Source organism: Cherax quadricarinatus, chromosome 49 (assembly GCF_038502225.1).
Source record: "Cherax quadricarinatus isolate ZL_2023a chromosome 49, ASM3850222v1, whole genome shotgun sequence".
In the NCBI taxonomy this organism is placed as follows: domain Eukaryota; kingdom Metazoa; phylum Arthropoda; class Malacostraca; order Decapoda; family Parastacidae; genus Cherax; species Cherax quadricarinatus.
The window spans coordinates 18,415,272-18,487,360 of NC_091340.1; the positions used below are offsets into that span (position 1 = coordinate 18,415,272).

The 72,089-nt window shown below is 39.0% G+C and overlaps 1 protein-coding gene across 1 annotated transcript; it reads right to left on the reverse strand.

Annotated features, from left to right (window-relative positions):
• Positions 1 to 16,468: 16,468 nt before the first annotated feature.
• On the reverse strand, positions 16,469 to 49,607 carry LOC128697009 (protein TEX261). Its single transcript, XM_070095238.1, has 6 exons — positions 49,487 to 49,607; positions 43,427 to 43,506; positions 41,526 to 41,679; positions 29,708 to 29,775; positions 29,115 to 29,229; positions 16,469 to 17,134 (listed from the first exon to the last, which is right to left on the reverse strand). Exons 1-6 carry the CDS (start codon positions 49,557 to 49,559, stop codon positions 17,016 to 17,018), a joined length of 609 nt encoding a protein of 202 aa, XP_069951339.1. The 5' UTR covers positions 49,560 to 49,607; the 3' UTR covers positions 16,469 to 17,015.
• Positions 49,608 to 72,089: the final 22,482 nt, after the last annotated feature.

The following is a 72,089-nucleotide window of genomic DNA, read 5'->3' on the forward strand; positions in this document are numbered from 1 at the left end:
TCACTCACTCACCCATTTGACTATAAGCACAGAAATACGTATCTTAATCTTAAAATAAATGATTCCTAACTAGTCACAAGTTTGCCTGTGATACTCCAATATAGAAACTATGTATTATGCCAAAACAAAAGCATTCACACTGCTAAACTCACAAACTAGTATTTAGTCACTTAGTATTTAGTCATTTAGTATTTAGTCAACTTACTCCACAATTTGTAATAATTTAGGGTTAAGAATTAATCTAAGTTTGCCCAAAATGCCTAGCCTTGCTAGGTGTTCTAGTGGCCCCCTCTGTAATTAGTATTTTATTACATGTAAACCACACAATAACCAAAATCTGTAAATCCCGCACTGTAATCCTTATAGAGAATAAACTTTGATTTAATTTGATTTGATTTATCATTATATTACTTACAAAACTTGTTTACAAGTTTATTGTAAACAAAATGATGAAAATATTAGTGCGGTTGTGTTGAATACAACGGTACCATATAGTACCATATGGTACAATGGTGCCATAGGGTGCAATGGTACATATGGTACAATGGCACATGATACAATGGTACCATATGGTAGAATATGGTAAATTTTTTTTTCCCCCCTTATCAGTCTTGGGGTTTAATTTGGGAAAGGGGGCCCGAAATCCCCCGAGGGGTGGGAGTAAGCTTCCTTGCCGCCAGGCCGATGAACAAAGCTATTTTTTTTCCCCACAATCCCACCCGGGAATCAGTTTTTCTTTTGTGTGCACACTGACCACCCAGACCCTTCTCCCCAGATGTGGCCTACCAGCCTTCTCTTTAAATTTTTTAAATTTTTGGCGCCCGGCAAAAAGAAAATTTTTTTAGGGGGTTTAATTTTTTAAAAAAAAAAAATTTCAATTGGGAAAAACCCCTAAAAGAAAAAGTAAAAAGATTTTTGGGAAAACCCCAAGTTTCCTGAAAAAGGGTTTTAATTTTTCCGGTTTAATTTTTTAAAAAAAAGTCCTTTTTTTATTTGAAAAAAAAAAAAAAAAAAAAAAAATTTTCAAAAAAAATAAAAAATGATAGAAAAAATCCTTCCCAAAAATGTTTTTTAATGACCACCCTTAAAAATTTTTTTTAAAAAAAAATTTTATTTAAAAATTTTTGTTTGGGAAAAGCCCCCCTTCTGTTCTTTGAAGGTTTGGCAAACCTCTTTTATTTCCCAAATTCAAACCCAATTTTGCTTTTAACCAGGCCCTATTTTTCAATTTTTTTAATTCAAAATTGTTCCAGTTCCCAAAAACCAAAAAAACCTAATTTTTTTGGGGGAACCTTTTGGGTTTCTTCAATTGGTGCAAACTGCCCGTTTCCCAAATTTCACCCCACTTTTTTTTAAGTGGGTCCGGGGGTTACAGTCCCCCTTTTATTTTTCAAAAAAAAACAAATTAAAAATAAAACCCAATTAAAAAAATTTTTTCCAAATTTTAAAACAATTTTTTTTTTTTTTTCCTTTTTTTTTTTTTCTAAAATAAACTTTTTTTCAACATTTTCATTTTTTTTCATTTCTCACCCTCTTAATTTTAAAAATTTTTTCTTTGCTTTTCTATTTTTAAAATTTTATTTAAAAAAAAAACAAATAATAAAATTAAAAAACTTTTAAAAACATAAAAACTATTTTTCATTGTAATAGTTATAAATAATTTAAAAACCTTTTAATTTGCATATTTAAATTTTTCTAAATTTTAAATTTATTAATTAACTTTAAATTATTTACTTTTAAAATTTTCCTTAAAAATCAAATATTTTACTTTTAAAATCCCATTTAAAATTTCTTTTTTTCTTTAAAATTAAAACCCAAATTTTAAAAATTTTTTTTCCTATTTTCTACTATATTTTTCCATTTTTCAAATATATTTCTTAAAAAAACAAATATAACCATAAAAAAACCTTTTTTCAAAAAAAACCTTAAAAAATTCTTTTAAAATCAAAAAAACATTTTTTTTTATTTTTTCATTTTTAAAATTTTTTAAAAAAAGTTTTTAAAATTCAAATTTAAAAACAAAAATTTCTTAAAAATTTTCCTATAATTTTTTCTTATTTAAAAAATTTAATTTAAACTTTTAATACTATATTTTAAAACAAAAAAAACATATATATATATATACATTATATATATATATATAAAATTTATATATATATATATATATATAATATATATATATTTTAAAATTTTAAAATAGTTGATTAGAACAGCAACCACCCGGGGGGTTACCGTCCTCCAAGTGAGTGTAAAAGCCTGTGATTGTTTTACTGATGGTGGATTCTGATTCTTTTGTCTGTAAAAAAATGTTGCAAGATTACGGCATGTCACTACTTCTACTTACACTTAGGCCCACACTAAAACATACTTGAAAATTTTTTTACACATTTCCCCCGGGTTTTCTTTGTTTTTTATCTTAATAGTTTTTGGGTCATTAATTTTTTTTTTATATCCAGGGGGAAGTGGAATAAGAATCTTTCCCCCTAAGCCATGCGTGTTGTAAAAGTCAACAAAAATCCCCGGGAAAAAAATGGGCTAAAAAACCCCTTTTCCTGAAAGATTTTAAAAAAAAAGAAAAAAATTGTAAAATTTTGGGAAAACCCGAATGGCTTTGGATGTTGTGAATGATAAAAAAAGAGATGATTGTGGATGTTATGAATGAGAAAAAGGGCTGGATGTCCTGGCTTTAAAGTGAAACAAAGCTAAAGGGGGGTGGGAAAAGTTTCAGTGGAGAGGAATAAATGGGATTAGGTCGGGGTTTCAAATGGGTTTTGACTAAAAAAGGGGTAGCAATAATGTTGAAGGAAAAGCTTTTCAGGGAAAAGAGGGACAAAAAAATGTGTTAATTAAAGGGATTATGTGGAAAAAAATAAAGATTGGATGTGAAAAGTGGGTTATAAAAAACGTGTTGCCCTGGAAAAGAAATTTGAGGAGAAAAATTTTTTGGGGGAAATGTTGAGTGAATTTTGGGGGAGTTTTGAATCAAGGGGGGAAGTAATGAGGGGTTTGGGGGATTTCAATGCAAAAGTGGGTAAAAATTTATGGAAGGGTAGTAGATAAAATTTGGGGGTTTCCCGGGGGAAAAATTTAAAAAGGGGGGCCTTTAATTGAGAAAATTTAAAAAGAAATTTAAAAAAGTAATCCCTTATTTTATGAAAAAGGATAAATAAATATAAAAGGTATGATGTATACTTGGAAAGTAGTTTATTAGTTTTGTATTGGTGGATAAAAGGTTGAGGGGTGGCTCCAGGATGTACATTGTTTATAGAGGGCCCGATATTGGGATCATTATTTAGTTGTTTACAGTTAAGAAAGGGGTGATGGGAAAAGAGGAAAGGGGGCCCAAAACAAGTAAGGGGGAGGTAAAAAGTGTAAAAATAAGGGGAAGGAAGTTGGGTGGGGATAAAAACATTTTTGGCAAAAAAGGTGGGGGGGGTCAAAGATGAGTAGTGGGGGTTAAGAGGGGTTTTGGAATATTTTTAAAAAATCCCCAGTATTAGAATGTGGGGGAAAAAGTTTGTGGTTATAGGAGGGTGGGGCAGGAGGAAAAAAAGGAGTGATTGGTGGAATGATGAAAAAAAAGGGGTTGTGATAAAAAAAAAAAGGAAAGCTTATAGAGGTTTTACAAAGCAAAGTGTTATAAAAACCAAGTATATGGAGAAAAAAAAGGTAAAGAGGGGTTTGAGAGAGTGCAAAGGAGGCAGATGATAGGGGGAAAAGGCACTGTAAAGAAATTTTAATGAAAATAAAAAAATTTTGGAGTGAGTTAAACAATTTAAAAAAGCCTAGGGAAATTAGGGGTTTGCCATTTAAAAACAAGTGGGGGATTTTAGTAGATGGGAGATAGGTATTGGGGTAGATGGGAGAATATTTTGGGGAACTTTTAAATTTTAAAGGGAAAAAGAAACAGAGGAAATTTTCATGCACGGGTAAAGGGAGGTATACCATCTTTTGGGGGGTGAAAGAGGGAAATTGAAAGTGGGGGAGATCGTGAGGCATTCGTAAAATAAAAGGGGGGTAAAGCGGCGGGAAAGTGGGATCATGACAGAAATGTTAAAAAAAAAAGGGAATAGTGTTGGATGGTTGGTACTTTTTTTTTAAAAAAATGTATAAAGGGGGAAAAATTCCCAAAGGGGATTGTGAAACATGTATATTTTAAAAAGGGGAAAGGGGGACAAAAGACTGAAAAAATTTTATAGGGGAATAAGCTTACTGAGATACCCAGGAAAATTGGTGGGGTTATAATTGAAAGAATTAGAGGTAAGACAGAATGTGGCAACGGATGAGCAGGGGGTTTTTTAAATTTGGGTAGGGGTTTTAAGATCAGGTTTTTACATTAAGGGCATATATGTAGACAGTTTTTTTAAAATAAAGATGGGGAAGTTTTATTGCATTTATGGATTTAAAAAAACTTTGATAAGTGGATAAAAGGACAATGTAGATGTTGAAAGGGTATATGGAATAGGTGGTAATTATTAAATGCTGAAAAAGGTTTTTATGAGGATAAGTGAGGCTCAGGTTAGGGGTGGAAAAGGGGGGAAAAGAATTTCCCGGAAAAAGTGGGTCTTAGACGGGGGTTTGTAATGCCCCACCATGGTTTTTTTAATATTTTAAAAGAGGGGGTTGAAAAGGAAAGTAAATGCTAGGGTGTTTGGGAGGGGGGGGAATTAAATTATGGGAATCAAATTCAAAAGGGGAAATTTGACACAGTTACTTTTTGCTGATGATACTGTGAGGGAATTACAAAAAAAAATTTTAAAGGTTAGTGGATGAGTTTGGGAATGTGTGTAAGGTAAAAAGTTGAAAGTGAACATAAAAAAAAGAGTAAGGTGATAAAATTGTCAAATGTTTTGGGGAAAAGAAAAATTGGATATCAAATTGGGGGGGGAGGGGGAAAAGGGTAAATTTTTTCCCAGATACTTGGGGTTGGCGTGTCGGGATGGTTTATGAAGGATGAGGTTAATCATAAATTGATGGGGAAAAAAAGGGGTGAGTGGTGCGTTGAGGTATATGGGGAGTAAAAAAACGTTATCTAGGAGGCAAAAAAAATTATGTTGAAAGTATAGTAAGTCCAACACTCTTATATGGGTGTGAAGCTTGGGTGGTAAATGAAAGGGAAAAACGGTTGGAGGCAGTGGAGATGTCCTGTTTAAGGGAAAGTTGGTGTAAAAAATTTTGAAAATTAGTGTGGGTTTGGGAAAAAGGTGGGGGTTTTAAAAAGTATTAGTCAGGGGCAGAGGGGGTTGTTGAGGTGGTTTGGTCATTTAGAAAGAATGGATCAAGGGGGGAATGACAGGGAAAGCATATAAATCTATGGGGGAAAGGGAGGAGAGGCGGGGTAGGGGGGGGGTCCTCAAAAGGGTTGGGAAAGGGGGGGAAAAAGGGGGTTTTGGGAGGTAAGGGGCTTGGATTTCCCGGCAGCGGGGTGGCGTGTTAGATGGGAGTGAATGGAGAAAATGGTACTTGGGACCTGACGATCTGTTGGAGTGTGAGCAGGGTAATTTTTAGTGAGGGATTCGGGAAAAACCGGTTTTTTTTCATAAAAATTGGACTTGAGTCCTGGAAATGGGAATCAATGCCTGTTTTTAAAGGGGGGGAGTTTGGGATATTGGCAGTTTGGAGGGATATGTTGTGTATCTTTAAAATTTCCTTCCCTAGCTGTTGTTTTCCCTAAGGCACCTTTTAAAAACAGTGATAATGTTAAAATGTTTTGAAAGTGTTGAATTTTGATAAAAAATTTTTTTTTGGGGTTTTTCTTTCTTTTTTGGGTCCCCCCCTGCCTCGGTGGGAGGGGGCCCCATTTTAAAAAAAATATATATATAAAATTATATATATATATATATTATTTTTTTTTTTTTTCAAAAAAAGGGTGATGTCTCCCAGGGAATTTTGAAAAAAGAAAAAACCCCCAAAAAAATACTTTATTTTTAATTTTCTCCCACCTTTACATTTTTTTAAGGTGCTCAAATTTTCAGTTTAAAAAAACTTTTTATATATATATATATATATATATATATATATATATTATATATATATATATATTATATATATATTTTTATATATAAAATTATATATATATATATATATATATTTTTTTTAAAAAAGGGGGTTCCCCCACGAGGCGGGGTGAAAAAAAAAAAAAATCCCAAAAGAAAATTTTTAAACTTTTTCCAACACTTTCACCACACTCACATTATAAATGTTTTTTGCAGGGTGCTCAGAAACAAAAACAAGAAATATATGAAAGAGATACACCTATCCCCCCAAAATGAAACCCCCCCAAGCCCCCCTTTAAAGTGCGGGCTTTTTTTCCCCTTTTTGGACTCAAGCCCGGGCTTTTGAAAAAAAACCCGGTTTTTTTTTGAACCCCTTCACTAAATTTTTCCCCTCTCACACTCAACAGTCGTCGGGTCCCAAATTCTCTCCATTCCTCCTATCTAACAGCTCCCCCAGCGACAAGTCAACCCCCTTACCCAAAAAACCCCCTTTTACCCCTTTCCAACCCTTTCGGGCCGACCCCTCCCCCCTTTTCCCTTCCCCCATGTTTATATGCTTTCATTTATTCTACTTTGATCCATTCTCTCTAAATGACCAAACCACCTCAACAACCCCCCTTCCCCTCTTTTAAACTTTTTTTAACTCCACCTTCTCCCCTTCCCCACTCCGAATTTTTTCTAAAATTTTACACCCCCCGCTTGCCCCTGGGGCAGGACATCTCCCTGCCCCCCAACCTCTCCTCGCTGCTGCATTTTTCCAAAACATCCCTATAAAGTGGTTAGTACTACTATACTTTCCTTACATTCCTTTTCCCCATAAATAATTTTTATTTTCCCCAAAATACCTCCCACCCCTCACCTTTTTCCCCCATCAATTCTTGATTAACCTCATCCTTTATAAATCCATCCCCGAAACCTTAACTCCCAAGTATCTTCTTTCCCTTTTTCCCCCTCCCCCTCCCCAATTTTATCCCAATTTTTTTTTTATCTAAATCATTTTATACCCTCATCCCCTTTCTCTTTTCTATTTCTTTTTAAATTTCTCCCTTTTCACATTCTAAACTCATCCACTAACCTTTGTTTTTCTTTAGAATCTCCCATAAGCACAGTTCATCGGGAAAAAAAAGCCAATTTTCAATTTCCCTTGAATTGATTCCCCTAATTTTCCCAACACCTAGCATTTCTTTTTTACAACCCCCCTCTATAAATATTTTAAAAAACCATGGTGACATTAAAATCCCCGTCTAAGACCACTTTTTCCGGGGGTATTCTCCCTCCCCTTCTAAAACCCCCAATTTTAGCCTCCCAATCCTTTTTAAAAAGCTCTTTGTTTAAGAAAACCCCCTATTCCCTATACTTGCAACATCACCACATTGCTCCTCTATCCACTCTATCCCTTAGCCTTTTTTTAAAACCATAAAAAGCAATAAAAAATTTCCTTTTTCAAAAACTGTTCCCTATATGTTTCAAATTTTAAAAACTTATCTACACATCCCCCACCCACTCGAAGCCTCCCTTGCTAGATCAATTCTACTTTTGTCTTCCTTAATTCTTCCCAAAATTTTTTAATTTCTAGGGATCTCCCGTAAAATTTTCCCCTATAATTTTTTCAATTTTTTTGTCCCCTTTCCTTTTAAAAGGGGCTATTTACTCCCCAATCCCCCAGGGACCTTCCCTTTCTTTTATTTAAAAAAAAGTACCAACCAAATCCAACACTTTCCCCCCGCTTTTAACATTTTTTGTCTTTATCCCCTCAGTTCCCGGGTGCTTTCCCCCATTCTCTAATTCCTCCCTCCTCCCCCCACTTACATTCTGCCCCCTTCACTCCTAAAAAATGGTATCCCCCTAGCCAGTGTGAAAAACCCCCCTTTTTCAAAAATTTAAAAATTCCTCAAAATATTCCCCTTTTTCTACCCCAATACCTCCCTCTTTTCCCCCTCTACTTCCCCCACTCTGTTTTTTAAAAAACAAAACCATACTTTCCCACCAAAATTGGGTTTTAATTCCCCCAAAAAATTTTTTATTTTTTATTTAAAAAATTTTTTTGGAAATCCTCTCCCACTCTTTCATCATTCTCCCCACCCCTCACCCTCTCTTACCTTTTTTTTTACTCTCCATATCTCTTCTCTTCTTATAACACTTCCTTTTTAAAACCTCTAAAGCTTCCTTTTTTTCTTTTTTCCCCCACCCTTTAAATTCATCATTCCCCCAATCACTCCCCTTTCCTCCTGCCCCACCCCCCTAAACCTTCTTCTGCCCACATTCTAATGCATTTTTAACTTTTCCCCCCTCTTAACCCCCCCCATCCTTTTCCCAACCTTTCTGCCAATAATTAAAAATCTACTTGAACTTCCTCCCTTGGGTTTTTACCTTTCCCCCCCCCCTTACTTTTTTTCCCCCTTCCCCTTTCTATCACCTCTTACTCTAACTGCTTCAACAAATAATGATTTTGATCCTTAGGTTTCCCCCTATAAACATGCCATTCCCGGGGCCCCACCCATCAACCTTTTTTCCATAATACCAAAACTAACAAACTCTTTATTCATCCACATCATCCTTTATTTTATTTATCCTTCTTTAAAATATGTATTTATTACCAAAATTTTTTTTGGGTCAATTAAAAGGGTTCCCCAACCCCTTTACCTATTTTAAAATTTTCCCACTCCCCCTCCCTTTTTTTACCCCGATTGAAAAACCCCCCCCTTTTCTCTCACTTTATTCAAAAATCCCCCCGCATTCCTCAACATTTTCCCCGAAACTCTCTCTCTCCTCAAACCCCTCTTCTCCAGGTGCATACCAAAAAAACCAAAACCCCCTTTTCAACAATCTTTTTTTCCATAATCCCCCTTTAATTTAACCCTTTTAGTTTTTTCCCCGCCATAAACTTATCCTTCCCAAAATTTTCTCTCCTTCTTTAGCTCAACTTTTTGGGGCCCCCGATAATCCCATTTTTCCCTCCTTGGAAAATCTACCCCCTTCAGCTTTGTTTTATAAAACCCGGACATCCATTTCTTCTCATTCATAACATCCACAATCATCTTTTTCTTATCTTTGCACAACATCCCCGCACATTCAGACCCACTTTTACAATTTTTTTTTCTTATTCTTTTTGTAATCTTTGAAAAAATTACTAGCCCATTGTTCGGGATTTTAGTTGACTTTTACAACACGCTTTTAAACACGGAGGAAAGATTCTTATTCCCCTTCCCCATGGATATAAAAGGAAAAATTTAAAAAGACCAAGAATAATTAAAATAAAATCAAAGAAAACTCAGATGGTTGTATAAATAAATGTGTACATGTATGTATTTACCCCAATGTAATTTAAAATAACAAAGGGGAACCCTTTCTTTTCATTTTATGGACAGACAAGCTTTTAAAAATCACTGTCATGTAAAAAAAATTACAGGCTTTAGTTTTCACTCATTGGGGGCAGTAAAAGCCTCCCGGGTGGTTGCTGTCTCCAATAAATATATATATATATATATATAAATATATATTTTATATATATATATATATATATTATAAAAAATATATATTATAAATATATATATATATAATATATATATATATATATATATAATTTTTTAAAATTTTTTTTTTAAAATATTAAATAAAAAAAAAAAAAATAAAAAAAATATTTATATATTAAATTTATTAAATTATAAAAATTTTAATTAAATAAAATTAAAAATAAAATATAAAATATTATATTAAAAATATATCCTTTTTAATAATTTTTAATTTAATAAAACATATATAAAAATAAGGGTTTTAAACCTTATAAATATTATTATAAATTATAATAATTATTAAAATTATTTTATTTTTTAATAAATTAAAAATTTTATTTATTTTAATTTTTTCCCCATAATTTATATTTTATTAAAATTTTATATTTTTAAATAAAAATAAAAATTTATTTATAATATTTTATTAAATATTTTAATTTATAATTTTTATAAAATTTATAATTATAAAATTTATTTTTTAAATTTTTATTTAAATTAAATATAATTTTATATATTATACATTTAATACCTGGCCCCGAATTTTGTTTTTACTCCCCAAGGGGGCAACAAAATAATTTTTTCCCCACAATTTTTGAAATTTTAAAAAAATTAAACCGGGCAAAAACCCCAAAAAATATTGAAAAAAAATTTTTTTACCCCCTAAATGTTAATTTTTCACAAACTTTTAAAACCCCTCACCTTGCCCTTTTTCTTTATTAAACTTTTATTAAAATTAAACCCTTAACCTTTTGCAATTTTTTAAAAAATCCCCTTCCAAGGACTTAATTTAAAAAATCCTTTTTTCTTTTTAATTTATTCCCCTTTTAATCCCCCCCCAAAACCTTTGGAATTTTTTTCCTTTACAACCCCCAAAAAATTTTCCCCTGGTCTTACCTCCCTTTTAAGACCCCTTTCCAAAAAAAACTTCTTTCTTAAAACACCAACCCGACCCACTACCTTTATAAAATTTTTCCCATTTAAAAAAATTTCCCTTAACCCAAAATTGCCACATTTCCCCTTTTAATCTTTAATAGGGCCTTTTCTAAAAACCATAAGGTTTTAAAAACCCCTTTTAAAACTTTTCTTAATTTCCATATTTAATTCCACCCTTTTTCCCCATTCCCCCCTTAAAACCCCCTTTCTTAAACCCATTTGGGCATTAATTTTTCAAAAAAATTATTAATAAAAAAATATTATTATTTATATTTACCTTAATTTTTAAAAATAAAAAATTACAATTTTAAAGTAATTTTTAATAATATTTAAAAATTTCCATAAATTTATTTATTTAAAAATTATTATAATTTTATTAAATTTAATTATATTATACATAAAATATATATAAATTAAATTAAATTTTAAATAAATTAAAATAAATTTTACAATTATTTTTTATATAATTTTATAATAAAAATAAAATTATATAATTTAATTGTTAAAATAAAATTGAATAAATAAAAATAAATATATGTAAATATTTAATAAAAAAAAATTGGATATAAATTAATATAAAATAATTTTTATATATTATGTAATATTTATAAATATTAATATAAATTTAAAAAAATTTATTAAATTTTATTTAATAAAAATTTATTTAAAAAAAATTATAAAATATAAATTTAAAAACTTTATATTTTAAAATTTTAAATAAAAATTAACATAATATTTTTTAAAATTTTTAAATATTATAAAATTATTAAATTAAAATTATATTAATAAAAAAAAAAATTTTAATTAAAAATTTTATTTTTATTTAAAAATATAAAATAAATAATAAATATAAAATTATAAAAAATAAATTATTAAAATTAAAATAAAATTTTAAAATTTAATTTAAAAATTTTTAATAAAAATAATAAATTAAAATATTTTATTAAAATTTTAAAATTTATAAAATTAAATTATTTTATATATATTAAAAAATTAAATATTTATTTAAAAATTTAATATTATTTAATATTTTATTTATAATATATATTTTAATTTTATTTAAATTAAAAAATATAATTTATTTAAATAATATAAAGTATTTATTTTCTTTTTTATTTTTTTTTTTTTTTTAATTTTTAATTTATTAAAAAAAAAAAAAAAATATATATATATATATATATATATATATATATACATTTTAAAAGGGGGTGGGAAAATTTTTTCAAAATTAAATAAATTTTCGTTTTTTGTAAGAAGGGACTAAAAAAAAAATTGGGATATAAAAGGGGGGAAGATGGAAGAAGTCAATGTTTTTAGATACTTGGGAGTTGACGTGTCAGCGGATGGATTTATGAAGGATGAGGTTAATCATAAATTGATGGGGGAAAAAAGGTGAGTGGTGCATTGAGGTATATGTGGAGTCAAAAACGTTATCTATGGGGGCAAAAAAGGGAATGTATAAAAGTATAGTAGTACCAACACTTTTATATGGGTGTGAAGCTTGGGTGGTAAATGCACCCGAGAGCGTTGGAGGCAGTGAGATGTCCTGTTTAAGGGCAATGTTTTGGAAATATTATGCAGAAATTGGTGTGGAAATTGGGAAGGTTTGGATAATAAAAGTATTAGTCAGAGTTCAGAAGGGTTGTTGAGGTGGTTTGGTCATTTAGAGAGAATGGATCAAGTAGAATGACAGGGAAAAGCATATAAATCTATAGGAAGGAAGGGGGGGAATGCCCAAAGGTTGGAGAGAGGGGTAAAGGAGGTTTTGGGGAGGGCTTGGATTTCAGCAAGCTGCTGGCGGAGATAGGAGTGAAGGGAGAGAATGGTACTGGACCTGTCTGTTGGAGTGTGAGCAGGGTAATATTTAGTGAAGGATTCAGAACGTTATTTTCATATAGTGGACTTGAGTCCTGGAAATGGAAAGTACTGTGCACTTTAAAGGAGGAGTTTGAGGATATTGCAGTTGGGAAAGGATATTTGTATCCTATGTATGCTTCTAGACTGTTGTATTCTGGGGCCCCTCTGCAAAAGCAGTGATAATGGGGAGTGTGGTGAAAGTGGATGATGAAAGTATTTTCTTTTTGGGATTTTCTTTCTTTTTTTGGGTCCCCCTGCCTCGGTGGGGGCACATTTGTTGAAAAAAAAAAAAAAAAAAAATATATATATATATATATATATATATATATATACATATATTCTCCATGGGGAAGTGGAGCAGAATTCTTCCTCCGTAAGCCATGCGTGTTGTAAGAGGCGACTAAAATGCCGGGAGCAAGGGGCTGGTAACCTCTTCTCCTGTATATATTACTAAATGTAAAAGGAGAAACTTTCGTTTTTCCTTTTGGGCCACCCCGCCTCGGTGGGATACGGCCGGTGTGTTGAAAGAAAGAAAGATATATATACATGGCCGAAACAGTCAAAGGGTTAAAAAAAATTTGTCAATTTCAAAACAGGGTTCAGAATGAACAACGCAGACATTTCTGGCACTAAAATAACATTTTCTCTGTTCATCAGTCACGTCTCTAGGCCCCTGTTATAATGCTCTTGCTTTCTATTTTGAATTTTTATTCACACAAAAAATAGAAGATTTACTTTTATGCAGACTACTGCAATATTGTAATAATTGTATAAATAACGTCAACCCATTTATGACTGCGTATTAGAATGGCTAGTTGGACATTTGTCGACTCTTGAACATCGGCGAAAATCGAACATTTCTGCCACTTTGAGCTCCATTTCAAGATACTTTTCGTAGTAAAACCAATCAAAATCACTTCTATTCCTATAATATGTTTTCACTTCTATCAAATGAGACCACGAAAACAAGAATACAACCATAAATACTATACGAAAATACACCTCAAAGTCGACATTTTAATAAAAAAAACACGGTCAGTTTTTTTTTTCTCATTATACACTGCGTGCTGCAGGATTTTTTTTTTATACTGTGTACACTGACCACACAGACCCATTCTCTCACATGTGGGCCTACCAGCTTTCTCCTGCTTGATTTGAAGCTGCTAGAATTTTTGAGTATATATACGTGAAACACATTGGCTCGTAAGACGTATATATACGACCAAAACTATCAAAGGGTTAATATTTTCAAAGAGAAGCACTAAACCCATTAGGCCACAATAAACCTATCATTTCATTTCTTCACCCCCCCCTTCATTCTTTCCATTGTATAATATTTTTTTTTAGGGCACGATGGTGAATGCTTCCCTTTTTTGGATGATACGAGTGTGGGATCACGTACTCACAGAATCGGAGTTTGATGTTTTTGAGTAGGCAGCAGGCCATGTAGATTGACCTTTGCTTATTTCTGCCTATTTTATAACAACAGTTTACATTTTACTCCAGCCAAGATGAGTAATAAGGCATGTGGTGATGTAAATACTAAGAGGAAGACAATTACCTTAGAAATAAAAATTATTATTATAAGGCATTCTGAGACTGGTGAAAAGATAAGTTGCACCAGTCTCACTACAGATGCTTCTATGGGGTATAGTATGAGATGACTTTCTAGTTTTCTACAGGGAATGAAAGTAATAGCAGTGAGGGCCCTATGGAAAGAGACATTTATCACTGAATGTAATAAAGGGACTGTATATTCACATTCATGCAACAGATTGAAAATTTCAATATGAGTCAGTAACTGTGTTTACTACCAATTATTTGTGGTATACATTACTTTGGTCTTGGCAAACAACTCTTAAATTAATATCAACTTTAGGATTAGATTAAATCTGAAAGGGGCTCAATGAATTTCCCACAGCAAAATATCTATCTGTACATTCTTATGAATGCCAATATTAACAAGATTAGGATGATATTTAAGAAAAATGGTCTGAAACAAAAAATGAGCACAACCCTGAACAGAAATTTATTAATAAGAAGACATAAATTTGTACTATTCGCAGTTTCTTAATTTGCTAGACCCTAGGAATGTAGCCCAGTGAATCTGGGTATCTGGCTATCATTGCTCCATGAGGAAAAGACAGATTTCATAAGCAAAAGGCTCACAGTTACAGAATTCAGAGAATGTACATATAGTTTCCAGAAATTTTACATTAGGTCAGGTGAGAAGGAAACCAATTTCTGAAATAGGTTATGGGCTTTCTGTATGCATAACCACATACCACATATCTCTATATAAACATTGTATCATGCAGAAATTTATCTTTGTCGTGTCTCTTTTATATAGCCAAACTAGAAATACTGTTAGGAACTAAGACTAGATCTCATGAGGTTTCACTATACGAGTGTAAATATCAGAGTAACACTTATAAGATAGGCAAGATATCAATTTTAAAAAGAAATGTATATCATTAGAGCTATGATAAAATGAAAAAAAAAAAAATTCTGCCATATAATATGGAGCCATACATGGCAATTGAATATACGTACCTTTGTAGAGTATATATTACTTACATGTCACTTAAACGTAATACAGGCATACATTGCTAATATGGCACTTCGCTTTAGAGTGCTTCGCTAACAAGGCGCTTTCCAATTATGTTCATGTTAATTATTTTTGGCGGTGATGTGCACTTCAGTCGACAAGTGCCATTATTTTTACTTTTGCATCGTTTTTTTTAGGCTTAGCGCTAATGCCACTTAATAAACGGTAATATAAACATGATATTCTTTTACTTACACTGGCAAGTGAAAAAAGGAGGCTGAAATTAACTTTACAGCAGTGGTCTGGAACCTAACCTACCATATAAGTAAGGTATGTCTGTACAGAAATAGCAAATTTATTACTAAACTGATGAGAAATGACTGATGTTAAAAAACTACTGTAACAGATTGCAACCAGAATAAATCTTTACAGTAGACAAGAGAAAAGAACATTTAATTAACATGAAGAATAGGGGTTTACTTGTATGTGCTGTACTGGTTCTCTGTGAAGGCAAGAATTGAACTTTCTCTTTATTAACATTTTTAAGTTATTAAGTTTAAAGAACCGAAATATCTTGCTGACATACTTGTACCTCTTACATCGGGTTCAGGATTGCTTCAGCAAACTGCTGGGGATTGTTTTAGACTGATCGAGCCTCAGGCTGTTGGGAAAAAATCATTTGTAGAAAGAGCCTTTTTTTTTTACATAGCTCCTAGATTATTCAACAGATTGCCAGCACCTCTTAAGAGTCACGAATCAGTTCATGCTTTTAAGTCTCAGTTGAGAGAAAGTCTCATTTCTACACTTACGATCATCAGGATCATACTGTCACTTATGAATATTAACTCTAGTATTTCTTCCTGATCACTCTTGTTGCATTTATTGCTTGGTGTGAATGCTTGTGACTTTCTTGAAAGAATATGTCATTCAAGAATAACAAAATTCCAAATTATTATTATACATCATATGAAGGAAAGGATGAATGTATTTGTGACTATGGTTATGTGGTAGCAATAAGAGTATTGTATATGGTACTTCAACACCTATAATGACTGGGTATGGAAAGAGATTACTGCCAAGATGGAGGAACAAATGGGTGTATTACACGTAAAAAATTTATTCAATAATGATAAAAAAATCAACAAGCAAACTGAAATCATGTTATCCAGAGAAGCTTGAGCAGACACCAACTTGTTCTGTGGCCGAGCCAGAAACAGATTACAACCACAAATCTAAAGTAATCATTAACACATGGTGACCATCCAGGCTTTATGGAACTCAAAGCACTGCATATAAACTATATGTACCACACAGTCTTGAAACAAGTGGAAGTGTTCAGCTTACAACTGAAACTATCAGTGGCAAGATGTGTTGGAAAGTAGTATTTCACCTGTTGCCCATGTTCATCTAGCAGTAAACAGATGCCTAGGAGTTGGTTGAATATTTGAGTTTTATCCTGGGTAAGAGAACCAAAGGTCCTCAACATAAATAAGTTACACTGCTTGATTTTCTAGGGTTGTCCCGAGTTATTAATCCAGAGAAAGGCTTTGTCAAACAAATTAGTACAAACCTTTAGACAAAGTAGATAATGAGTCTGGTTCAGGGCATTTATCAAGAAAAGCTTTTCATATTTGTCTATATTTAACTGGTAATCACAAAATATAAAGTAAACAAGCAAATGAGCATCAAAGTTATAAACCAAATTATAAAAAAAATATAAAATTAAGCACTAAACCTGAGAGCATCAAACCAATTTAAAAATACCTTAATTTCTTTAACAAGGAGCTGTTCTGCTTAAATTTAAAACTTACTAATACTGTACCTGTTTTAACAATGAACTATTGTTTGCAAATATAACTTATCAGTTTATATATCAAAACTGAGATTAACACAACATTAACCAAGAGAAAGAAGTCTTTGTCAACTGTATTCAGGTTTAGTGTGTAACTTTCATTATTTGTTTGAACTGTTTAACAATAGGCATATTGAAGTATAAAAACACTTTACTCAAGTTTATAAACACATTCTTTCAATTACTTAAATAATCATGAAATTTGTTTCTTAGAAAGAACAGCTTCCATTCCTTATAAATATACACAATTTCAATTTATATATATAATGTGAACTATATAATGTAGATAATTATTTTTGTAGGGATTTCTCTCCCTGTTAGAATGACTTTTTCCCACGTTGTGGAAAGAATTCTTCTTTGAGATAGTTAAAGAATGAGAGTAATCCGTATCTCTTGCCTTTTTTGTTGAAGTATCCTGTGACAAAATCATCATCATCTGAAAAAAACAAGGTTGTAATGTTTCTTAACAGTACTGGTTACCTGATTAGCTAAAGTTTACAGTCACTTTGACAATTACCAAGTTATAAATGTGACTGACATACAACGTTCATCAAAATTAGGAGCGGTGATCACAAGAAAACTGTTCCTCAATCACCCATTAATCACATCTGCCTACAGGTGCTAGAATGTAAACAACTGCACATACCTATTGTTATTTCACAGTAACTATTTGAAATTATTTGCTTATGCTAAGAAATAGCAAAGACAAGAAGAGCAGAAAGGAAGCATAGCCTGAATATATAGAGCCAGTTTGATACTGCTTAAAAGATTCCAATTAGGATCACTGAATCAATTTAAAGTATTGATATTTACTTAAAACTGTACTATTTTCATTTAGCTAAATCTCTTTTGTATTACTGCACACTTAAAACTGTACTACTGTTCACTTAACTATCTCACTTTTGCACATTTGAAAAAAAAAAATCCTACTTAATAACCTATACCGTTCTTCAGTATTCTGCAAGTATGAGGATTAGTCTGCCCTAAATGCACCACACGCTAGTGGCTTTCTTTTGTGCTAGCAATATTTTATTATAAGTACATTTTGTATACTGCAGAAAGTAATAAAGTTGTTTTGTTTAGACAGAAAAGAAAACAAAGGGGAAGAGCAGAAAAGTGGTACAGAATTATCAAACTGGAAGAGATAATTGAAATAAACTTTATACCCAGGTACTTAAAAGCCAACTGCTGTTGCACTTCGCAGGCAACCTCTTTCAAGAGTGCCACGACAAACTGTTTCACTAATTAAAGATAAAGATAAGATTTTATTTCTTTGCAATGTTTACAATGTGCGATTACAATTTAGATTTGTTAAGTATAAAGAAAGCCACTATCATGCCGGGGTATTTTGGGCAGACTAAACCTAATGCTCACAGATTACTTAATACTAGTGATTTTGAGAGGAGTAAATTTTTACTATACCGCAGGGCCCTGCTTTACAGCGTTTTTAATTACAGCGTTCCGCTAATACGGACATTTCAAATTATGACCAAAACTCTCTATACGGCTTCCCCGCCTGATTTTCCAATACGGTCACCACGAGCCACCCGGTTTGTTTAGATTCTCTGTGAGCACGACTCTCCATTATGTCTGGAAACTTTCCAAAATATCAAGAAGTTATTTCATATTTTATATATACAGACGAAAATCGGTATGCGGGTTTTTAATCGGTATGCGGGGCAAAAATTTTGCGATAAAAGTAATCGTTATGCGGAAAAATCGCTATGCGATGCCATCGTTATGCGGGGGTCCACTGTATTCTGATAATTATACTTATGTGTCCCTGTACTTAAATAACCTTACACACTGTGCTGGCATGCAGGTACATATTAAAATCACTAAGAGTGTCTTATTAGTCATGAAGATGCCATATTAATAATGATACTAATAATAACACAATAATAATCACTCTGATGCGCATTAACCCTTAAACTGTCCAAACGTAGATCTACGTTTTTTCAACATTTGAAAGTATGTAAAAAAGTAGATCTTTTCTTTTTTTACATTTGAAAAAAGTGTAAAAAAACTTTGATCTATGTTTTTTTATTGATGATGAAAGTTAAGACACTTGTGCAACATCTGGTTATCTTTATTGTAGATGTTTCGCCATCCAGTGGCTTTATCAATACAGATTCTTGGACATAATAAGAAATCACAAGTTTTTTTTTTTTGTTACACAGTATTTGAAAATATGTAAAAAAACATAGGTCTACTTTTGGAGCACTAAGCATGTGAACATAGATCTGCTTGGACAGTAAGGATTAACTGTTGAATATTATGTTCATATAGAATTTTTTTTTTTTTTTTTTTTTAAACGAGTCGGCCGTCTCCCACCGAGGCAGGGTGACCCAAAAAAGAAAGAAAATCCCCAAAAAGAAAATACTTTCATCATCATTCAACACTTTCACCACACTCACACATTATCACTGTTTTTGCAGAGGTGCTCAGAATACAACAGTCTAGAAGCATACACATATAAAGATACACAACATATCCCTCCAAACTGCCAATATCCCAAACCCCTCCTTTAAAGTGCAGGCATTGTACTTCCCATTTCCAGGACTCAAGTCCGACTATATGAAAATAACCGGTTTCCCTGAATCCCTTCACTAAATATTACCCTGCTCACACTCCAACAGATCGTCAGGTCCCAAGTACCATTCGTCTCCATTCACTCCTATCTAACACGCTCACGCACGCTTGCTGGAAGTCCAAGACCCTTATCCACAAAACCTCCTTTACCCCCTCTCTCCAACCCTTTCGAGGACGACCCCTACCCTGCCTTCCTTCCCCTATAGATTTATATGCTTTCCATGTCATTCTACTTTGATCCATTCTCTCTAAATGACCAAACCACCTCAACAACCCCTCTTCTGCCCTCTGACTAATACTTTTATTAACTCCACACCTTCTCCTAATTTCCACACTCCGAATTTTCTGCATAATATTTACACCACACATTGCCCTTAAACAGGACATCTCCACTGCCTCCAACCGTCTCCTCGCTGCTGCATTTACCACCCAAGCTTCACACCCATATAAGAGTGTTGGTACTACTATACTTTCATACATTCCCTTCTTTGCCTCCATAGATAACGTTTTTTGACTCCACATATACCTCAACGCACCACTCACCTTTTTTCCCTCATCAATTCTATGATTAACCTCATCCTTCATAAATCCATCCGCCGACACGTCAACTCCCAAGTATCTGAAAACATTCACTTCTTCCATACTCCTCCTCCCCAATTTGATATCCAATTTTTCTTTATCTAAATCATTTGACACCCTCATCACCTTACTCTTTTCTATGTTCACTTTCAACTTTCTACCTTTACACACATTCCCAAACTCATCCACTAACCTTTGCAATTTTTCTTTAGAATCTCCCATAAGCACAGTATCATCAGCAAAAAGTAACTGTGTCAATTCCCATTTTGAATTTGATTCCCCATATAGACATTCTGATTAATCCATCTGACATTTTTTCAAAATTATATAATAAACATGCTACGTAACATATAACATGATAAATACACCCCACAGTAGAATAAATTAACATAAATATTAGATGTTTTTCTAGCCGTCTTGCCGGAGTGTTGGAAAGAATAATGTTTCCTATAGTTCAATAACAAAGAAAATATGTACACAATAGTATTACACAGGGTAATTATAGAAAATTATTCCTTCTGTATGCCTTCACTCAGAGTGTCATTCTTTCTTGAAATGGTGTGTTACATGAGAATGGGGGTGTTGTTCTTCATTTATTCTACTTTACCAATGTGGAGACAACTTGTACACAATGTAAGGTGTTTGTATTGTGATATAAGCTTCACAGACATGGAAATGAACGTATATCAACCAGATGCATTTGTCTGCTAGTTTACATACTCTGCGTCTCTGTTCTCTCTCATTTACTCATTCTCTTTCTCATTTATTTGTTTTTATTTTGTTTACTCACCTCTCACTCTACATTAAGACTACAAGGTAAGTAATGAGTGCACTGAATATGCACTTTATTGCTCTAGGGCATTTTAAATGTCATATTGGGTGGGGTGGCTAGGCAGGCTACCATACCTGACTTTCTACAAATAAATACTATTCACCTCTCACCCTACATTAACACTACAAATCTTTTAAGGTAAGTACTGATTGTCCTGTAAATGCATTTTATTGCTCTAGGGTGCTCTAAATGGAGTAGTATACTGTATTATGTGTATAGGAGGGGGGAGGGGTTGGCCAGCAGAGCTACCCTACCTAACATGTCTGACTTCTTACAATAAATACTATTCACCTCTCACCCTACATTAAAACTAAAAATATTTTGAGGTAAGCAATGTGTGTACTGTATGTGTATTTTACTTTTTTTTTTTGTTTTTGAATGCCTAGTTCTAATGCTAACTTAATACAGTAGACCCTTAGTTTTTGTAATTAATCTGTTCCAGAAAGGTGGCCGAAAGCCGAAATGGCCAAAAACTGAGGTAACATTTCCCATAAGAAATAATGTCAATCCAATTAATCTCTTCCAAACACCTAAAAATATTAACAAAAAATACATTTCATAGAGAATAACTATAGTGTTACATACAGAAAACAATGAGGAAATAAATATAAATGACTAATTTTAATGATAAATTAACATTACATACCTTTATTGAAGACTCTTGTTGGTGAGTAGTATTTATTTGTAGTCCCAGAGGGACTACATCCCAGGCTATACCTACCGGCTACATACACTGCAGCCAAGCCATATTATTACCATCGACATACCAAGTTCACCGAGTTTAATCGTTTCTAACAACTACCTTAGATGCCATCCGAGAATTGTAAACAAAAGCTTATGTATAAAGGGTGGTGCAGATTCATACAGTTTTCTCTAATGTTGGACCAGAGAAAACGTAATGTTTACCCTCCACCGCATATAAACATTGCATGTTTACATGCTTTGTAATGTGTTTCTTACACAATTTTGAAAAAAATATCATAGATGGATTAATGAAAATGTCTATATTAACCTAAAATGAGACATTTAATGTGCCCAAGAGTGAGTCTTGAATGTACGAGTGACCCAGGCATACGCGTCTGGTACCAATGATTTCTGAGGGGATGTACGAAACCCAAGGGGAAATTCCACCGAAAAAAAAGTGCTCAAAATCCGAATTGTATGGTTTTCGCACTGGCTGAAAACTGGGGGTCCACTGTATATGTTAGTGTAAACTTGTTATCTGGCATTTACAGTGGACCCTCGGTTATTGGCTGTAAGCCGTTCCAGAAGCTTGGCCTAAATAATATTTCCCATAAGAATTAATGGAAATACAATTAATCCGTTCCAGACAAAAATATTCACACACAAAAAAAAATTATATAAGTATTACATACCTTTATTGAAGACTAATGCTGGTTTCTGGAAGATAGAGAGGAGGAAAGAGGGAGGAGTTAGTGTTTGGAAGGGGAATCTCCCTCCATAAGGACTTCAGGTACCAAGTCCTTATCTGGGGTTACTTCCCTCCTTTGTTTTTTATGCTACTAGGACCAGCTTGAGAGTCACTGGACCCCTGTCGCACAACAAATCTGTCCATAGAGGTCTGTTTCAGGCATCTCTAAGATTTCCCTGAAGTGGTCAGGGTGTTATTCCTCCACAAAAGTTTGCACCCTAGTCCACATTGCACACATCTCTTTAATCAATGAATAAAGCACCTCCTTTACACCCTCTTCCTCCTCCTCTGAAGCAAGTTCCTCAGCTGCAGTCTGTTGCTGTTCGAGTTGAAGCTCTTGCAGCTCTTCAGTGGTTAGCTCTTCCCTGTGGTCCTCCACCAACTCTTCCACATCCTCGCCACTCACCTCCATCCCAGGGACTTCCCCAGTGCCACAACAGAATCCACAGGGTCAGCCTCACACTCTTCAAAATTCCTCTCTTGGAAATAACCTGGCAACAATTTTCTCCAAGAAGAGTTCAAAGTCCTGGAAGTCACTCCCTCCCAAGCCTTACCTATAAGGCTTATGCAATGGAGGATAGTGAAGTGATTCCTCCAGAACTCTCTTAGGATCAACTAAGTGTCTGAGGTCATTTCAAAGCACTTTTGAAACATTGCATTTGTGTTAGAGTTTTTTGAAGTTAGAAATGACCTGCTGGTCCATGGGCTGGAGGAGAGGAGTGGTGTTAGGAGGCAAGAACTTTACTTTTATAAAGCTGAAGTCCCTAAACACTTGGTCTTCCAAGTCCAGAGGATGTGCAGGAGCATTGTTCAGTACCAGGAGGCTTTTGAGTGGCAATTTCTTTTCCAGGAAGTATTTTTTCACATGGGCCAAACACATCATTAACCCACACTCTGAAAATCTGCCTTGTGACCCATGCCTTATGATTAGCTTTGGACATCACACACAATCTATTCTTGACGATATTGTTTTTCTTGAACACTCTGGGATTTTCAGAGTAATACACTAGTAAAGGCTTCACTTTAAAATCCCCACTAGCATTACCACACAACAAAAGAGTAAGCCTGTCTTTCATAGGCTTGTGTCCTGGCAGTGCCTTTTCCTCCTGTGTCATGTAGGTCCTGTTTGGCATTTTCTTCCAGAACAGGCCTGTTTCTTCACAACTGAACACTTGTTGGGAGTTTGAATCCTTCAGCCTTTATGTACCCCTGGAATTCCTGCACATACTTTTCAGCTACACATTTGTCAGAACTTGCAGCCTTCTTAAATCTCTCAGATCAGCCTTTGCTGGCCCTAAATTCACTACCAGCAGCACTTGTTCTAGGAGTTTTCTGTAGAAGATCCTCTTGTAACTGCCTTGCCTTCTCACAATTAATAGATTCCACAACACTGTCTCTCACTAATTCTTTTTCCCTAATCCACAATAATAGCAACTTTTCCATCTCTTCCATTATTGGTGACCTTTCTTTCGTTAGAAAACTTACTCCTTTTGTAACATTAGCATCCTTGATTTGTTCTTTCTTTGCCAGGATGGATGTAATTGTTGATTTATTCTTGCTGTACATCCTGGCAACTTCCAGCACCTTCATACCACTCTCAAACTTTTCTATTGCTTCACGCTTAAATTCCATGGTGTTTCTCACTTTCTTTACCACAGGAGCTTTCTTTGGAGCCATAGTTACTTAATTTGCAGTTGCACTAAAAAAGAAAAAAAAAAAAGAAAAACCAATGGAAAACAAGAGAAATGCTTGGATGTATGAGCAGAAGCTTCCTCACTCACCGAGAGAGACAGCCAAGCTGACACACGAGCGGCCCCAGCCGGCAGATAGACGCATCCAAATGGCCAATCACCGGAAGCCGAAAAACCGGCCAATCACCGAGTTGGCTGATAACAGGAATGGCCGATAACCGAGGGTCTACTGTATATGCATTTATAAGTGGAAAAAATGACATTCTGCTTTCTGGCGGTAGCCTGGAACCTAACCTGCCATATAAGCAGGGCCCTACTGTACATTGTTTTTCTTATTACAACAGAGGTAGCTAGTTTTTTTGTTTTTTTTCAACAAGTTGGCCATCTCTCACCGAGGCAGGGTGACCCAAAAAAGAAAGAAAATCCCCAAAAAGAAAATGCTTTCATCATCATTCAACACTTTCACCACACTCACACATAATCACTGTTTTTGCAGAGGTGCTCAGAATACAACAGTTTAGAAGCATATACGTATAAAGATACACAACATATCCCTCCAAACTGCCAATATCCCAAACCCCTCCTTTAAAGTGCAGGCATCGTACTTCCCATTTCCAGGACTCAAGTCCGACTATATGAAAATAACCGGTTTCCCTGAATCCCTTCACTAAATATTACCCTGCTCACACTCCAACAGATCGTCAGGTAGCTAGTTGTTTACAGTAATTAAATTTATAGTCGAGATGAAGTATATAAAAAATTACAGTACAGTAGGGCCCCACTTTATGGTGTTTCACCTTACAGCATTCCACTAATACGGACATTTCAAATTGTGACCAAAACTCACTGTACAGCTTCCCCCACCTGACTTTCTAATATGGTCACCACACGCCACCCAGTTTTACATTCTCCGTGAGCATCGCATCTCTCCGTTATGTCGGAAACTTTCCAAAAATTCAGGCGTTTTAAAGTTATTTCATATTTTATATATACTCTGATAATTATACATATTTGTACCTGTACCTAAATAAACCTACATACTGTGCTGGCATGCAAGTACTAATTAAAATCACTAACAGTGTCTTATTAGTCACTAAGACACCATAATAATACTAATAACAATAATAATAAAATGCAATAATCACTCTTGAGGCACATTAAATGTCATACATATGTTAACATAGACATTTTCATTAATCCATCTATGATATTTTTTCAAAATTATATAATAAACATGCCATGTAACATATAAACATGATAAATACACCCACAGTAGAATAAATTAACACGTGAGGTTTTATCCAGTTGTCTTGTCGGAATGTAGGAAAGAATAACGTTCTCTCTAGTTCAACATCAAAGAAAATGTGTACATAACAGTATTACTGGTGGTAACTGTAGAAAACTATTCCTCTTGTATGCCTTCACTCAGTGCGTCATTCGTTCCCAAAATGCTGTGTTACATGAGAATGGGAGTGTTTCTCTTTATTTATTCTACTGTACCAACATGGAGACAACTTGTACACAATATAAGATGTTTGTATGTATTATGGTATAAGCTTCATCACAATGGAAATAAGTCATTCTGTCTGAATTTTTGGGTTATCCTAGGTAATCTGCACATACACTGCTATGTATGATAATTCTCTCTCTATGTAACTGTATTTAGGTGTACCTGTACCTAAATAAAAAAAAAAGGCTTACTCGCAAACATGGAAATGAACATGCATGAACCATAACCAGACATGTTCATCTGCTTGTTTTCATACTCTGTGTCTCTGTTCCCTCTCATTTACTCACTCTCTCTCGTTTATTCGCTTTATCTCGTTTACTCACCTCTCACTCTACATTAAGACTACAGATATTTTAAGGTAAGTAATAAGTGTACTGTATATGCATTTTATCGCTCTAGGGCGCTTTCAATGCATATTACGTGTGGGTGGGTTGGCCATATCTACCGCACCTGACCTCTTACAATAAATACTACTCACCCCTCCCCCTACATTGACAACAAATATTTTAAGGTGAGTAATGAGTGTACTGCATTTGTATTTTACTTTTTAATGTTTTTTAATGCCTAGTTCTACTGCTAACTTAATATATGTTAGTGTAAACTTGTTATTTGGCATGTACATCATTTAAAGTGGAAAAAATAGCATTCTGCTTTCCGGCAGTAGCCTGGAACGTAACCTGCCGTATAAGTGGGGCCCTACTGTATTACGATTTAGCACAATTTACAATAATGAAATAGAAACAATTTTAAGTTTGAAAGATTGGATATCAGATTGGAGGGAGAGAGTTTGGAGGAGGTGAATGTATTCAGATATTTGGGAGTGGATGTGTCAGCGGATGGGTCTATGAAAGATGAGGTGAATCACAGAATTCATGAGGGAATAAGGGTAAGCAGTGCACTTAGGAGTCTGTGGAGACAAAGAATTTTGTCCTTGGAAGCAAAGAGGGGAATGAATGAGAGTACAGTTTTACCAACTCTCTTATGTGAGTGTGAAGCATGGGTGATGAATGTTGCAGCAAGGAGAAGGCTGGAGGCAGTGGAGATGTCATGTTTGAGGGCAATGTGTGGTGTGAATATAATGCAGAGAATTTGTAGTTTGGAAGTTAGGAGGAGGTGTGGGATTGCCAAAACTGTTGTCCAGAGGGCTGAAGAAGGGTTGTTGAGGTGGTTCAGACATGTAGAGAGAATGGAATGAAACAGAATGACTTTGAGTGTATAAATCTGTAGTGGAGGGAAGGTGGGGTAGGGGTTGGCCTAGGAAATGTTGGAGGGAGGGGTAAAGGATGTTTTGTGTCTGAGGGGCTTGGACTTCCATCAAGCATGTGTGAGCATATTTGATAAGAGTGAATGGAGACAAATGGTTTTTAATACTTGATGTGCTGTTGGAGTGTGAGCAAAGTAACATTCATGAAGGGATTCAGGGAAACCAGCAGGCCGGACTTGAGTCCTGGAGATGGGAAGTACAGTGTCTGCACTCTGAAGGAGGGGTGTTAATGTTGCAGTTTTATAAACTGTAGTGTAAAGCACCCCTCTGGCAAAACAGTGATGGACTGAATGATGATGAAAGTTTTTCTTTTTCAGGCCACCCTGCCTTGGTGGGAATCGGCCAATGTGTTAATAAATAAATAAATAAATAAATAGTTAAGTTTGAAGTAATGATTAAATATTTGAGCAATCATAAATTATTTAGGAGTTTTTGAGTAACTGGTTTGTGTAAAGTATAGTGTTTGTCTGGTTAATTTTGGGTGATGAGGTTATTTCTAAGTAGAGCCTTAAACTGATTTGGAGGCAGCGGCCCTTTAGTGCGTTCCAGCAAGGAATTCCACATCTTCGGGCCCTTTATGTGCATAGCATTTTTGCACAGGGAGAGATGGACACAGGGGATATCAAAGAGTGTTTTGTGCCTTTTGTTATGCCTGTATGTTCTGTTGTAGTTATCAAGGAGGAGATTGAAAGGAGGGTTAATACTGAAGTATAATGTTCTGTGTATGTAGTAGGCACAATAATATGCATGGATGTTTTGTATATTAAGCAAGTTTAGGCTCTTAAAAAGCGGTGGAGTGTGTTGCCCAGTGCAGGAGTTGGTAATCAATTGCACAGTAACTTTTTGTTGGGTTATTAAATGTTTTAGGCGATTTGCTGTGGCTGAGCCCCATGCACAAATATTGTAGGTGAGGTAAGGGTAGACTAGAGAGTGCTAAAGAGCAAGAAGTACCATTTGGGGTACATAGTACCACATCTTAAAAGGGATGCCTACTGTTTTAGAGACTTTCTTGGATATTTGATGTATGTGGGTCTGAAATCTGAGACTGCAGTCAAGGTGGAGACTTAGAAATTTGCCCTGTGTGTGTCTTGAAATGGGGGGAACAATTTATTGATATGTTTAGCTGAACATCTGAAGCTGTTTCCAAACAGCATGAAGTAGGTTTTGTCTATATTGAGAGTTTATCGGTTGTCATCCAAGTAGTTATTTTTAGTAGTTCGTCATTTATAGTGTCTGTTAGTATAGTTGGGTTTGGGTGAGAGAAGACATAAGTAGTGTCATCTGGAAATAAAACAGGTTTAAGGAGTTTAATTGTGTTTGGGAGGTCATTGATGTACACGAGAAAGAAGTGGGCCAAGGACACTACCCTGTGGGACCTCAACAAGAACAGGTTATGTAGTGATAATGCCATTTGTGTATACATACTGGTGTCTATTGCTAAGATAAGATTTAAAGTAACTGAGAGAGTGTTCTCTGGCCCCATTATGTTCAAGTTTTAGGTGTAATAGGACATGGTCAACTGTATCAAATACTTTTCGTATGTCTATGAAAAATCCCAGGGGAATTTAATTTCTTTCAAGTGCTGTATATAGAAGCTCAAGCATATGTATGACTGCATCATTAGTACTTTTCTTTCGCCTAAATCCAAACTGATAGGGGTTAAATATGTTGTAGGATACTAAGCAGGAGTAAACTTGCTTGTTAATTATTTTTTCAAAGATTTTAGATAGTAGGCCTATAGTTATTCAATTCATTTGGATCACCTCTTTTGAGGATCAGGGTAACCCTTGATGTCTTGAGTATGGATGAGAAGGTAGAAAATTCAATAGATTTGTTAAAAAGAGTTGCAATAATTGGTGACAACACATGAGAAGCTTTTTTGTAAATGAGTGGTGGTAAGTTATTCAGGTCTCCTGTCTTGTCAATGGAAAAGGAGAGTTTCCCTGGGGCTGGGACGGAGAGCATAATTAGTAGAGTATGGTATATCTGCTATATGGCTCCAGGTTACAATGAAAGAAGTTTGTAAGATTTGCCTATCATTTACATGTTAAGACAAAGAAAAGATCAATAGTGCTACCAGAACACAGGCACTGTACTTCACATGTCCAGAACTCAAGCCTCACTAACTGGATACCCTAATTCCCTCCAGAGATGTTACCTTACTTCCTTGTAATGTGTATGAAGTAACATGTCAGATCCTTGCAGAAAACACTAAATCTTCATTCTCTATGATCTAACACATTCAAATATACTAAAGTTCTGTAACACTAAAAAGCACCTTCATGTTCTCCACCCACCATTCCTAGGCCATCCCCTACACTTTCTATCCACTCAATTTAAACACATACTTGGAAAACCTATTTGCATCCGACGTTATTTCAATAAGGTGACCACAAATAAATGTAAAATTATCAGTGAAAAAACATACATTTTCACTATAAAATATATTATGTTTATCATTAAAAGGCATCATATTGTCATAAGATAATTATTTTTTTTTTTTCAAAAAATCTTACTTGAAAGTAATGGTCTTGATTCTGCTCGTGTTGGCAGAACATTCTCATTTGCGGAGAGGGAGATGAAGAATCCAAAAGGGACAAGCCAGATATATAAGGTGAAATATGCCAGTACCTGAAAGTATAAATTTAGATATAAGTTGGTTTCTAGCAAAACAAAAACAAAAGAGAGAAGAAAAGAAAACTGTTAACTAAGTAAATACACTCCACTACTGCTATGGTGTTCTTAAAGTTTCTCAGAAAGGGAGTGGGGAGTGTCATGAATGTAGCTGAGAGAGTAAGACTAACTTGAAGTACACAAGACAAGAATTTGCCTTGCTAATACTAGCTACTTTATTTTCTCCTATTTTTAATATAGCATTTGAAGTATCAATGGACATTACTGAAGATGAAATACACTAGTTTCAAAATAATTTCTAAGTGCTAATTTAACTATCAAGAATGCAAACTATCACTTAACAATACTCGATACATGAGCATTTGCAAAATAAATTTCAATGCTCTCCTAACATCTATGAATTAAATTATCCATATTTTCTATTCTGTAAATTTAATTGTACTGAGAATGTTAATCAGAACACACTCTCACTTACCTCAGACACTGGGTAGTAATATGTAGAAAAGAACGAGAATGCCAAGATGTGATTGCCGAAAAATAAAACTGGAAAGAAAAATAGACAGAAATAAATACTTTGCAAGTAATCATGAGAATAATAAACATATCTCTGATAGGGAAGTTTTTATTGCATTTATGGATTTAGAAAAGGCATTTGATAGAGTGGATAGGGGAGCAATGTGGCAGATGTTGCAAGTATATGGAATAAGTGGTAAGTTATTAAATGCTGTATAGAATTTTTATGAGGATAGTGAGGCTCAGGTTAGGGTGTGTAGAAGAGAGGGAGACTACTTCTCAGTAAAAGTAGGTCTTAGACAGGAATTTGTAATGTCACCATGGTTGTTTAATATACAGTGGACCCCAGTTAACGATATTTTTTCATTCCAGAAGTGTGTTCAGGTGCCAGTACTGACCAAATTTGTTCCCATAAGGAATATTGTGAAGTAGATTAGTCCATTTCAGACCCCCAAACATACACGTACAAACGCACTTACATAAATACACTTACATAATTGGTCGCATTGGGAGGTGATCGTTAAGCGGGGGTCCACTGTATTTATAGATGGGGTTGTAAAATAAGTAAATGCTAGGGTGTTTGGGAGAGAGGTGGGATTAAATTATGAGGAATTAAATACAAAATGGGAAGTGACAGTTACTTTTTGCTGATGATACTGTGCTTATGGGAGATTCTAAAGAAAAATTGCAAAGGTTAGTGGATGAGTTTGGGAATGTGTTTAAAGGTAGAATAATGAAAGTGAACATGGAAAAGAGTAAGGTGATGAGGGTATCAAATGATTTAGATAAAAAAAAATTGGATATCAAATTGGGGAGGAGGAGTATGGAAGAAGTGAATGTTTTCAGATATTTGGGAGTTGATGTGTCGGCGGATGGATTTAAGAAGGATGAGGTTAATCATAGAATTGATGAGGGAAAAAAGGCGAGTGGTGCATTGAGGTATATGTGGAGACAAAAAAACGTTATCTATGGAGGCAAAGAAGGAAATGTATGAAAGTATAGTAGTACCAACACTCTTATATGGGTGTGAAGCTTGGGTTGTGAATGCAGCAGCGAGGAGGCGGTTGGAGGCAGTGGAGACGTCCTGTCTAAGGGCAATGTGTGGTGTAAATATTTTGCAGAAAATTTGGAGTGTGGAAATTATGAGAAGGTTTGGAGTTAATAAAAGTATTAGTCAGAGGGCAGAAGAGGGGTTGTTGAGGTGGTTTGGTCATTTAGAGAGAATGGATCAAAGTAGAATGATGTGGAGAGCGTATAAATCTGTAGGGGAAGGAAGGCGGGGTAGGGGTCGTCCTCGAAAAGGTTGGAAGGAAGGGGTAAGGAAGGTTTTGTGGGCGAGGGGCTTGGACTTCCCGCAGGCGTGCATGAGCGTGTTCGATAGGAGTGAATGGAGACGAATGGTATTTGGGACCTGACCATCTGTTGGAGTGTGAGCTGGGTAATATTTAGTGAAGAGATTCAGGTCAGGTAGGGTAGAAAGTTGAAAGTGAACATAGAAAAGAGTAAGGTGATGAGGGTATCAAATGATTTAGATAAAGAAAAATTGGATTTCAAATTGGGGAGGAGGAGTATGGAAGAAGTGAATGTTTTCAGATACTTGGGAGTTGACAGGATGAGGTAAATCAGAGAATTGATGAGGGAAAGAAGGTGAGTGGTGCGTTGAGGTATATGTGGAGTCAAAAAACATTATCTATGGAGGCAAAGAAGGGAATGTATGAAAGTATAGTAGTACTAACACTCTTATATGGGTGTGAAGCTTGGGTGGTAAATGCAGCAGCGAGGAGACGGTTGGAGGCAGTGGAGATGTCCTGTTTAAGGGCAATGTGTGGTGTAAATATTATGCAGAAAATTCGGAGTGTGGAAATTAGGAAAAGGTGTGGAGTTAATAAAAGTATTAGTCAGAGGGCAGAAGAGGGGTTGTTGAGGTGGTTTGGTCATTTAGAGAGAATGGATCAAAGTAGAATGACATGGAAAGCATATAAATCTATAGGGGAAGGAAGGAGGGGTAGGGGTCGTCCTCGAAAGGGTTGGAGAGAGGGGGTAAAGGAGGTTTTGTGGGCGAGGGGCTTGGACTTCCAGCAAGCGTGCGCGAGCGTGTTATAGGAATGAATGGAGACGAATGGTACTTGGGACCTGACGATCTGTTGGAGTGTGAGCAGGGTAATATTTAGTGAAGGGATTCAGGGAAACCGGTTATTTTCATATAGTCGGGCTTGAGTCCTGGAAATGGGAAGTACAATGCCTGCACTTTAAAGGAGGGGTTTGGGATATTGGCAGTTTGGAGGGATATGTTGTGCATCTTTATATGTATATGCTTCTAAACTGTTGTATTCTGAGCACCTCTGCAAAAACAGTGATAATGCGTGAATGTGGTGAAAGTGTTGAATGATGAAAGTATTTTCTTTTTGGGGATTTTCTTTCTTTTTTGGGTCACCCTGCCTCGGTGGGAGACAGCCGACTTGTTGAGAGAGAAAAAAAAAAAAATTCAGGTCAGGGGTTTCTAATAGAGCTAGAGCTAAAGAAGGAATAGCGATAATGTTGAAGGATAAGTTATGGCAGGAAAAGAGGGACTATAAATGTATTAATTCAAGGATTATGTGGAGTAAAATAAAGGTTGGATGTGAGAAGTGGGTTATAGTAAGCATTTATGCACCTGGGGAAGAGAGAAGTATAGAAGAGAGAGAGAGAGAGAGAGAGATTTTGGGAAATGTTGAGTAACTGTGTGGGGAGTTTTGAACCAAGTGTGAGAGTACTTGTGGTTGGGGATTTTAATGCTGAAGTGGGAAAAAATGTTGTGGAGGGAGTAGTAGTTAAATTTGGGGTGCCAGGGGTAAATGAAAATGGGGAGACAGCAACCACCCAGGGAAGTACTACCGTCCTGCCAGATGACTGTGAAACAAAAACCTGTAACTGTTTTGCATGATGGTAGGATTGCTGGTTTCTTTTTCTGTCTCATAAACACGCTAAGATAACAGGGATATCTTGCTACTCCTACTTACACTTTGGTCACACTTCATAGACACGCACATGCATATATATATATACATACATCTAGGTTTTTCCCCTTTTTCTAAATAGCTCTTGTTCTTTTTTATTTCTTCTATTGTCCATGGGGAAGTGGAAAAGAATCTTTCCTCCGTAAGCCATGCGTGTCGTATGAGGCGACTAAAATGCCGGGAGCAATGGGCTAGTAACCCCTTCTCCTGTATACAATTACTAAAAAAGAGAAGAAGAAAAACTTTATAAAACTGGGTTGCTTAAATGTGCGTGGATGTAGTGCGGATGACAAGAAACAGATGATTGCTGATGTTATGAATGAAAAGAAGTTGGATGTCCTGGCCCTAAGCGAAACAAAGCTGAAGGGGGTAGGAGAGTTTCAGTGGGGGGAAATAAATGGGATTAAATCTGGAGTATCTGAGAGAGTTAGAGCAAAGGAAGGGGTAGCAGTAATGTTAAATGATCAGTTATGGAAGGAGAAAAGAGAATATGAATGTGTAAATTCAAGAATTATGTGGATTAAAGTAAAGGTTGGATGCAAGAAGTGGGTCATAATAAGCGTGTATGCACCTGGAGAAGAGAGGAATGCAGAGGAGAGAGAGAGATTTTGGGAGATGTTAAGTGAATGTATAGGAGCCTTTGAACCAAGTGAGAGAGTAATTGTGGTAGGGGACTTGAATGCTAAAGTAGGAGAAACTTTTAGAGAGGGTGTGGTAGGTAAGTTTGGGGTGCCAGGTGTAAATGATAATGGGAGCCCTTTGATTGAACTTTGTATAGAAAGGGGTTTAGTTATAGGTAATACATATTTTAAGAAAAAGAGGATAAATAAGTATACACGATATGATGTAGGGCGAAATGACAGTAGTTTGTTGGATTATGTATTGGTAGATAAAAGACTGTTGAGTAGACTTCAGGATGTACATGTTTATAGAGGGGCCACAGATATATCAGATCACTTTCTAGTTGTAGCTACACTGAGAGTAAAAGGTAGATGGGATACAAGGAGAATAGAAGCATCAGGGAAGAGAGAGGTAAAGGTTTATAAACTAAAAGAGGAGGCAGTTAGGGTAAGATATAAACAGCTATTGGAGGATAGATGGGCTAATGAGAGCATAGGCAATGGGGTCGAAGAGGTATGGGGTAGGTTTAAAAATGTAGTGTTAGAGTGTTCAGCAGAAGTTTGTGGTTACAGGAAAGTGGGTGCAGGAGGGAAGAGGAGCGATTGGTGGAATGATGATGTAAAGAGAGTAGTAAGGGAGAAAAAGTTAGCATATGAGAAGTTTTTACAAAGTAGAAGTGATGCAAGGAGGGAAGAGTATATGGAGAAAAAGAGAGAGGTTAAGAGAGTGGTGAAGCAATGTAAAAAGAGAGCAAATGAGAGAGTGGGTGAGATGTTATCAACAAATTTTGTTGAAAATAAGAAAAAGTTTTGGAGTGAGATTAACAAGTTAAGAAAGCCTAGAGAACAAATGGATTTGTCAGTTAAAAATAGGAGAGGAGAGTTATTAAATGGAGAGTTAGAGGTATTGGGAAGATGGAAGGAATATTTTGAGGAATTGTTAAATGTTGATGAAGATAGGGAAGCTGTGATTTCGTGTATAGGGCAAGGAGGAATAACATCTTGTAGGAGTGAGGAAGAGCCAGTTGTGAGTGTGGGGGAAGTTCGTGAGGCAGTAGGTAAAATGAAAGGGGGTAAGGCAGCCGGGATTGATGGGATAAAGATAGAAATGTTAAAAGCAGGTGGGGATATAGTTTTGGAGTGGTTGGTGCAATTATTTAATAAATGTATGGAAGAGGGTAAGGTACCTAGGGATTGGCAGAGAGCATGCATAGTTCCTTTGTATAAAGGCAAAGGGGATAAAAGAGAGTGCAAAAATTATAGGGGGATAAGTCTGTTGAGTGTACCTGGTAAAGTGTATGGTAGAGTTATAATTGAAAGAATTAAGAGTAAGACGGAGAATAGGATAGCAGATGAACAAGGAGGCTTTAGGAAAGGTAGGGGGTGTGTGGACCAGGTGTTTACAGTGAAACATACAAGTGAACAGTATTTAGATAAGGCTAAAGAGGTCTTTGTGGCATTTATGGATTTGGAAAAGGCGTATGACAGGGTGGATAGGGGGGCAATGTGGCAGATGTTGCAAGTGTATGGTGTAGGAGGTAGGTTACTGAAAGCAGTGAAGAGTTTTTACGAGGATAGTGAGGCTCAAGTTAGAGTATGTAGGAAAGAGGGAAATTTTTTCCCAGTAAAAGTAGGCCTTAGACAAGGATGTGTGATGTCACCGTGGTTGTTTAATATATTTATAGATGGGGTTGTAAGAGAAGTAAATGCGAGGGTCTTGGCAAGAGGCGTGGAGTTAAAAGATAAAGAATCACACACAAAGTGGGAGTTGTCACAGCTGCTCTTTGCTGATGACACTGTGCTCTTGGGAGATTCTGAAGAGAAGTTGCAGAGATTGGTGGATGAATTTGGTAGGGTGTGCAAAAGAAGAAAATTAAAGGTGAATACAGGAAAGAGTAAGGTTATGAGGATAACAAAAAGATTAGGTGATGAAAGATTGAATATCAGATTGGAGGGAGAGAGTATGGAGGAGGTGAACGTATTCAGATATTTGGGAGTGGACGTGTCAGCGGATGGGTCTATGAAAGATGAGGTGAATCATAGAATTGATGAGGGAAAAAGAGTGAGTGGTGCACTTAGGAGTCTGTGGAGACAAAGAACTTTGTCCTTGGAGGCAAAGAGGGGAATGTATGAGAGTATAGTTTTACCAACGCTCTTATATGGGTGTGAAGCGTGGGTGATGAATGTTGCAGCGAGGAGAAGGCTGGAGGCAGTGGAGATGTCATGTCTGAGGGCAATGTGTGGTGTGAATATAATGCAGAGAATTCGTAGTTTGGAAGTTAGGAGGAGGTGCGGGATTACCAAAACTGTTGTCCAGAGGGCTGAGGAAGGGTTGTTGAGGTGGTTCGGACATGTAGAGAGAATGGAGCGAAACAGAATGACTTCAAGAGTGTATCAGTCTGTAGTGGAAGGAAGGCGGGGTAGGGGTCGGCCTAGGAAGGGTTGGAGGGAGGGGGTAAAGGAGGTTTTGTGTGCGAGGGGCTTGGACTTCCAGCAGGCATGCGTGAGCGTGTTTGATAGGAGTGAATGGAGACAAATGGTTTTTAATACTTGACGTGCTGTTGGAGTGTGAGCAAAGTAACATTTATGAAGGGATTCAGGGAAACCGGCAGGCCGGACTTGAGTCCTGGAGACGGGAAGTACAGTGCCTGCACTCTGAAGGAGGGGTGTTAATGTTGCAGTTTAAAAACTGTAGTGTAAAGCACCCTTCTGGCAAGACAGTGATGGAGTGAATGATGGTGAAAGTTTTTCTTTTTCGGGCCACCCTGCCTTGGTGGGAATCGGCCGGTGTGATAATAATAAAAAATAATGTGTAGAAAGAGGTTTGGTAATAAGTAATACATATTTTATGAAAAAGAGGATAAATAAATATACAAGGTATGATGTAGCACATAATGAAAGTAGTTTGTTAGATTATGTATTGGTGGATAAAAGGTTGATGGGTAGGCTCCAGGATGTACACGTTTATAGAGGGGCAACTGATATATCGGATCATTATCTAATTGTAGCTACAGTTACAGTAAGAGGTAGATGGGATAAGAGGAAAATGGCAACAACAAGTAAGAGGGAGGTGAAAGTGTATAAATTAAGGAAGGAGGAAGTTCGGGTGAAATATAAGCAACTATTGGCAGAAAGGTGGACTGGTGCAAGTATGAGTAGTGGGGGGGTTGAAGAAGGTTGGAATAGTTTCAAAAATGCAGTATTAGAATGTGGGGCAGAAGTTTGTGGTTATAGGAGGGTGGGTGCAGGAGGAAAGAGGAGTGATTGGTGGAATGATGAAGTAAAGGGTGTGATAAAAGAGAAAAAGTTAGCTCATGAGAGGTATTTTCAAAGCAGAAGTGTTATAAGAAGAGCAGAGTATATGGAGAGTAAAAGAAAGGTGAAGAGAGTGGTGAGAGAGTGCAAAAGGAGAGCGGATGATAGAGTGGGAGAGGTACTGCCAAGGAATTTTAACCCTTAAACGGTCCAAACAGATCGACGTTCAAATCCGTAGTGCTCCAAACGTAAATCTATGTTTTTTTTTACATATTTTCGAACATAACAAAAAAAAAACAAATGTAGATAAGTTTTTTTACACATTTTCAAATGAAAGAAAAAAAAAGATGATCTACATTTTTTACATACTTTCAAATGTTGAAAAAACGTATATATACGTTTGGACCATTTAAGGGTTAATGAAAATAAGAAAAAATTTTGGAGTGAGTTAAACAAGTTAAGAAAGCCTAGGGAACAAATGGATTTATCAGTTATAAACAGAGAAGGGGAGTTAGTAGATGGGGAGAGGGAGGTTTTGGGTAGATGGCGAGAATATTTTGAGGAACTTTTAAATGTCGACGAAGAAAGGGAGGCGGTAATTTCATGCACTGGCCAGGGAGGTATACCATCTTTTAGGAGTAAAGAAGAGCAGGATGCGAGTGTGGGGGAGGTGCGTGAGGCATTACGTAGAACGAAAGGGGACCAAGCAGCTGGAAATGACGGGATAATGACAGAAATGTTAAAAGCAGGGGGGAACATAGTGTTGGAGTGGTTGGTATTTTTGTTTAATAAATGTATGAAAGAGGGGAAGGTACCTAGGGATTGGCGGAGAGCATGTATAGTCTCTTTATATAAAGGGAAGGGGGTAAAAGAGATTGTAAAAATTATATAGTAATAAGTTTACTGAGTATTTAGATAAGGCTAAAGAGGTCTTTGTGGCATTTATGGATTTGGAAAAGGCGTATGACAGGGTGGATAGGGGAGCAATGTGGCAGATGTTGCAAGTGTATGGTGTAGGAGGTAGGTTACTGAAAGCAGTGAAGAGTTTTTACGAGGATAGTGAGGCTCAAGTTAGAGTATGTAGGAAAGAGGGAAATTTTTTCCCAGTAAAAGTAGGCCTTAGACAAGGATGTGTGATGTCACCGTGGTTGTTTAATATATTTATAGATGGGGTTGTAAGAGAAGTAAATGCGAGGGTCTTGGCAAGAGGCGTGGAGTTAAAAGATAAAGAATCACACACAAAGTGGGAGTTGTCACAGCTGCTCTTTGCTGATGACACTGTGCTCTTGGGAGATTCTGAAGAGAAGCTGCAGAGATTGGTGGATGAATTTGGTAGGGTGTGCAAAAGAAGAAAATTAAAGGTGAATACAGGAAAGAGTAAGGTTATGAGGATAACAAAAAGATTAGGTGATGAAAGATTGAATATCAGATTGGAGGGAGAGAGTTTGGAGGTGGTGAACGTATTCAGATATTTGGGAGTGGACGTGTCAGCAGATGGGTCTATGAAAGATGAGGTGAATCATAGAATTGATGCGGGAAAAAGAGTGAGTGGTGCACTTAGGAGTCTGTGGAGACAAAGAACTTTGTCCTTGGAGGCAAAGAGGGGAATGTATGAGAGTATAGTTTTACCAACGCTCTTATATGGGTGTGAAGCGTGGGTGATGAATGTTGCAGCGAGGAGAAGGCTGGAAGCAGTGGAGATGTCATGTCTGAGGGCAATGTGTGGTGTGAATATAATGCAGAGAATTCGTAGTTTGGAAGTTAGGAGGAGGTGCGGGATTACCAAAACTGTTGTCCAGAGGGCTGAGGAAGGGTTGTTGAGGTGGTTCGGACATGTAGAGAGAATGGAGTGAAACAGAATGACTTCAAGAGTGTATCAGTCTGTAGTGGAAGGAAGGCGGGGTAGGGGTCGGCCTAGGAAGGGTTGGAGGGAGGGGGTAAAGGAGGTTTTGTGTGCGAGGGGCTTGGACTTCCAGCAGGCATGCGTGAGCGTGTTTGATAGGAGTGAATGGAGACAAATGGTTTTTAATACTTGACGTGCTGTTGGAGTGTGAGCAAAGTAACATTTATGAAGGGATTCAGGGAAACCGGCAGGCCGGACTTGAGTCCTGGAGATGGGAAGTACAGTGCCTGCACTCTGAAGGAGGGGTGTTAATGTTGCAGTTTAAAAACTGTAGTGTAAAGCACCCTTCTGGCAAGACAGTGATGGAGTGAATGATGGTGAAAGTTTTTCTTTTTCGGGCCACCCTGCCTTGGTGGGAATCGGCCAGTGTGATAATAAAAATAAAAAATAAGTTTACTGAGTATACCAGGAAAAGTGTACGGTAGGGTTATTATTGAAAGAATTAGAGGTAAGACAGAATGTAGAATTGCGGATGAGCAAGGAGGTTTTAGAGTGGGTAGGGGATGCGTGGATCAAGTGTTTACATTGAAGCATATATGTGAGCAGTATTTAGATAAAGGTAGGGAAGCTTTTATTGGATTTATGGATTTAGAAAAGGGATAGGGGAGCAATATGGCAGATGTTGCATGTGTATGGAATAGGTGGTAAGTTACTAAATGATGTAAAGAGTTTTTATGAGGATAGTGAGGCTCAGGTTAGGGTGTGTAGAAGAGAGGGAGACTACTTCCCAGTAAAAGTAGGTCTTAGACAGGGATGTGTAATGTCACCATGGTTGTTTAATATATTTATAGATGGGGTTGTAAAAGGAGTAAATGCTAGGGTGTTCAGGAGAGGGGTGGGATTAAATTATGGGGAATTAAATACAAAATGGGAAGTGACACAGTTACTTTTTGCTGATGATACTGTGCTTATGGGAGATTCTAAAGAAAAATTGCAAAGGTTAGTGGACAAATTTGGGAATGTGTGTAAAGGTAGAATGATGAAAGTGAACATGGAAAAGAGTAAGGTGATGAGAGTATCAAATGATTTAGATAAAGAAAAATTGGATATCAAATTGGGGAGGAGTAGTATCGAAGAAGTGAATATTTTCAGATATTTAGGAGTTGACGTGTCAGCGGATGGATTTATGAAGGATGAGGTTAATCATAGAACTGATGAAGGAAAAAAGGCGAGTGGTGCACTGAGGTATATGTGGAGGCAAAAAATGTTATCTATGGAGGCAAAGAAGGGAATGTATGAAAGTATAGCAGTACCAACACTCTTATATGAGTGTGAAGCTCGGGTTGTAAATGCTGCAGCGAGGAGGCGGTTGGAGGCAGTGGAGATGGCCTGTCTAAGGGCAATGTGTGGTGTAAATATTATGCAGAAAATTTGGAGTGTGGAAATTAGGAGAAGGTGTGGAGTTAATAAAAGTATTAGTCAGAGGGCTGAAGAGGGTTTGTTGAGGTGGCTTGGTCATTTAGAGAGAATGGATCAAAGTAGAATGACATGGAGAGCGTATAAATCTGTAGGGGAAGGAAGGCGGGGTAGGGGTCGTCCTCAAAAAGGTTGGAGGGAGGGGGTAAAGGAGGTGTTGTGGGCGAGGGGTTTGGACTTCGAGCGTGTTAGATAGGACTGAATGGAGACAAATGGTATTTGGGACCTGACGATCTGTTGGAGTGTGAGCAGGGTAATATTTAGTGAAGGGATTCAGGGAAACTGGTTATTTTATATAACCGGACTCGAGTCCTGGAAATGGGAAGTACAATACCTGCACTCTAAAGGAGGGGTTTGGGATACTGGCAGTTTGGAGAGATATGTTGTGTTTTTATACGTATATACTTCTAAACTGTTGTATTCTGGGCACCTCTGCAAAAACGGTGATTATGTGTGGGTGAGGTGAAAGTGTTGAATGATGATGAAAGAATTTTCTTTCTGGGGATTTTCTTTCTTTTTGGGTCACCCTGCCTCGGTGGAAGACGGCCGACTTGTTAAAAAAAAAAAAAAATCTCTGGAATGGTTTGCAAGTATGTAAGAAACAGCAAATTCAAATAATTTTGTTTTTGTTGCAGTATTTGACCTTATCTACATTCAGCCCAAGAAATATCATATCATACACAATAATCTTTCAAGCACACAAATTAGGACTTTGCAATAAACAAATAATGTAATAAGAAATTGTATAATTAGGCCTTCCAAAATTATATGACTGCCATTTTGGGCAACAGCTGCTATTACTGTCTGGATACTATAGTGGAACGAGAGAAACTTTCAGTATGAAGGATCTCTCAGGCAATTATCAGATGTTGTGACCCATCTAATCTCTTTTCAGGCATTTAATTGAATACTGTTATTGCTGGATACTGGTAATGTTGAGGAACAGAGGCAAAAGAATTGAAAGCCATGCAGAAGGAATTTTCCAAGATATTAGTATACAGTGCCTCATTTGGCACTGGGAACAACAGCCTGGTTGACTGAGAAATCAAGAAGAAAGTCTGGTCTCAAGCTAGCCCATGAGAGTAGAAGAATCCTTAAAGGCAGTCACAGGTACATTAATGTAGATTTACAAAGTAGAATAGTAGATACATCACACTGCTTCAGGAGGGCCACTATTTGGATGGAAGCTGGAAGCATCTAGCAAGTTAGTCCATTAATTGTTAGTAAATAAATATTTCCTCTAAGCTGAATATTCTTTGTGAAAAAACAATAGGAGTAAACAGGAAGACTAGTTTAATTTGACCATACAGTAACTGAATTACAGATTTGGATGCAGTACATAAAATTCTCTTTTAAGGAGCTAGGATAAATACACAGTGTTACTTGTGCATGTCAGAGATACAATCGATTCCTCATCACAAGACCGTGTCAACAGTGATGTATATAATTAGCACAGTGGACGATAAAGGCAGCTCAACTTTATTAATATCTAATCCCGATTATCGATTAAATCCTCGAGCACACAAAATTCAACAGGTTACAATCTAGCTACAATTATTCTTGAAATTAAACCAGGGAATATATACTCACCAATGCCAAGAATGAATGGTAGAGAGGTTAAGAAGAAGTAGGGAAATGTGCGGAGGATGGAAAGGTGCACCAACTGCGAGATAAGCCCACACAAGATCACTGATACTGGCAAGTTCTCAAACAAGAACAGCAAGATGTATAGCAGTATGGTTACCTGAAATGAACATGGAAATAAACCCAACTGGTTAAACAACCTCTTGTAAGCAAGCATAATTTAAACAAAAATACAAAATCCTCATAAAAATTATACAATTTTTTTAAAGTGACAGTAAATGATAAAATCACTGAAGAGTTATGTGAAAGGTTATCAGTTTACATGAAAGAACAGTACACTGCAGCTGCAATAAAAAGTACAAGTGGAAAGAAATTCAATCACTATTAACATAAGGCACTGTGAATCTAAAAAGTTATGAATACTTTATATACTGATTGTATACATTAATTCTTATTTCTATCATTTGCATAAAAATATACTAAAAGGGTAATACTTTGTATATATAGTAGACCCCCAGTTTTTGGCCGGTGCGGAAATCGTACAATTTGGATTTCAAGAACTTTTTTGGCAAAATTCTCCCAGACACGTCCACCTGGGCTGCTCATACATTCGTGACTCACTCTTGGGCACATTAAATGTCTTATTTTACATTAATATAGACATTTTCATTAATCCATCTATACTAGTATATCCATCTTATACTATAAGAAACACGTCACATAGCATATAAACATGCAATGTTTATATGCTATCAAGGGGTCAGTGGAGGGTAAACATTATGTCTTCTCTGGTCCAGCTTCAGAGAAAATGTGTATGAATCTGTATTGGCCCAGTAACCACCCTTAATACATAAGGCTTTTGTTTACAATTCTCGGTATGAATTATTCATCACTTCTCACTTTGTTTATGATGGCATCTAAAAGGTAGTTGTTAGAGATGATTAAACTCAGTGAACATGGTATGTCAATAGTAATAATATGGCTGTAGGCTGCAGTGTATGTAGCTGGTAGGTATAGCCTGGGATGTAGTCCCTCTGGGACTACAAATAAATACTACTCACCAAAAAGAGTCTTCAAAAAAGGTATGTAATGTTCATTTATCATTAAAATTAGTCATTTATATTTATTTCTCATTGTTTTCTGTATATAAAACTATAGATACTCTCTATAAAATGTATTTTTTGTTAATATTTTTGGGTGTCTGAAACGGATTAATTGGATTTCATTATTTCTTACGGGAAATATTACCTTTGTTTTCAGCCATTTCAGATTTAGGCCAATCTTCTGGAACAGATTAATTACGTAAACCAGGGGTCTACTGTATTCTTAAGAGATATTGCTAACAATATCTCTTAAGATTTTTCTCAAATTTTGATTAAATTTCTATACTGTGGATTGATCATCCTATTTCCAAATAGAAGCACAATTATTATATTTAGAGGGAAGCACTAAACCCACAGGGATAAGGCATACATTGTGAAGAAAGTAATGCCAGCATAAAACACTTCAGAAGCACTTTTATGCTATTGGTGAGGTACAGTAATTAACATTTGACTGTACAATGTGTGGCTATCATATATTTCTACAACAATAAGGATTCACTATAACCATGCTGCAATTTGTTTTTTATCATATAACTACATATAAACTTGTAATGAAATATGAATTTTTGTGTACAACAACTCATATTTAGACACAAATGGGCAAGAAGCTCCTCTATCATAATTCTTTTACATACAAAATAAATAACAATTAATTGATGATAGCCTATCCCTCAGGTTCGAAGAAATTTTTAAATAAAATATTTGAAAATATAGTATATAAAAAATAAGTAGGTTGTCTCTATAGTATAACTTCAAGACAATATTTTAATATGCAATATACTGTGCTACTATAAAATCACTTACCCATATCCAGTATCTGAGAACTTTGGCTGCTGTGCTTGTATATTCTTCAACCAATTCTGCTAAATAATAGAGGGCTGCAGCTAAAAAGAAAATGCCTCTTATTAGGACTATACTGTGCAGTCCTAACATAGGCTTTGATAACAGATGATAGGGTCAAATTACACTATAAACTCACATATGCAATTACACGAAAGCAACCAATCACTTATCCTGTCCCACAGATCATTCATTATAATTACACTAAACTTGAGTGACCAGAATCTTCTGGAATAATTTGTCTAGATTCAAAGAAAATTGATTTATCAGTAGAGTCTCACATTACTCAATGTCCACATCCTTTCCAGCAGATCTTTCCAAACCATATGAAATATAATTCTTAAAACTTTCTGTGAAAACATGTTTTGAAACATATTTTTCTGAAACTTTATTAAGCAAATCTGCCCCTCCACTATTTACCTTCAATTATATGTCACCTATCTTCATTACAGTGCTTCACATAGCTGGAATTTCACATAATTACATTACTATAATCCAGCAATAACCTGTGCATACATCCTATTGCAAATGAATTTTGATCTTTTCTCTACAACTTTTTTTTAACACACCAGTTGTCTCCCACTGAGTTAGTGTGACCCAAAAAAGAAGATACACTATCACCATCCTTCACTATCACTGTCTTGCTGGAAGTGTGTCAATACTACAGTTCAGATGCTACTGCAAATATCCACATCCCTCCTTCAGAGTGCAGGCAATGTATTTCCCACCTCCAGGACTCAAATCTGGCTAACTGGTTTCTCTGAATCCCTTCATAAATGTTACCTTGCTCACACTCCAACAGAACATCAGGTCATCAGAACCATCTGCCTCCACCCACTCCTATCTAACACACTCACATGTGTGTGCTAAATTTCCAAGCCCTTGCATACAAAAACTTTCTTTATTCCCTCCCTCCAACCTTTCCTAGCATGATCCCTACCCAGTCTTCCCTCCACTACAGATTTATACACCCTCCAAGTTATCCTATTTTACTCCATCCTCTCTAGATGTCCAAACTACCTCAACAACCCCTCCTCAAATTGGATAATAATTTGGTAACGTTGCATCTCCTTTTAATCTTCAAGCTACAAATTTTCTGCATATTTACACAAATGGGCACTAATTTAATCAAGACTATAATTATGTGCTTGAGATTAAGAAATTAGAGGAAACTAACAATTACACTTACACTTTTCTCCTACGAATATTTTCATAAAAGAATCATGTATTAAAATTACCTCACAAAAATTATATAATAATATAAAGTTAAGAAACAATGTAACACATAACAGAACATTAGCTTCCATTTTTTTTAAACTGACAAGATATCCTTTACTGATAGTGTTGTCATTTCTTGTTTCTCAAATGCTAACTGAACTAGTTGATATTTGGTCTTAACAGTTAGTATCACAAAATCATCCATCAAGGCTGAAATAATGAACATGATATCTATATACAATATGCAAATAATTATGATAGAAGATAATGAACAACATTGCTTGGGAGTCATAGATAAAAGTGTGTAAGGTAGTGTCCGTTGGTGTCTTCCAATGGCTGTGGAACCATACCCACCACCCATGGTGATACTCCCACACAAGAACATAAGAAGGAACATTGCAGCAGGTCTACTGGCCTATGCAAGGCAGGTCCACTTCTCCCACTGGCTTACGCCAATGCCTTAACCTAGTCAGGTCAGTCACATTCACTTAAGAGAGGAGCATGGCATCTGACCTAGTAGCACAAGCTAGTCAGGTCCAACTCACACCCACTCGTGTATTTATCCAACCTATTTTGAAAACTACACGTCTTAGCTTCTATGATGGTACTCAGGAGTTTGTTCCACTCGCCCACAACTCTATTACCAAACCAGTGCTTTCCTATATCCTTCCTGAATCTGAATTTTTCCAACTTAAAACAACTATTTTTAGCACGCTATTTACATCCCCTTTATTAATTCCTGTATTCCATTTATACACCTCAATGATATCCCCCCTAATTCTACGCCTTTCTAGAAAGTGCAGATTCAGGGCCCTCAATCTATTTTCATAGGGTAGATTTCTGATACATGGGATCAACTTTGTCATCCTCCTTTGCATCACCACCCATGGTGATACTCCCACCACCCAGTGCTACTAACATCACCCACAGTGCTACTACCAACACTCACAGTGCTACTACCAACACCCACAGTGCTACTACCAACACCCACAGTGCTACTAACATCACCCAGTGCTACTACCAACACCCACAGTGCTACTACCAACACTCACAGTGCTACTACCAACACTCACAGTGCTACTACCAACACCCACAGTGCTACTACCAACACTCACAGTGCTACTACCAACACTCACAGTGTTACTACCAACACCCACAGTGCTACTACCAACACTCACAGTGCTACTACCAACACTCACAGTGCTACTACCAACACTCACAGTGCTACTACCAACACTCACAGTGCTACTACCAACACTCACAGTGCTACTACCAACACTCACAGTGTTACTACCAACACTCACAGTGCTACTACCAACACCCACAGTGCTACTACCAACACTCACAGTGCTACTACCAACACTCACAGTGCTACTACCAACACTCACAGTGCTACTACCAACACTCACAGTGCTACTACCAACACTCACAGTGCTACTAACATCACCCACAGTGCTACTACCAACACTCACAGTGTTACTACCAACACTCACAGTGCTACTACCAACACTCACAGTGCTACTACCAACACTCACAGTGTTACTACCAACACCCACAGTGCTACTACCAACACTCACAGTGCTACTACCAACACTCACAGTGCTACTACCAACACTCACAGTGCTACTACCAACACTCACAGTGCTACTACCAACACTCACAGTGCTACTACCAACACTCACAGTGCTACTACCAACACTCACAGTGCTACTACCAACACTCACAGTGCTACTACCAACACTCACAGTGCTACTACCAACACTCACAGTGTTACTACCAACACTCACAGTGCTACTACCAACACTCACAGTGCTACTACCAACACTCACAGTGCTACTACCAACACTCACAGTGCTACTACCAACACTCACAGTGCTACTACCAACACTCACAGTGTTACTACCAACACTCACAGTGCTACTACCAACACTCACAGTGCTACTACCAACACTCACAGTGCTACTAACATCACCCACAGTGCTACTACCAACACCCACAGTGCTACTACCAACACTCACAGTGCTACTACCAACACTCACAGTGCTACTACCAACACCCACAGTGCTACTACCAACACTCACAGTGCTACTAACATCACCCACAGTGCTACTACCAACACCCACAGTGCTACTACCAACACTCACAGTGCTACTACCAACACTCACAGTGCTACTAACATCACCCACAGTGCTACTACCAACACTCCCAGTGCTACTACCAACACTCACAGTGCTACTACCAACACTCACAGTGCTACTACCAACACTCACAGTGCTACTACCAACACTCACAGTGCTACTAACATCACCCACAGTGCTACTACCAACACCCACAGTGCTACTACCAACACTCACAGTGCTACTACCAACACTCACAGTGCTACTAACATCACCCACAGTGCTACTACCAACACTCACAGTGCTACTACCAACACTCACAGTGCTACTACCAACACTCACAGTGCTACTAACATCACCCACAGTGCTACTACCAACACTCACAGTGCTACTACCAACACTCACAGTGCTACTACCAACACTCACAGTGCTACTACCAACACTCACAGTGCTACTACCAACACCCACAGTGCTACTACCAACACTCACAGTGTTACTACCAACACCCACAGTGCTACTACCAACACCCACAGTGCTACTACCAACACTCACAGTGCTACTACCAACACTCACAGTGCTACTACCAACACTCACAGTGCTACTACCAACACTCACAGTGCTACTACCAACACTCACAGTGCTACTACCAACACCCACAGTGCTACTACCAACACTCACAGTGCTACTACCAACACCCACAGTGCTACTACCAACACCCACAGTGCTACTACCAACACTCACAGTGCTACTACCAACACTCACAGTGCTACTACCAACACTCACAGTGCTACTACCAACACTCACAGTGCTACTACCAACACCCACAGTGCTACTACCAACACTCACAGTGCTACTACCAACACTCACAGTGTTACTACCAACACTCACAGTGCTACTACCAACACTCACAGTGCTACTACCAACACTCACAGTGTTACTACCAACACTCACAGTGTTACTACCAACACTCACAGTGCTACTACCAACACTCACAGTGCTACTACCAACACCCACAGTGCTACTACCAACACCCACAGTGCTACTACCAACACCCACAGTGCTACTACCAACACTCACAGTGCTACTACCAACACTCACAGTGCTACTACCAACACCCACAGTGCTACTACCAACACCCACAGTGCTACTACCAACACCCACAGTGCTACTACCAACACTCACAGTGTTACTACCAACACTCACAGTGTTACTACCAACACCCACAGTGCTACTACCAACACCCAGTGTTACTACCAACACTCACAGTGCTACTACCAACACTCACAGTGTTACTACCAACACCCACAGTGCTACTACCAACACTCACAGTGCTACTACCAACACTCACAGTGTTACTACCAACACTCACAGTGCTACTACCAACACTCACAGTGCTACTACCAACACTCACAGTGCTACTACCAACACTCACAGTGCTACTACCAACACTCACAGTGCTACTACCAACACTCACAGTGCTACTACCAACACTCACAGTGCTACTACCAACACTCACAGTGCTACTACCAACACTCACAGTGCTACTACCAACACTCACAGTGCTACTACCAACACTCACAGTGCTACTACCAACACCCACAGTGCTACTACCAACACTCACAGTGCTACTACCAACACTCACAGTGCTACTACCAACACTCACAGTGCTACTACCAACACTCACAGTGCTACTACCAACACTCACAGTGCTACTACCAACACTCACAGTGCTACTACCAACACTCACAGTGCTACTACCAACACTCACAGTGCTACTACCAACACTCACAGTGCTACTACCAACACGCACAGTGCTAACACCCACAGTGCTACTACCAACACTCACAGTGCTACTACCAACACTCACAGTGCTACTACCAACACCCACAGTGCTACTACCAACACTCACAGTGCTACTACCAACACTCACAGTGCTACTACCAACACTCACAGTGCTACTACCAACACTCACAGTGCTACTACCAACACCCACAGTGCTACTACCAACACTCACAGTGCTACTACCAACACCCACAGTGTTACTACCAACACTCACAGTGCTACTACCAACACCCACAGTGTTACTACCAACACTCACAGTGTTACTACCAACACTCACAGTGTTACTACCAACACTCACAGTGCTACTACCAACACTCACAGTGTTACTACCAACACTCACAGTGTTACTACCAACACTCACAGTGCTACTACCAACACTCACAGTGTTACTACCAACACTCACAGTGCTACTACCAACACCCACAGTGTTACTACCAACACTCACAGTGTTACTACCAACACTCACAGTGTTACTACCAACACTCACAGTGTTACTACCAACACTCATAAGTGATGTTATCCTTTTACAATACTAGCAGTGCCAGCAGTGTTGACAGTGCCAGCAGTGCTGACCGTGCCAGTGCTGAGTGCCAGCAGTGCTGACCGTGCCAGTGCTGAGTGTCAGCAGCGCTGACAGTGCCAGCAGCGCTGACAGTGCCAGCAGCGCTGACAGTGCCAGCAGTGCTGACCGTGCCAGCAGTGCTGACCGTGCCAGTGCTGAGTGTCAGCAACGCTGACAGTGCTGACCGGTATAACTACGGTGTGGAAGTTTGGTAGTTACTAACACGCTACCATCAACCAAGAACCTTGTTTTCCCCACACCTGGAGTTAATGACTCTTAACTTACCTAAAGCAAGAGTTCCTAAACATATATGGACGAGTGTAGAGACCCAAGACAAAATATATAATAATCCAGCCATTATAACGACCCTACCGCCAGACCTGCCTTGTAAACACTGTGTCCGGACGAGCCTTGACTCCTGGTTATGACCTCCCGGAAATACATTTATTCCACATTTCTAACGTCTAGAAATTTTATGAATTCTCTGCGTAATGTTATGGTGTAAAGAGTGGATAAGTAAAGCAAGTTAAAATTCAAGAAAACTCTTGTTTTAATAAAAAAGTTAAGGTAATATCGGGATATCAATGATCCGGATAGAGGTAGGAGCAGCCAATCAGGTGGCTGATGAGATGGCGATGACAACATAGAAACTACAATATATTTTTCGCAATATTAACCTCTGAGGGTTATTTAACTCCAAATAACCTCTTGAAAAGACAAGCATTGTGGATTACTTCCACCATAACTCTTTCATTAGTTGGTTATGGAGGTTTAAAGCTTATCAAGTATACTTACATAAGGCTGAGCATAACTCAGAGACCCCACAAGATCACAATGAAAATAATGTGCTTGAGTTTGTTACGGGTTATAAGTTACTTTATTCAGGTACAGGTACACATTAATACAGTTACATATATTATCATACATGGCAGCACATGCGTAGACTACCTAGGATAACCCAAAATAACCAAAGTGACTTATATCCATTCGGGTCCTCGGTAATTTACACATTATTATGTACACCAATTGTAATCATCCGAAGATTGTGTTATTAAGTATTACAGAACAACATTATTAATGCCAGCAAACAAAGCCCCCTTAAATTCCATCAATATAATGACATTTATCTTTGCAAACATACTGTGAAAATTTGTCTGGACTGCCTCCAAGTGAGTCTCCTACCCTGGCAAGCTCTGTTGACACCGAGCTCTGAAGCCGGTACCTCAGCCTCACAAGTGGCTTATAGGACAGATTTTCATAAATGACTGATGTTGCAAGAAACCTCGCCTGCATACACGTTTAAAGGACTAACTTACTTGGTGTTGCAGCATATATCCTGATCTTCAACCTCCCTAAGCTTAGCCCCTTCGGACTTCCCCTCAGAAACCACGTGCAACCATGAGCCTTAATTCCTGCAATATTCAATCAATATTAGTGACCTGCCTGCACCTCAGAAATTCCTGTATCCAAGAGGGTGTGTATCCCCTAGTATAACTATGCAGAAACGGACACTAGCTTCTAGGTAGACAAGAGACAAAATCACGTACTGGTCATGAACTGCCGGCTGCACAAAGGCCACAGCTCAACTCACTCGCAATTTTCCCCAGACACTGGCCAGAAATCCTATGGGCCTGATGGAGGAGGTCATCTACGGTACATCGAGGTGCCTCCACCAGATTTCCCCAGGTCTCATATGTGAAGACACGTGGGGGGCGCCGTCTGCTGATCACGGCACGTGTTGTCCAGATGATGTCTGGTCATAGAAGAAAGATGTGGCGTCTTCGAGACCCGTGCCTCGTCGTTCAAACTTGGGTTGCCAGTTCTCCCTAGCTAACTTAACCTAGTGTTTGCCTACATTATCGGCCTATTACTACCCCAATGGACCCCAATGGAAATAAGTCACTCTGTCTGACTTTTTTGGGTTATCCTAGCTTCTCTACACATATGCTGCTATGTATGATAATTCTATGTAACTGTATTGTGTATACCTGAATAAATTTACTTACTTACTTACTTACCTATGTTAAGGTCTTAGGATGCAACATCCCAGCAATTCCAGGAACAGCTGTTAAAAATTGACCACTGTCTGGAAAATCTTCCAGCTCCTGCACCCAACATCTTGCTCCTGGGGGATTTCAACTTAAGGCACCTAAAATGGAGGAATATAGCAAATAATATTGTTGCAGAAATAACACCAGGAGGCAGCTCTGATGAAAACTCACACTCACACGAGCTTTTAAATCTCTGCACAAAATTCAATTTAAACCAGCAAATAATAGAGCCTACAAGACTGGAGAATACACTAGACCTCATCTTCACTAACAATGATGATCTGATAAGAAATGTCACCATATCAAAAACAATATACTCAGATCACAACATAATTGAGGTTCAGACATGTATGCATGGAGCCCCAGACCGACAAAATGAGACTAGTCATGAGGGAGCATTCACCAAATTCAACTTCAATAACAAAAACATAAAGTGGGACCAAGTAAACCAAGTCCTAACCGATATAAGCTGGGAAGATATACTAAGCAACACAGACCCAAACTTATGCCTAGAACAGATTAACTCGGTGGCACTCGATGTATGCACAAGGCTTATTCCTCTAAGAAAAAGGAGGAGTAGATGTAAAATAGAAAGAGACAGGCGCTCCCTTTACAGGCGACGGAAAAGAATAACAGAGCGGCTAAAAGAGGTCAATATATCTGAAATGCGCAGGGAGACACTGGTCAGAGAAATAGCAAGCATCGAACTTAAGCTAAAAGAATCCTTTAGGAGTCAGGAATCGCGGGAAGAACTAAAAGCCATAAATGAAATCGAAAGAAACCCAAAGTATTTCTTCTCCTATGCCAAATCAAAATCGAGAACAACGTCCAGTATTGGGCCCCTACTTAAACAAGATGGGTCCTACACAGATGACAGCAAGGAAATGAGTGAGCTACTCAAGTCCCAATATGACTCAGTTTTTAGCAAGCCGCTAACCAGACTGAGAGTCGAAGACCAAAATGAATTTTTTATGAGAGAGCCACAAAATTTGACTAACACAAGCCTATCCGATGTTATCCTGACGCCAAATGACTTCGAACAGGCGATAAATGACATGCCCATGCACTCTGCCCCAGGGCCAGACTCATGGAACTCTGTGTTCATCAAGAACTGCAAGAAGCCCCTATCACGAGCCTTTTCCATCCTATGGAGAGGGAGCATGGACACGGGGGTCGTCCCTCAGTTACTAAAAACAACAGACATAGCCCCACTCCACAAAGGGGGCAGTAAAGCAACAGCAAAGAACTACAGACCAATAGCACTAACATCCCATATCATAAAAATCTTTGAAAGGGTCCTAAGAAGCAAGATCACCACCCATCTAGAAACCCATCAGTTACACAACCCAGGGCAACATGGGTTTAGAACAGGTCGCTCCTGTCTGTCTCAACTACTGGATCACTACGACAAGGTCCTAAATGCACTAGAAGACAAAAAGAATGCAGATGTAATATATACAGACTTTGCAAAAGCCTTCGACAAGTGTGACCATGGCGTAATAGCGCACAAAATGCGCGCTAAAGGAATAACAGGAAAAGTCGGTCGATGGATCTATAATTTCCTCACTAACAGAACACAGAGAGTAGTCGTCAACAGAGTAAAGTCCGAGGCAGCTACGGTGACAAGCTCTGTCCCACAAGGCACAGTACTAGCTCCCATCTTGTTCCTCATCCTCATATCCGACATAGACAAGGATGTCAGCCACAGCACCGTGTCTTCCTTTGCAGATGACACCCGAATCTGCATGACAGTGTCTTCCATTGCAGACACTGCAAGGCTCCAGGCGGACATCAACCAAATCTTTCAGTGGGCTGCAGAAAACAATATGAAGTTCAACGATGAGAAATTTCAATTACTCAGATATGGTAAACATGAGGAAATTAAATCTTCATCAGAGTACAAAACAAATTCTGGCCACAAAATAGAGCGAAGCACCAACGTCAAAGACCTAGGAGTGATTATGTCGGAGGATCTCACCTTCAAGGACCATAACATTGTATCAATCGCATCTGCTAGAAAAATGACAGGATGGATAATGAGAACCTTCAAAACTAGGGAGGCCAAGCCCATGATGACACTCTTCAGGTCACTTGTTCTATCTAGGCTGGAATATTGCTGCACTCTAACAGCACCTTTCAAGGCAGGTGAAATTGCCGACCTAGAAAATGTACAGAGAACTTTCACGGCGCGCATAACGGAGATAAAACACCTCAATTACTGGGAGCGCTTGAGGTTTCTAAACCTGTATTCCCTGGAACGCAGGAGGGAGAGATACATGATTATATACACCTGGAAAATCCTAGAGGGACTAGTACCAAACTTGCACACGAAAATCACTCACTACGAAAGCAAAAGACTTGGCAGACGATGCACCATCCCCCCAATGAAAAGCAGGGGTGTCACTAGCACGTTAAGAGACCATACAATAAGTGTCAGGGGCCCGAGACTGTTCAACTGCCTCCCAGCACACATAAGGGGGATTACCAACAGACCCCTGGCAGTCTTCAAGCTGGCACTGGACAAGCACCTAAAGACAGTTCCTGATCAGCCGGGCTGTGGCTCGTACGTTGGTTTGCGTGCAGCCAGCAGCAACAGCCTGGTTGATCAGGCGCTGATCCACCAGGAGGCCTGGTCACAGACCGGGCCGCGGGGGCGTTGACCCCCGAAACTCTCTCCAGGTAAACTCCAGGTAAACAGTTGCCTCAATAATCCTAATATTAGTGTACTAACAGTATAAACTACCTACTTCCCTGATGGGTAAATCTATAAATTAAAAGTACCTTTCAACCACCTATGTCAATCCAGGAGAGTGTGTTTTTGTTTTTGTGTGGGTGTAAGGGCTCTCGAACGGTGTGTTTTTCCCCGTTGGGACTTCTCGGATCGAATAAGTTCCAACACATACACTGTCTAAAGCCATCATCAAACAACAAAATACCTTACATCATGTTAATGCTCACAGAGTCAAATACAATATTTGCAGTTTTCAGAGACCCACATGAAGAACTATCTCAACAACGAAATATTGATTCTCAGGTTTTAACCTATTCAGATGAGACAGACTTAACAGGCAACAATTGGGGGGGGGGGGGGAGGAGGTTGGCTTGTACATCACATGCTATAGGTCCTTTTTCTGTTTTGTTGATTTTGACAATTTGTTTCCTGTTGTTAAGATAGGACTTAAACCATTCTATGGAGCCTATGCCGATAGCTTGAAGTTTCTTGCATAATATTTTGTGGTTGAGAGTATCAAAGGCCTTGTGGAAAATACTGTATATATTTATGGAAATACAGTATTTTATATGTAAATTGATGGTTTATATTGTATTTAATATAAATTATATTATAAAAAATGGGAAGCTCTGCGCCTGCGCAGAGGTCACTTGCCATGTTTTTGAATGAGCCAAGAAAACGTTAGTGAAAATAAGAAGAATTTTCCTTGCTTTAGAGGTTATATTGGGCTTTCACCTCTCAAATAGGAGGCGAAAATGTTGGATGTGCATTTCTACATAATTTGAGCATTAAATTGATGTACAGGACAGCTCCAGGAACCTCAGATAAGCTATCTAAATTATGTTTGTAATTCTGGCCAGTATTATCATCATAAATTTAGTTAGAGGGAGGTTTTTGAGTATTATACACAGTAATCTCCAGACTAATTGGTGAGTGTTATGATTATAAATTCTCCTTCTGTTATATAAATGTGTATATGTAATCATTTATTAATTTTAATATACAGTCTGCAAAAATTATAATAATTTTAACAGAATTCCTGGTGTGTACGTACATTTCATTTGCAATTAATATAGGTCTAGAGCAACTTGTGGAAAGACAGATGGTAGGTATTGAAGGGGGACATTTTTGTGACCTAGGTGTCCTAAAAATTCCTACTTGTCTCTGTAACTTTGATAAATAATAATTATCTTTGTTACCATTTACTTGTATGTATGTAATGAGATTCATCCAGGTAAATGTAATTTTCCATAATATGCCCGTTGGTCCTTGTTTGAACCGGAGGTAATTTTTGGAGTCATTAATTAGTGAATTAATTACTTAATAATTATATGTGAAATGACAGAAGGAGGTGGATGTTAGGTCCACAAATTTACTTAATGTGTAGTGGATTATAATTATAATATTAATTTTGCTAAACCAAGTCTGGCAAGGATAAGCCAAGTCTGGCTAAGGTTTATATTAATGTGTATTTAAAATTTATATTATAATTTTCTTACATGTGCAATGACATGACATGTGCATGACAGTGTCTTCCATTGCAGACACTGCAAGGCTCCAGGCGGACATCAACCGAATCTTTCAGTGGGCTGCAGAAAACAATATGAAGTTCAACGATGAGAAATTTCAATTACTCAGATATGGTAAACACGAGGAAATTAAATCTTCATCAGAGTACAAAATAAATTCTGGCCACAAAATAGAGCGAAACACCAATGTCAAAGACCTGGGAGTGATCATGTCGGAGGATCTCACCTTCAAGGACCATAACATTGTATCAATCGCATCTGCTAGAAAAATGATAGGATGGATAATGAGAACCTTCAAAACTAGGGAGGCCAAGCCCATGATGACACTCTTCAGGTCACTTGTTCTATCTAGGCTGGAATATTGCTGCACACTAACAGCACCTTTCAAGGCAGGTGAAATTGCTGACCTAGAAAATGTACAGAGAACCTTCACGGCGCGCATAACGGAGATAAAACACCTCAATTACTGGGAGCGCTTGAGGTTCCTAAAACTGTATTCCCTGGAATGCAGGAGGGAGAGATACATGATTATATACACCTGGAAAATCCTAGAGGGACTAGTACCGAACTTGCACACGAAAATCACTCACTACGAAAGCAAAAGACTTGGCAGACGATGCAACATCCCCCCCATGAAAAGCAGGGGTGTCACTAGCACATTAAGAGACCATACAATAAGTGTCAGGGGCCCGAGACTGTTCAACTGCCTCCCAGCATACATAAGGGGGATTACCAACAGACCCCTGGCAGTCTTCAAGCTGGCACTGGACAAGCACCTAAAGTCGGTTCCTGACCAGCCGGGCTGTGGCTCGTATGTTGGTTTGTGTGCAGCCAGCAGCAACAGCCTGGTTGATCAGGCTCTGATCCACCAGGAGGCCTGGTCACAGACCGGGCCTCGGGGGCGTTGACCCCCGGAACTCTCTCCAGGTGAACTCCAGGTAAACTAAGCTCACGTGTAGCTAACATTATTAATGTGTATTTAAAATTTATATTATAATTTTCTTACATGTAACTGCTAAGCTCAAGTGCAGCTAGGATTTATTCAAAGGTAAGTTGTAATATTTACCTTTATGAAGTGCATAATTTAGTACATAATCAGTGTTATTAATTAAGTTGAATTTAATACATTGCATCATGGCTGAAAATGAGGAAATTAATGTAGAAGACAAACATATGGAATATAGAGCAAAAAAAGCATCACTACAGGCCAGAAAAGGTCATATGGCAAAGGCATATAATAAATGTTTGGAATTTTTTTTTATATTTTGTTTAAAACAGTGCATACAAATATACATAGATACTCACGTATATAAAAATGATATAAATACGTATAAAAAGAGGCATTATCAGTGACTGTTCCAGTCCACAAAGTAACACTACTCATAATGGTGCTGATATACACCTGACCACATAACTAACACACTACTGCAAAAAACACAGTGCTTCCATCACTGTTTTTTTCATAATGTAGAATGATACAATGCAGCTTACGATGCAGGTGACTCACCCCCCCCCCCAACATTTACTTTATTGTTATTAATATACTCAAAAAGTTGCGCTAAACTACAAGGACGAACATTTACTTTAACAGTTTTATGTTCTCCATACTTTATCATTTTATTTTAAAACATTACAATACTTTAATAAATATAAGAACCCTCATCAAGTCCTTCACAGAAAAAAATGAATTTTCATATTTGCAATACACAAACACATTTGTCTTTGTGCTGACAAAATATCCCTCATCCTATGCTTTTTATCCTTTTACGAAATACAAGATTACACAACAATATACTTTTTATCATTCAAAATATATTACAATATGCATGAAAATTTTAAATATGCTTAACATAAAATTTATTTAAGAATTAATACAAATAATGACTTCTATATACATTGTACACACATGTATTACATGTGGTTATGATTCCATCAGAATGACTTCCATACTTCCCCTCCTTTTCCACAGTGCAAAAATAAATAACACTTGCACTAGACTTCACAACATCTTACAACTATTCAAAGAACTTATAAAATACTAACAACAGTTACACTTATGACAATATATAGATAATTACACAACTTTACAATAGTGAAGAATGTCAACTAATATGATAACAGTACACTAGATATTGAAACACACTTGTATTACATATACCCAGATTTATATTGGTAAACACGTATTATCATGTACAACAAGATATAGATGTTTATTGACAAGTTTCAGAGCAATTTCAGACTTGCTCTTTCACACACTAAGGTAGATAATAGAATATTATAGCACCTATTCGAATTAATAAGCCCCCTCTCACTTCTCATGAAAACATCACTACAGTTAAACAGTACTAAATTTCTAGTTGTTCTAGCAGTTCAAATTCATTGTAATTCATTTTACCGATGAAAACACCACTACAGTGTAATCCATGCCCCTTTATGGGGCAGACTGCAAAATTTGTGGGTCTGAGCATGTGCTTTTTTGTGCGTGTTATCCTACTCATGCCGCACATCTAGATTCCCGTTCTTTATTTCTGGCCAATCACAAGCCTTCCCTGAGTCACTTCAGCTAAGTGGTGCCATCCTGTTCTCACTTCCCATTGGCTGAGAGACCAAGATGTGGCTTGATGTTGCCAGGATTAACATTTTTTCATCTAGTGAGACTCAAATACCCTTGGATTTTATCCTCTACAATGCCGGTAAGTACTGATTGTTATGTCTAGTGCATAAATGAATAGTTTAGGCATATTTTGATATATATATAAAGGCTGTGTGAAGCATAATATGAGTGTACCATGCAAATGAAAAAAAGTGCAACAAAAGAGGCCTCAAAAAATGTTGGTCTGCCCTTTTAGGGCCAGTTTTCAATTTCAGTAAATAAATATTTATAAAAAATATTTCTATTGCTTATATGAAATTTGTAGTGGTCTGGATGTGTACAGAACGTTTTTATTGTCCTTCCAGATCAATGAGAAATTGTTTTATGGTGAGCCCTCCAACACCAAGTCAAATATATCTGCGTTTTGGAGGAAAGTGACTCAGAATCGGAGGTAGATGACCCAGAATTGCTTGAAAGTGGTGCTGAATACTTGCCAGCAAATGCAGAGGTGTCAAGTGATGAGGAGGAGGAAGAAATGCCAGCCAAAAAGCGAAAAGTAGTCAAGAAAAAGAAAGGTATTATGATCAAGGAGATGTCTGATGAAGATATTCATGATGAGCTTGCTGTTGACAGTAACCCCAGCTGGACCTGTGGTGACATCCATAATTACCCTTTGCCTTCCATTCTAGCAATTAGTATTATAGAAAGACTGTTCTTTCTCAGGGAATTCATGAATGTGGGACTTGAAAATTTTATCCCTTTGCAATGTGTCAATGTAGCAATTTGGTTTATTTTTATATTTTTATAATACCTAAAAAAGGTTTGGATACAAGTTCCATTTATGTTTTTGATATTGTCTGTTTGTATAATAAATTAAAAAAATAGTTATTTTCTGTTTTATTAACCATTGCAAGTTTGCAACATCCAAATTTAGTATCCCTTAAATGCGCAGACCATAATAAATTAGGGCTTCGCAGATTAGTAATTGCTTGAAAACTAACCATCAGAATTCCATTTATATGGGCTCATTGACCTTATATTGAGTTACTCTATCCACTATAGAGAGTTCAGTTCGAGTTTCTAATTTTATGGCCATTCACCCCATGAAGGGTTAAGATTCAAGATATTCTAGCAATTCTATGCCCATGTAATTCATTCTCCCCTCTCTCCTTATGCAGAGACCAGTCCACCCAACCATTACAGCACTAAATCACGCAACCCTCTCACTGTCATGCCTCTATATGATACCGGAAAATCTATAGCCCATCTACGGCCATACACTATCTCATTTATACACTTTGTTTTATAGAAATGTCCTGTTAAAGCCCTTGTTCGTTCCCCCCCCCACCTCCCTCATCGCCCACGATATATAGATATAATCTGACGCTAAATACATGACGGCCCTCCTCACACTATCTCCCACACCCTCTATATCCAAACTCAGTGCCCTTAATACCACTAACCCACTCCCACCCACCATATCCAAGACTCTGCAAAACCATAGATGTGCCCTCTCGATGTGTTCACAGAAATACACCACATGATATGCTGTTTCCTTCTCCCCACACAAAACACAACATTGAGACTGCAAAATTCCCATCTGATACAATCGCACTTTAGTTGGCAAAATCCCATGTAAAAATCTATACATAGTTTCCCTCACCCTTGACTTTAACCGTAACTTACTGAATACTCCCCAGATTCGTGTCCAATTATATAATGGAAAAACATTCTCCCCTTCCAACACCTCTTGACACCTTTTCAACTTCCCCAAAACACACGGCGTTACATTTTCCGGATTTCTTACTTGTAGTAAGTATCTCAACATACTCATACACTCCTTTAAGTCCCTACCCCGTCACCACCACCTCACATCTTCCATTACATCCCCCACTCTGACATCAACTTCCTCACGCAATCTCAGATAACAATGCTTCACATACATGCTCTTCAGTCTTCTACCCAAAGGAATTAAACCTAAATCCCCCCTTTGCCAGCGGTGTCATCACAACCGTCTGCCTCAGCCAATGACAACCATATCCCCATATAAAATTCAGTACTTTCCTTTGCACTTGCCGCACATCTTTCACCATCAAGGGGTACACCACAGCCACATGCCACAATTTAGAATAAATGAGTGTATTAACCACAATGACTCTCTGTTGTATAGTCAAACCACTCGTTCTTATTCCCCCTAACCTAAGCAAGGCCCTTTGCACTACCCTTTCAGAATTTGCCTCTCTAGCTCCCTGCGCTGCCCCTCTGTACAATACTCCACAAATTTTTATCTGCTCGACGACCTACCATCCATACTTATTTCCCAGTTCCCCCTCCCACCCATGACCCAACCTCCAGTAATTTCGACTTTTCACTATTAACACTCATACCTGTTGCTCCACTAAATATTTCAACAATTCTGCCTACATTCTTTAACCCCTCCTCTCCCCCCACTAAGACTGTCATGTCATCAACATAACCAACTATACCCGTAGCACCCATATGTCTTACCCCCCCTCACTTGCTGCTACATTTATTAACCTATATAATGGGTCTTGCAGACATGCAAATAGGATCTGAGACATGGGGCATCCTTGCCTCAGCCCCCTACCCATACTAACCATCTTCCCCACCCTTCCATTTATTTGCACTCGTATTTCTGCACCTCTATATAAAGTTTCCGCCCACTGCACAATTTCCTCACCGAAACCCATCCTCCTCATAATCATCCATAATGTCTCTCTCTCTACACAATCATAAGCCGCCTTCTAATCCAAAGCAAGAACACCTCCGCCGTCCATCCTACGCTCCTCTATATAATCCTTTATCCTCCCATGCCCACTAAACATCGTTCGCCCTGGCACGCCCTTCTGTCCCATATCTATAACCTTCCCAATTACTTTACGAAACTTATTACCTAAAACCTTGGCAAACAATTTATAATCCCCGCACATTAATGATAAACCTCTATAATCTACGATGCTATTCTGTACTTCCCCCTTTGGAACCATAACTCATACATCCCTTATCCTTCATCACATTCACCAACTGCACCAAGAATTCCTTCATGACATCCCAGTTGCTTAAATAAAATTCATTTGGGATTCCATCTATCCCAGGTGCTTTCCCAACACTCATCCCTTTTAAAGCCGTCCACACTTCCTCTTCATCTATAGGCCCCTCTATCACAGCTCTATCTGCTGACTCTAGGTTTCTCCGTATCCCCTTCTCTAGACTCTTCAGATCTCCCATCTTTCTGTTTCCCCCTCTCATATATATCTCAAACCACTTATCAGCATAACCACTCATACTTTCCGTAGTTACTAACCTCTGTCCCATCGTATACCCTCCCACATCCGTATGTACGTCCAATTTCATCATAGTCATTATCCTTTGTCGTGTCTTTAATCGCCGCAATACACAGGCGGATGGCTTATCTCCCCATAAAACATCTTCCAATCCACCTCTCAATCTCTCATCATCAAATCTTGCATTCTGCATTTCCATTAATTGCGCTTTGATGCCCTCAATCTCTTGTACTGGATAAACCCTACTAAAACCTTCATAGCACTGTTTCAACTGCCTTTCCAAATATCTCTGTAAGCCATATTTCCATTGACTTACCTCCTTTCCTTTCCTCATATAAAAATTTTTGATTCCTGATTTAGCATATTCCTCCCACCATCGTAGTATATCACCTCCCTTTCTCCCCTTGGTCCACTCATTTGTCCATCACTCAACAAAACTAACACCGTCCTCCAGCTCATCTAACAAGCTCACATTAAGTTTCCAATAACTCATGTAACACTTTGGTAAACCTCCCCATCCCACATCCACGACCACTCCTCTATGATCTGAAAACACAACGTTTATAGTTTCTGTATTAGCAACCTGTAACCCGGGAGCAGCATAAATACGATCTAATCGTGCCGCATATCCTCTCCTCACATAAGTATGCTCCACGTTCCACCCCTCCCCCCTCACTACATCCGCTAAGCCTGCTCCTCCTAAAACATCCTGTAGCACCCCCAAAACACACCCTGCACCCCTCGGCTCCACATCTTTTCTATGTATCACACTATTCCAATCCCCTCCAAATAATGAATAAGCAGGTAACCCCCGCATATGATAAATTAGTGTGTCCCATACAAAATCCTCTTTAACACGTCTATTACTGTCCGCCGGCATGTATACACTCCCAAAACATACACTTACCCCACCCCATGTCCCATCCACCCTCGCTACTCTCCCATCTCCCCCTTCTTCCCAATGTAACAATTGGAAAGGACTGGTCTCAGCTATTAAAACAGCAGCACTTCCCTTAAGCTTCCCAGTATACCCAGCATAAACTTTATATTCATCTACCAACAAATCCCTTCCATACCTAAAATTATGCTCTTGTAAAAATATGACTTGTATTTTAAGTCTCTTTAAAAAATCACTAAAGATCTTACGCTTTACATCAGCCCTTAGGCCATTTACATTTAATGTTAGACAAAGTTGCTTTTATATCTTCTTCATCTGCTTCAAATGGGACATTCCGTAGCTTTACCCAAGTATAATACTTGGATACATCCCTCAGTCGTACTTCTAAACCAGGATTAACCATACACACGTCTTGGTATTTTTCCACCATCTTGTCATATGTCGCAGCCATTACGAATTTCACAAAGATCCTTGTAGCTCCATTTAAGGCAATGCCATACAGATCATCTTTGTTGATGCAGTAGGTATCTCGTAGTATGGCAGGCAGCATAACAGAAGCATTGGTATGATAAACCGTTCCTTTCAACACCTCAATACAAACAGTGTTGATTCTCCGCCTGATAGCCTGCGCCATCTTGTGAAAATCACTCAGTGCTACCAACAGGTGCTAGCTCAACCGCCAATGTCCATCTGCCACCAAGGTTGAGAGACGAATGCAGGAGCAAGGCGTAGCACAACCTCATGGCCCGAAAGCGATGAGGTCAATGTTTGGAATTAACGAATCAAGAAACTGTGAATACTGATGATTTAAAATTGTATTTAGATGCTTTGGGGAATAGATATAATTCATACAAATTATATTATAACAAATATGAAGGAGATTTGTTAGTAAACTGTGTAGATGAGACTGAAGTAGATCTTATGATTAATCAGTATTATGAATTAGAAGAAAAGATTCTTTCTTGTAAAAGTCAGGCCTTGAATAAATTAAAATGTGTAAACTAGGCAGTTAACCAGTCTGCTCCAACAAATAAGATGTCTTTGCCAAAACTCCCAGAATTATGTTGACCTGTATTTAATCCTGGAGAAAATTGGGAGGAGTTTTGGTCTATTTTTAAAGCAGCTGTGCATGATAGGAGTGACCTAGCCTGTGTAACTAAATTATTTTACCTCAAAGGACAGATTAGAGGAGATGCTCACATACTGATACAAGCCTTTCCCAATGTAGATGATTCTTACAAAGAAGCAGTTGACTTGTTGAAGATCACTTATGGTAATATAGAACAAAGTAGGTTGGATCTAGTGAATATCATTGTTAATTTAAAATCTCCAGATCACACTTACAAAGGTTTACAGCAGTTTAGAGTTAAACTGGAGAGCACTCTCAAAACTTTAAGTAATAAATATAATCTGAAGGAATCAGGCTGGTTATTGAGTGCCATTGTACAAAATGAATTAAGCTGTAAAACCCTTGAATGGCTCTCGAACAAGTATCACAAAGGTTATTTTGGTCTGGAGGAAATAAGACTAGGTCTACAAGAATTAATTGTTCAGTTGCAGACCAGCCAACTAACTCATTTTAAAGATGCAACACATAATAACTCTGAGGTATCTGTCAAGTTTCACAAAGGGAAAAATTATCCCAATGTTAATAATCAAAATTCATTTCCTAAACAGAGTTGCATAGGTGCATATCAAGTAGCAGGAATCAGAAATGATGATTCTTCACAAGGTAAGAAGAATAAGTACCCTCCTAAGAGTAGCCCAGTTAATAAGAAACCAGTCAAAGAAAAGAGAGATTGTCTCTTCTGCAAGGGTACTCATTTTTCTAAGAATTGCAATGCATACAATTCATGGAATGATAAAGTTGAAAGATTGGAGGAACTTGACAGATGTATCAGGTGTTTGGGTAATCACAATGTAAAGGATTGTCATGCCAAATTAAACAACTGTTATCAATGTCACAAAGGAAGACACCATATAGTCATGTGTAAGGGTTTATATGATAATGTTGATAATAATGATAATGTTGACAATCCAGACACAACAGTGGCTAATGTAAAAATTGCTGATAATGTTAATAATGATGGTTTTGCTGAAGTAGCCTTACCTGTGTTACAGGTAAAAATTGATGATAAAAGACATAAATCAAAAAATGTAACTGCATTATTGGACCAGGGATCCCAGCGTACTTTCATAAAACGGAAATGTCTTGATGGTATGAAAGTACAGATGGGAGATCCTACAACTCTAAAATTATCTGGTTTTCTCTCAGATAAAAGAGCTCAATTGTATGACACTGTTTATGTAACTGTCAGGTTAGGCAATGAGAAAAAACGTGTTAATGCAGTAATTGTAGATAGACTTCCAGAGAAAATATCTACAGTAGGGCTTAGTAAAGCTAAAGAAAGACTTTCACATAATGTATATTTAGCACCTTCTGATGTAAATGATGATTCTGTAGGCCCAATAAATATTTTGATAGTGACTATTATGCCTCCTTTGTAAAGGGTATGGTAAAGAAATGTGGTGTCACCCTTTTAAAGACTGCAGGAGGCCATGTAATGTATGGTAGGATTCCACGTAATAATATTTCATGACTGGAAGAAACTACAAATACCATAACTGTGTGTCTTACTCATGAAATCGTACCACAATATAATTCTTCCATAGAGGATGGTGTTGAGCCAGTGCAAAAATTGTGGGAATTAAACAGCACTGGAATAAATGTAAATGAAGAAATCCAGACGATTCTTTTATTCAGAAACAATACCTAAGAGATGTAAAATTCGAATCTTGACAATACGTACTGGGTGCGACTTCCGTGGAGACTGAACCATCCAGAATTGCCCACTAATTACAGAATGGCATATGGACAATTAAAGGCTCAGCTCCGCGAACTGAGTAAGACACCAGAATTGTTAACTGCATATAATGATATAATTACTGAACAATTAACTAACAGCAGTCCACTAGTCCACCAGTCCAGATGTCATGCAGCCCACTAGTCCACCAGCTCCAGATGTTGTCATGCTAGTCCACTAGTCCACCAGCTCCAGATGTTGTCATGCAGTCCACTAGTCCACCAGCTCCAGATGTTGTCATGCAGTCCACTAGTCCACCAGCTCCAGATGTTGCAGTCACTAGTCCACCAGCTCCAGATGTTGTCATGCAGTTCACTAGTCCACCAGCTCCAGATGTTGTCATGCAGTCCACTAGTCCACCAGCTCCAGATGTTGTCATGCAGTCCACTAGTCCGCCAGTTCCAGATGTTGTCATGCAGTCCACTAGTCCACCAGCTCCAGATGTTGTCATGCAGTCCACCACCAGCTCCAGATGTTGTCATGCAGTCCACTAGTCCACCAGCTCCAGATGTCATGCAGCCCACACTAGTCCACCAGCTCCAGATGTTGTCATGCAGTCCACTAGTCCACCAGCTCCAGATGTTGTCATGCAGTCCACTAGTCCACCAGCTCCAGATGTTGTCATGCAGTCCACTAGTCCACCAGCTCCAGATGTTGTCATGCAGTCCACTAGTCCACCAGCTCCAGATGTTGTCATGCAGTCCACTAGTCCACCAGCTCCAGATGTTGTCATGCAGTCCACTAGTCCACCAGCTCCAGATGTTGTCATGCAGTCCACTAGTCCACCAGCTCCAGATGTTGTCATGCAGTCCACTAGTCCACCAGCTCCAGATGTTGTCATGCAGTCCACTAGTCCACCAGCTCCAGATGTTGTCATGCAGCTCCCCACTAGTCCACCAGCTCCAGATGTTGTCATGCAGTTCACTAGTCCACCAGCTCCAGATGTTGTCATGCAGTCCACTAGTCCACCAGCTCCAGATGTTGTCATGCAGTCCACTAGTCCACCAGCTCCAGATGTTGTCATGCAGTCCACTAGTCCACCAGCTCCAGATGTTGTCATGCAGTCCACTAGTCCACCAGCTCCAGATGTTGTCATGCAGTCCACTAGTCCACCAGCTCCAGATGTTGTCATGCAGTCCACTAGTCCACCACAGATGTTGTCAGCTCCAGAGCTGTTGTCATGCAGTCCACTAGTCCACCAGCTCCAGATGTTGTCATGCAGTCCACTAGTCCACCAGCTCCAGATGTTGTCATGCAGTCCACTAGTCCACCAGCTCCAGATGTTGTCATGCAGTCCACTAGTCCACCAGCTCCAGATGTTGTCATGCAGTCCACTAGTCCACCAGCTCCAGATGTTGTCATGCAGTCCACTAGTCCACCAGCTCCAGATGTTGTCATGCAGTCCACTAGTCCACCAGCTCCAGATGTTGTCATGCAGTCCACTAGTCCACCAGCTCCAGATGTTGTCATGCAGTCCACTAGTCCACCAGCTCCAGATGTTGTCATGCAGTCCACTAGTCCACCAGCTCCAGATGTTGTCATGCAGTCCACTAGTCCACCAGCTCCAGAGATGCAGTCCACTAGTCCACCAGTCCAGATGTTGTCATGCAGTCCACTAGTCCACCAGCTCCAGATGTTGTCATGCAGTCCACTAGTCATGCACCAGCTCCAGATGTTGTCATGCAGTCCACTAGTCCACCAGTCCACCAGCTCCAGATGTTGTCATGCAGTCCACTAGTCCACCAGCTCCAGATGTTGTCATGCAGTCCACTAGTCCAGATGTTGTCCACAGATGTTGTCATGCAGTCCACTAGTCCACCAGCTCCAGACGTTGTCATGCAGTCCACTAGTCCACCAGCTCCAGACGTTGTCATGCAGTCCACTAGTCCACCAGCTCCAGATGTTGTCATGCAGTCCACTAGTCCACCAGCTCCAGATGTTGTCATGCAGTCCACTAGTGCAGATGTTGTCATCCACTAGTCCACCAGCTCCAGACGTTGTCATGCAGTCCACTAGTCCACCAGCTCCAGATGTTGTCATGCAGTCCACTAGTCCACCAGCTCCAGATGTTGTCATGCAGTCCACTAGTCCACCAGCTCCAGATGTTGTCATGCAGTCCACTAGTCCACCAGCTCCAGATGTTGTCATGCAGTCCACTAGTCCACCAGCTCCAGATGTTGTCATGCAGTCCACTAGTCCACCACTCCAGATGTTGTCATGCAGTCCACTAGTCCACCAGCTCCAGATGTTGTCATGCAGCAGTCCACTGTCAGCAGTCCACTAGTCCACCAGCTCCAGATGTTGTCATGCAGTCACACTAGTCATGCAGTCCCAGCCAGCTCCAGATGTTGTCATGCAGCCCACTAGTCCACCAGCTCCGATGTTGTCATGCAGTTCACTAGTCCACCAGCTCCAGATGTTGTCATGCAGTCCACTAGTCCACCAGTTCCAGATGTTGTCATGCAGTCCACTAGTCCACCAGCTCCAGATGTTGTCATGCAGTCCACTAGTCCACCAGCTCCAGATGTTGTCATGCAGTCCACTAGTCCACCAGCTCCAGATGTTGTCATGCAGTCCACTAGTCCACCAGCTCCAGATGTTGTCATGCAGTCCACTAGTCCACCAGCTCCAGATGTTGTCATGCAGTCCACTAGTCCACCAGCTCCAGATGTTGTCATGCAGTCCACTAGTCCACCAGCTCCAGATGTTGTCATGCAGTCCACTAGTCCACCAGCTCCAGATGTTGTCATGCAGTCCACTAGTCCACCAGCTCCAGATGTTGTCATGCAGTCCACTAGTCCACCAGCTCCAGATGTTGTCATGCAGTCCACCAGCTCCAGATGTTGTCATGCAGTCCACTAGTCCACCAGCTCCAGATGTTGTCATGCAGTCCACTAATCCACCAGCTCCAGATGTTGTCATGCAGTCCACTAGTCCACCAGCTCCAGATGTTGTCATGCAGTCCACTAGTCCACCAGCTCCAGATGTTGTCATGCAGTCCACTAGTCCACCAGCTCCAGATGTTGTCATGCAGTCCACTAGTCCACCAGCTCCAGATGTTGTCATGCAGTCCACTAGTCCGCCAGTTCCAGATGTTGTCATGCAGTCCACTAGTCCGCCAGTTCCAGATGTTGTCATGCAGTCCACTAGTCCACCAGCTCCAGATGTTGTCATGCAGTCCACTAGTCCACCAGCTCCAGATGTTGTCATGCAGTCCACTAGTCCACCAGCTCCAGATGTTGTCATGCAGTCCACTAGTCCACCAGCTCCAGATGTTGTCATGCAGTCCACTAGTCCACCAGCTCCAGATGTTGTCATGCAGTCCACTAGTCCACCAGCTCCAGATGTTGTCATGCAGTCCACTAGTCCACCAGCTCCAGATGTTGTCATGCAGTCCACTAGTCCACCAGCTCCAGATGTTGTCATGCAGTCCACTAGTCATGCACCAGCTCCAGATGTTGTCATGCAGTCCACTAGTCCACCAGCTCCAGATGTTGTCATGCAGTCCACTCCAGATGTTGTAGTCCACCAGCTCCAGATGTTGTCATGCAGTCCACTAGTCCACCAGCTCCAGATGTTGTCATGCAGTCCACTAGTCCACCAGCTCCAGATGTTGTCATGCAGTCCAGTCCACCAGCTCCAGATGTTGTCATGCAGTCCACTAGTCCACCAGCTCCAGATGTTGTCATGCAGTCCACTAGTCCACCAGCTCCAGATGTTGTCATGCAGTCCACTAGTCCACCAGCTCCAGATGTTGTCATGCAGTCCACTAGTCCACCAGCTCCAGATGTTGTCATGCAGTCCACTAGTCCACCAGCTCCAGATGTTGTCATGCAGTCCACCACTAGTCATGCACCAGTCCACCAGCTCCAGATGTTGTCATGCAGTCCACTAGTCCACCAGCTCCAGATGTTGTCATGCAGTCCACTAGTCCAGCTCCAGATGTTGTCATGCAGTCCATTAGTCCACCAGCTCCAGATGTTGTCATGCAGTCCACTAGTCCACCAGCTCCAGATGTTGTCATGCAGTCCACTAGTCCACCAGCTCCAGATGTTGTCATGCAGTCCACTAGTCCACCAGCTCCAGATGTTGTCATGCAGTCCACTAGTCCACCAGCTCCAGATGTTGTCATGCAGTCCATGAGTCCACCAGCTCCAGATGTTGTCATGCAGTCCACTAGTCCACCAGCTCCAGATGTTGTCATGCAGTCCACTAGTCCACCAGCTCCAGATGTTGTCATGCAGTCCACTAGTCCACCAGCTCCAGATGTTGTCATGCAGTCCACTAGTCCACCAGCTCCAGATGTTGTCATGCAGTCCACTAGTCCAGCTCCAGATGTTGTCATGCAGTCCATTAGTCCACCAGCTCCAGATGTTGTCATGCAGCTAGTCCACCAGCTCCAGATGTTGTCATGCAGTCCACTAGTCCACCAGCTCCAGATGTTGTCATGCAGTCCACTAGTCCACCAGCTCCAGATGTTGTCATGCAGTCCACTAGTCCACCAGCTCCAGATGTTGTCATGCAGTCCACTAGTCCACCAGCTCCAGATGTTGTCATGCAGTCCACTAGTCCACCAGCTCCAGATGTTGTCATGCAGTCCACTAGTCCACCAGCTCCAGATGTTGTCATGCAGTCCACTAGTCCACCAGCTCCAGATGTTGTCATGCAGTCCACTAGTCCACCAGCTCCAGATGTTGTCATGCAGTCCACTAGTCCACCAGTTCCAGATGTTGTCATGCAGTCCACTAGTCCACCAGCTCCAGATGTTGTCATGCAGTCCACTAGTCCACCAGCTCCAGATGTTGTCATGCAGTCCACTAGTCCACCAGTCCACCAGCTCCAGATGTTGTCATGCAGTCCACTAGTCCGCCAGTTCCAGATGTTGTCATGCAGTCCACTAGTCCGCCAGTTCCAGATGTTGTCATGCAGTCCACTAGTCCACCAGCTCCAGATGTTGTCATGCAGTCCACTAGTCCACCAGCTCCAGATGTTGTCATGCAGTCCACTAGTCCACCAGCTCCAGATGTTGTCATGCAGTCCACTAGTCCGCCAGTTCCAGATGTTGTCATGCAGTCCACTAGTCCGCCAGTTCCAGATGTTGTCATGCAGTCCACTAGTCCACCAGCTCCAGATGTTGTCATGCAGTCCACTAGTCCGCCAGTTCCAGATGTTGTCATGCAGTCCACTAGTCCGCCAGTTCCAGATGTTGTCATGCAGTCCACTAGTCCACCAGTTCCAGATGTTGTCATGCAGTCCACTAGTCCACCACGTCCAGATGTTGTCATGCAGTCCACTAGTCCACCAGCTCCAGATGTTGTCATGCAGTCCACTAGTCCACCAGTTCCAGATGTTGTCATGCAGTCCACTAGTCTACCAGCTCCAGATGTTGTCATGCAGTCCACTAGTCCACCAGTTCCAGATGTTGTCATGCAGTCCACTAGTCCACCAGTTCCAGATGTTGTCATGCAGTCCACTAGTCCACCAGTTCCAGATGTTGTCATGCAGCCCACTAGTCCACCAGTTCCAGATGTTGTCATGCAGTCCACTAGTCCACCAGCTCCAGATGTTGTCATGCAGTCCGTTAGTCCACCAGTTCCAGATGTTGTCATGCAGTCCAGTAGTCCACCAGCTCCAGATGTTGTCATGCAGTCCACTAGTCCACCAGCTCCAGATGTTGTCATGCAGTCCACTAGTCCACCAGCTCCAGATGTTGTCATGCAGTCCACTAGTCCACCAGTTCCAGATGTTGTCATGCAGTCCACTAGTCCACCAGCTCCAGATGTTGTCATGCAGTCCACCCAGTCTTATATTACTCCCTCATCCAGTCTTATATTACTCCCTCATACTGCCTTATACTACCCCCAAATACTGCCTTATACTACTCCCTCATACTGCCTCATACTACTCCCTCATCCAGTCTTATATTACTCCCTCATACTGCCTTATACTACTCCCTTATACTGCCTCATACTACTCCCTCATCCAGTCTTATATTACTCCCTCATACTGCCTTATACTACTCCCTCATACTGCCTTATACTACTCCCTCATACTGCCTCATACTACTCCCTCATACTGCCTTATACTACTCCCTTATACTCTCCACTTTTAATATGGTCTCCGGCATCGCCTTTGATTCTAACATTTTATTGTCGACTTTTGGACCGCTGAAAAAATAACAAGAAAGTTGGAACAAGAAAATGTTGCGCATGAAGTCGCGAATGTGTTGGTAATCTTATCTGTGAGTGCCCTCCTTACGACCTTATGAACAGTGTAAAGATGTCTTCCACAGGATGGTGTTGAACGCGGGTGTCGTCTCAAACCTCTAATTTATGGCTTCGTTTATGACATTTTCTGAAACAACTTATATTTTCCGGCCTGAGGATGTAACCACCGGATTATATATGCCAGGATGACGAGGGTAGTTGGAGGACGAGGGTAGGTGGTGGACGAGGGTAGGTGGAGGACGAGGGTAGGTGGAGGACGAGGGTAGGTGGAGGACGAGGGTAGGTGGTGGACGAGGGTAGGTGGAGGACGAGGGTAGGTGGTGGACGAGGGTAGGTGGAGGACGAGGGTAGGTGGAGGACGAGGGTAGGTGGAGGACGAGGGTAGGTGGTGGACGAGGGTAGGTGGAGGACGAGGGTAGGTGGAGGACGAGGGTAGGCGGAGGACGAGGGTATGTGGTGGACGAGGGTAGGTGGTGGACGAGGGTAGGTGGAGGACGAGGGTAGGTGGTGGACGAGGGTAGGCGGAGGACGAGGGTAGGCGGAGGACGAGGGTAGGTGGAGGACGAGGGTAGGTGGAGGACGAGGGTAGGTGGTGGACGAGGGTAGGTGGAGGACGAGGGTAGGTGGAGGACGAGGGTAGGTGGAGGACGAGGGTATGTGGTGGACGAGGGTAGGTGGTGGACGAGGGTA

Coding starts and splice junctions, on each gene's coding strand:
- LOC128697009 (XM_070095238.1), bottom strand. CDS start 49,559: ATGGCTGGATTATTATATATTTTGTCTTGGGTCTCTACACTCGTCCAT. Junction 43,507..49,486: donor TTTAGGAACTCTTGCTTTAG/GTAAGTTAAGAG, acceptor TTTTCTTTTTAG/CTGCAGCCCTCTATTATTTA. Junction 29,776..41,525: donor ACCATTCATTCTTGGCATTG/GTGAGTATATAT, acceptor TTTTCTTTCCAG/TTTTATTTTTCGGCAATCAC.